This window comes from Muntiacus reevesi, chromosome 8 (genome assembly GCF_963930625.1).
Source record: "Muntiacus reevesi chromosome 8, mMunRee1.1, whole genome shotgun sequence".
Lineage (NCBI taxonomy): Eukaryota > Metazoa > Chordata > Mammalia > Artiodactyla > Cervidae > Muntiacus > Muntiacus reevesi.
Window position 1 is genome coordinate 73,775,314 of NC_089256.1, and position 72,089 is coordinate 73,847,402.

The 72,089-nt window shown below is 43.0% G+C and overlaps 1 protein-coding gene and 1 non-coding gene across 2 annotated transcripts; both read left to right on the forward strand.

Moving 5' to 3' along the window:
* The first annotated feature begins 744 nt into the window (after positions 1 to 744).
* On the forward strand, positions 745 to 56,120 carry SLC7A14 (solute carrier family 7 member 14). Its single transcript, XM_065943319.1, has 7 exons — positions 745 to 1,048; positions 24,778 to 25,014; positions 26,552 to 26,769; positions 36,997 to 37,143; positions 39,357 to 39,565; positions 42,765 to 43,642; positions 55,798 to 56,120. Exons 1-7 carry the CDS (start codon positions 745 to 747, stop codon positions 56,118 to 56,120), a joined length of 2,316 nt encoding a protein of 771 aa, XP_065799391.1.
* On the forward strand, positions 5,646 to 5,718 carry TRNAF-AAA (transfer RNA phenylalanine (anticodon AAA)). Its single transcript has one exon. It is a non-coding gene; the product is annotated as a tRNA-Phe (tRNA).
* Positions 56,121 to 72,089: the final 15,969 nt, after the last annotated feature.

Genomic DNA, 72,089 nt, shown 5'->3' on the forward strand with positions numbered 1-72,089 from the left:
AGAGCATCTTCCACCTGCCAGGCATGGTCGTAAGATCTTTCTGTGTATGTGTATCCAACTCTTTGCAACCCCATGGACTGTAGCCTGCCAGGTATCTCTGTCCACAGAATTCTCCAGGCAAGAATAAGTGGGTTGCCATTTCCTTCTCCAGGGGCTCTTCTTGACCTAGGGATCAAACCTGGATCTCCTATACTACAGGCAGATTCTTTACTATCTGAGCTACCAGGGAAGCCCCTAAGATCTTTTTAGACAAACACTTATTTAATTCTCACATCAACGCAAGGCAGGAGGCTTGACCATCGCCCCTGGGCAGTTGAAACAAAGCGCAGAGACATGATGTAACTTCCCGCAGGTCCACTGGCAGAGCCCTAACTCAGACCACCCTCTTCAGAATGAATGCAACATAGAGCAAACTACAGACTGTCATTTAGGACTGGAAGGAATGCAAAGCAGGAAAAGCAGCCCTCCGCGTTATGAATACACAGGACAGATCAGTTCCACCAGTTCAGTGCACTGACCTCTACCTATATCTCCAAGTCATGGTTTGTTTCCCCCTTGGTCTCACCTTCCTCCTTCTTCTGTGTTTCCTGCAGACATCCATGCCCAGGAGAAGGCTGCTGCAGATCCCTCTGGACCTTTCCTGAAAGGGAGATCCCCATTCCCTACATGAGTTCCAGAAACATCCACTGAGGCTTCTGCAGCCCACCTCTGTCAGCTGACCTTCACCACAACCTGTCTCTCAGGATGAGTGGCTTCCTCACCTCCCTCGACCCCCGGCGAGTGCAGTGGGGGGCCGCCTGGTACGCCATGCACTCTCGGATCCTGCGCACCAAACCGGTGGAGTCCATGCTGGAGGGAACAGGGGCCACCACCGCACATGGCACCAAGCTAGCCCAAGTGCTCACCACCGTGGACCTCATCTCGCTCGGCGTCGGCAGCTGCGTGGGCACGGGGATGTACGTGGTGTCTGGGCTGGTGGCCAAGGAAATGGCAGGACCCGGCGTCATCGTGTCCTTCATCATTGCAGCCGTCGCATCCATACTGTCAGGTAAGCATCTCCGTGAGGACGAAGGCCGCGCTCACCGGCCTGTTACTGTTCCTCCCACTCTTCTGCAGTATTTGGTAGTGAGAGGAGTGAAATGGGAGACCTTTTTGCCTTGACTAATAGGGAGTTCAGCGGTAGGTTTGGCTCATTGGAGTAGTTGCCTTTTCCTTTGGTTTCTGCATCCAAATAATTACTCTGGTACCTAGCCACTGCCCAGGGTCTCATTCCCTATCATGTCCCAGTGGCTCTATTTTTATTCTAAGTCTCCTTTCATGGGAAGGTAGGTCAGTTCCCTTTGTGTGTGGTGGGGGGGGGGGGGGGGGTGCATAGGATATAGCCAAGATATAATAATAAATAATGGATAGGCAGAGTAGCAAAATGACACGTCAGTAAACCTGATATGATTGGGACTTGATGAGCCTCAAACTGGCATTGTGATCTCCAAGCAGGAAGAAACCAAACTAGGAAATATAAAGCCATTGTGGGAACCATAAAACACCACCTGCCACAAGCACTTCAAAAATTGATATTCTGCAGTGGTAGCTCAGCAAGCACTTTCTCTCTCCTTGAGAAAAAAAATCATAAAGCTCATTTGTTTGTTTTTTTAAATAAGGTACCAGGACTTACATACTGATAGTTTATGAAACAGTGCTATTTTCTATCCCTTGTTCCTCCTTTTGAGTTGGGATCCACAGTATTTTCCCAGAATGCCAGGGATGGGTCAATGGAAACCCTGAAAAAGAAGGGAAATGTCTTGCTTCTTGATGGTTATACTGCAAAAGTTCGAGGTGGATTTGAGGTTGGCAAATCACGTGGGTCAACTCATGTCTTGGCAATGAATGTTGTGGCATTCATTGAAGAAATGTTTCTGGGGCAGTAAACGTGCTGACTTATACTGGGAGTTCTGTATACTGATGCATATGACCACAAGGAGAGTTCCACACTAGTATCACACATCCAGGCTAAATAGTCTTCATCTTTATGGGATGCACGGGCTTCCCGGGTGGCGTTACCTGCCAATGCAGGAGAAGCAAGAGATGTGCGTTCAATCCCTAGGTTGGTAAGGTTCCCTTGGAGTAGGAAATGGTAACCCACTCCAGCAATCTTGCCTGGAAAATTCCATGGACAGAGGAGCCTGATGGGCTACAGTCCGTGGGGTCACAAACAGTCAGACACAACTAAGCATACATCCCACACACATGGGAGGCACAGACCAGGGACATGCAACCACACAGTACACTGGTTTGCATTTGTCGTCTTTTTAATGTGATGAGAAAAATAATTCCAGACTGATTTGAAATATTTATCTCCTGCCATGGCGTATATCCTTGTTGGTTTTACCATCATCTTTTCCTTAAATCATTCTCTAATATGCATGAATATCCTAATAATTGAGATTCCTGCAGAAAAGAAGATTTTTTTCCTTATAGATGAAAATAAATTTTATTCACATGAATGAATTCTGTGGATGCTTGAAATTCTACTAACCTGATTGCAATCATTTTCAAACTAGTTTGGCAAAGAAATTATTTGGGGGAAGATGCCAGATTCTTACTCACCATAAATGTATAAATCTGAAAATGTCAGCATACAGAACAGAATAGCAACAGTAAGACAAAAGGCAGGCATGTAACCACAGGTCCGACAGAGGGCATAGGGCAGATGGCTAAGGTCCTGCCTGGTTAATGCAGACCACTCTGCTCTCCGCTCAGTCGCTCAGTTGTGTCCAACTCTTTGTGGCCCTATGGACTATAACCCTCTAGCTCCTCTGTCCATGGAAATTTTCAGGCAAGAATGCTGGAGTGAGTTGCCATTTCATTCTCCAAGGGATCTTCCCAACCTAGGGATCAAACCCACATCTCCTGGGTTGGCAGGAAGATTCTTTACCTGCTGAGCCATCGGGGAAGCCCCACAGTCTCCTCTATGTCCCATTCTATTGTGCCCCAGTCCCCCAAACCCACAATAGTTCCCACAAGTGAATCCCCACAGCTTATCCTTCATAGCGCTGGATTACATTTAGAAATTAGAACCAGGCCCAGTCACATTCTGGGAGCCTCCCCCGCCTCTCACCACGCTCACATGTAACCTAGACCAGGGTTCTGGAGCGAGTGTTGACACCACAGATATGGGCAAACACCACAAATCAGCATTTGTTTGTTGTTGAGAGTGAGTAGTTATACATTAGCCAGCACATCACTGGCCTAGCTTCTCCGAAGGCCCAGTACTATCCAGCAACTCCATCAGGCACCAAAGGAAAGTCCTGCTTCTCCCCCATTAGGGACACTCCTCTCTGCACCTGGTCTCAGCCATAACACTGCTCTACCCTTCGTAACAGACACCTCCTCACTGAGGCCAACCGGAACCTTCCCTGATCTCCCAGCCAGGGCCAGGATCAAAGTAACTGTGCCAAAGTTGGCAATTTTACATTAGGTTTCTTCATCCAGGCCTCTCACTCTATGATCCTTGGTCACTAGACCAAGGAAAGTCCCCCTCCGCCATGTTCCTTCCACTCCCACATTGTGACCTCAGCAGTGCCTCTCAGCGGACCCAATTCCCCACCGCTTCTCCATATCACAGTAATCAGACTCCTGTCTACCCTCAGGCTCTGTAATACATGGTCCTTTTCTACTCTGGCCTTAAGCAGAATGGTTTTAATTTGCATTTCCCTAATTATGAATATTTGAACATCTTTTTGTATTTATTTGCCATGCATATATACTCTTTGGTAAAGTATTTGTTCAAATCTTTTTCCCATTATTTAATTGGAGTCTTCAGGGTTTTTTTAAATCAACTTTTGAATTCCTTTATATATTTTGTATACAAGCCCTTTATTAGATATGTGGTTTTACAAACATTTTCTCTCAGCTTGTGGCTCATTTTTAAATTTTGATTTTGTTTTCTTTTTTAAAATACTGATGCCCAGGCTCTACCTCCTAGAGGTTCTAATCCAATTCAGTTGGATCGGGGTACAGCCCAGGGATTGATAGCTTTCTTTTTTTTAATTCCCTGGGGAATTCTAATGTGCAACCCAGGTTAAGAATTACTCCATTATAGGGACCAGGACCTCCCTATGGAATAGCCATGACCTACAAGAAGAGGAAACATATGCTAAGATAGAAACTATTTGGCCAGCAGATTCTTAAGGGATTTTTGCCCTTGTGACATCATCTTCCATGCCATGCAAACCAGTTTACGATACAGAATAAATCCAACTAAGAGATGGAGCCACTTTCTCTATATTTGGACAAGATTTAATGCTACAATAACTTCCCAGGCTCCTCCTACCGTTCCTGCCCCAACATCACAATTGCCCACTGCCTATCACAGGTAGGGAAAATTTATCAGAGGAAGCAGCTTGTGCTGTGACCGTTACCCTTCATCCAAAAGGTCTTATCTATTCTCGAATAGCTCAGCAGCACACATCCAGACCCCATGCCCGTGCCAAACCTTAGAAACCCTTTGTGTATATCAGATTGTATAAACCAGATAGGGGAAGTAGTTTTCTCTCTGGTTGCCACTGACAGCTTTATGAAGAGATGAGGGATGAAAGCAAGATAGTTTTCAGAGTTTCTCTAGTTCAGCTGGCTTGGGATGAAACACAAAGCAAGGTCTCCATCCCAGCGACACCTGGCCATTCAATGCAACCTGCCCCAAGAGGCTCCTGTGGACGTGAGTGGGGAAATCAAAGTTGTTTATTTCCAGCCCTTTGAATATTAATAAAATTGAACCTCAAACAGAATATAGGTCTGAATGACTCCTAAGATCATGCACTGTCTACAATAACTCTTTGAGCCCATATCTCAGGGGGTTTTGTAAGGATTAAATGACAGTAAGCATTCACAACATCAGTCCCCTGGCTGATACACAATACTCATAATTTTTATCTGCTCATGAAAAACAGTAGCAAAAATCTAATAAGATATAGTTTGGGAAAGCTGTATTGGGTACCGACTATATGCCAGTCTTAGGGAACTACCAGAAATAAATAAGAAATTGTCTCTACCCTAAAGGACCAATCACTTATTGGGTTCATCTCCACTGTTGGAGATGAACACTAAACCTGATAAGCAATTTCAGCAATAATAGTACTGATAATAACAGTGGCAGCAGAAACAGCTGATTTGAGCACTTCCTGTGTACCAAAAGAGTTCTAAGGGATTTACACATTATTTTACTCAGTCTTCACAACAACTCTATGTGGTAAGTGGTGTTATTGTCCTCATATCAGAGATGAGAAAAAAGGAGGCTTCTGAAAAGCTTGGCAACTGGTTTAAGGTTCTTGCTTAAGAGGTGACAGAACAAGGAACAGCATGAATACAGTCTGATTCCAGTGACCACTTGGCACTCTCAGTTTATGGTTCAGCACTAGGGTTGATCATTTTGTGTTGATCATGTGAAAGATTCTCACTTGCTCTTTCACATCTTCTCATCCATCACCCGGAGAAGGTGATGGCACCCCACTCGACTACTCTTGCCTGGAAAATCCCATGGACAGAGGAGCCTGGTAGGCTGCAGTCCATGGGGTCGCGAAGAGCTGGACATGACTGAGCAACTTCACATTCACTTTTCACTTTCATGCATTCGAGAAGGAAATGGGACTTCCCTGGTGGCTCAGATGGTAAAGCGTCTGCCTAAAATGCAGGAGACCCAGGTTCAATCCCTGGGTCAGGAAGATCTCCTGGAGAAGGAAATGGCAACCCACTCCAGTACTCTTGCCTGGAAAATCCCATGGATGGAGGAGCCTGGTAGGCTACAGTCCATGGGGTCACAAATAATCGGACACGTTTGAGAAGGAAATAGCAACCCACTCCAGTGTTCTTGCCTGGAGAATCCCAGGGACAGAGGAGCCTAGTGGGCTGCCATCTATGGGGTCGCACATAGTCAGACACGACTGAAGCAGCTTAGCAGCAGCAGCAGCATCCATCATCACGTGAGCCCTGGTAACTGAATCCCTGGGGAGGTGGTAAGGGGAGCAGAACTCTTTCCCACAGACGAGGCTCCCAATCTCCTCCCTGCAATGGCTCTGCAGATCTTCACAAAGTTTAAGCCGGAGCTCCTCATTCCAGTGTTCATCTCCGGTTGATTTTCATGACCAAAGAGGTCTCTAAAGACTTAGGGTCTATTTAGATAGTCTGGTGAGCTTCCCTGCCTCAAACTGAAGCAGAGGTGAGAGGTGACCCCCAGAAGGGTTGGCCCTTCTGCAACCTGTTTTCAATGACCTAGATCACTCATTCATTCCACAAACTTGCATTTACTAGTTCCCCCAAACATATCTGAGAACTGCTCTTAATCACCAGGGAGAGTGGGACAGGCAGAAACATTGAGAGGGTAGAGAAGAAATGCAAAGATGAACAAATGCGGAGTGGTCTTCAAGCTTCTTGAAGACTAGCTCTCCAACATATTGTCCAAATACACAGCCCTAAGTTGGAAATCTTAATAATGATAATGGCTGCCCCAGATATTTGTAAAGTCTCTAAGACATCAGTTAGTAAACACTTGATAAATGTTAGCCACTATTATTATTACTGTTGTTATTATTAATATTAAGCAAATACTGTGCCCTAGGCACCATGCATATACTACCTCATTTAATCCCCTCAGCCTCCCTGCTAGGCGATAGGACTTTTCCTGTTGTGTAGCTCACCATAATAGCTAAACCACTGGGCACTGATAACATGCCTGGCAGCAGCTGAACACCAGCTGCACAATCCTCCCAACAAATCCTACAAAATAAGTATCACTGTCAGATTCACCTTGCGGATGACAAACCTGAGGCTCAGGGAGATTGGGTGACTTGTCCAGGACAACAAAGCAGTCAGAGGCAAAAAGACAAGTCTAAATTTGATCTGCCTTCTCCAGAGGCTGTTACCCCCATGTTGCTTCATGCAGACACACACCCCCAAAATTTAAAAACTCACCAGAGAAAACTGAGTGAATCAAGGAAACCCTCATTCTTTTTTTTAACTAAAGCTTCATTCTTATTGGGGTATTAAAAGAGCCTTAGCTCACTCTGTTCTGTTGATTAAATGAGTACTTTTCTAGATCAAAACTTCTGTAACCCGGGTCATGAAAATGACTTCAAAGTTCAGTGCCTTTCCATCACATGTCAGCAGTGAGAAGGGTCCTGTGAAGTGCAGGCAGCTCTTCCAGGGCTGGATTGACAGCCCTATAGGAAGGCTGTCAGTTACCAGTTCAGAAAAGGTGAGCACAATCTAATAGAAATATGCAAGTTTCTCAGATCACTTATTGTGAAAATGAGCTTCCTCCAGCAAACCCAGGAGAGGCTGGGCTTCTTTTACCTCTTCTCCAGCACTGGCTGGGCTGGACAGGGCATATCGAGAGCACCCAGCGTGGCAGTGGGAGGGACTGGCCGCCGGCTCTGGGCTTGGCAACGCAGAGATGTTGCAGAAGACAGGAAAGAACTCCGAGACAAGGGGCTTGGCATGGATGCAAAGAAACAAGACAGGCACACATGAAATAGTCGTGGGCACTGCAGGAGACAAAGGGCCTGGGTCACCCGGGATCTGGGCCCAGCTCTGTCCCCCGGCAGCTTGGGACCCTGGAACAAGTCATTTACATCTTGTGCCCTCAGTTTCCGCCTCTGCAAAATGAAGAGCTTAGATTGAAAGTGAAATTGTTAGTCGCTTCAGTCATGTCCAACTCTTTGCGACCCCATGGACTGTATCCCACCAGGCTCCTCTGTCCATGGGATTTCCCAGGCAAGAATACTAGTGTGTTGCCTTTCCTTTCTCCATGGGGATCTTCTGGACCCAGGGATCAAACCTGGGTCTCCTGAATTGCAGGCAGATTCTTGACCATCTGAGCTACCAGGGAAGCTTACCCATATGAGTTAGGGTGAAAAAGAGAACCCAGGGAGGGGAAAGATTTGTAAAGAAAGGTCCAGTGCCTCAATTCCCACCCACCCCGACACACACCCCAACACCACACAGCATGGGAGTGATCAGTCCCGGAGCTGACATACCTCACTTCAAGCCCTGCTCAGCCATTTACTACTTGTGAGACTTAAAAAATGCACTTAACCTAGGGCTCCCCAAGCAGGTTGCCAAAAATGATAGGTGTGCCAAGGCATGGTTCCCTTAGCCCTCGGGGCCACAGGAGGTGGCAGAGGCCCCAGGCTTGTCACTTGTACCTGTGAACAGCCTTGTCCCTTTACACAGGACCTCCTGACCACATTCATACAAGTGTCACGTCTAGGTGTATTCTGCCAAGTGGAAAACATCAGTCCTGAGAGTCCTGAGAACCTACCTAGATCTTGACCTCAATCTCTGTACATGGAATAATGGCAGCCTCCTCATGCTGCCAGGTCACAGAGGCTGGGGTTAAGAGGCCAGAGCCACCCAAGTGGATCAGGAAGGCCCCTGCAAATTCCCCAAGTCTTGGCAAAGAGGTGAGGTCACCAAAGAAGGGGGGTATGGAGAGAAAAGAACTAAGGGCAGGACTTTGTTAAACGGCCAAGTCAGATGGAGATGGAGAAACAGGAAGCAACGGTGGAGAAAGAAAAATGTAGGCAGAGGAGTAGGAACAAAACTGAAGGAAGAATAGATTCTTACACAAGGAAGTGAAGAATGCATAAGTGCTGCCATCCTGAGCCACAGAGACACTGATGAATGGCCTTTCCGGTGGACTACCTACACACTGGAGCTGGCCACTTCTGGGGTACAGCATAGACAAATACTGTGAGACAAAGGGGAGAGGGGGCATGAAAAAGAAAGAATAGCAAGCAGTAAAGTGAACCTTTGATCTAACAGCCCAGGGAGTGCATTCATCCTGGACACAACTTGGGCCTGTACTTTATTGCATGTCCATGGGTGACTGTATGTGTGTGAAAAGCAAGCATCTCACATGTCTCATGCTCTCCTTCACCATGGCCATTGACATAGACTTCAGTTCAGTTCAGTCACTCAGTTGTGTCCAACTCTTTGCAACCCCATGGACCGCAGCATGCCAGGCCTCCCTGTCCATCACCAACTCCCAGATACTCAAACTCATGTTCATTGAGTCAGTGATGCCATCCAACCATCTCATCCTCTGTCATCCCCTTCTCTTCCCTCCTTCAATCTTTCCCAGGATCAGGGTCTTTTCCAATGAGTCAGTTCTTCGCATCAGGTTGCCAAAATATTGGAGTCTCAGCTTCAACATCAGTCCTTCCAATGAACACTCAGGACTGATCTCCTTTAGGATGGACTGGTTGGATCTCCTTGAAGTCCCAGGAACTCTCAAGAGTCTTCTCCAACACCACAGTTCAAAAGAATCAATTCTTCGGTGCTCAGCTTTCTTTATAGTCCAACTCTCACATCCATACATGACTACTAGACATAGACTTGGGTCCCAAAATTCCATGCAAAGTAGTTGAAAATATAGAAATATGTGTATACATTTATATAATTATGTATGTATACACATACACACATATATATATCTTTATACCCTATCAATGCTTCAGGAATTTCTTATTCTGGAATGAATTCAATAATAGCCCTTGGCACCCTACTGTATAGTACAGGGAACACTGCTCACTGTTCTGGGCCAGCCTGGCTGGATGGGAGGGGGCTTGGGGGAGAATGGATACTTGTATATGTATGGTTGAATCCCTTCAGTTTTCACCTGAAACTACCACAACATTGTTAATTGGCTCTACCCCAGTACAAAATAAAAAGTTTAAAAAAATTAATAGTCCTTTGCTATTTATCTTTTTTTTAATCAGAGAATAATTGCCTTACAATGTTGTGTTGGTTTCTGCCATACAACAACGTGAATCAGCCATAAGTAAGCATATATCCCTTCCCTCTTTTTTATTTTTTTTAATTTTTCTTTTTTTTTCTTTTTTTTTAAATTTTATTTAGTTATTTTTTTTTCAGTGGGTTTTGTCATACATTGATATGAATCAGCCATAGAATTACACGTATTCCCCATCCCGAACCCCCCTCCCACCTCCCTCTCCACCCGATTCCTTTGGGTCTTCCCAGTGCACCAGGCCTGAGCACTTGACTCATGCATCCCACCTGGGCTGGTGATCTGTTTCACCATAGATAATATACATGCTGTTCTTTCGAAACATCCCACCCTCACCTTCTCCCACAGAGTTCAAAGTCTTTTCTGTACTTCTGTGTCTCTTTTTCTGTTTTGCATATAGGGTTATCATTACCATCTTTCTAAATTCCATATATATGTATTAGTATACTGTAATGTTCTTTATCTTTCTGGCTTACTTCACTCTGTATAATGGGCTCCAGTTTCATCCATCTCATTAGAACTGATTCAAATGAATTCTTTTTAACGGCTGAGTAATATTCCATGGTGTATATGTACCACAGCTTCCTTATCCATTCATCTGCTGATGGGCATCTAGGCTGCTTCCATGTCCTGGCTATTATAAATAGTGCTGCGATGAACATTGGGGTGCACGTGTCTCTTTCAGATCTGGTTTCCTTGATGTGTATGCCCAGAAGTGGTATTGCTGGGTCATATGGCAGTTCTATTTCCAGTTTTTTAAGAAATCTCCACACTGTTTTCCATAGTGGCTGTAATAGTTTGCATTCCCACCAACAGTGTAAGGGGGTTCCCTTTTCTCCACACCCTCTCCAGCATTTATTGCTTGTAGACTTTTGGATAGCAGCCATCCTGACTGGCGTGTAATGGTACCTCATTGTGGTTTTGATTTGCATTTCTCTGATAATGAGTGATGTTGAGCATCTTTTCATGTGTTTGTTAGCCATCTGTATGTCTTCTTTGGAGAAATGTCTGTTTAGTTGTTTGGCCCACTTTTTGATTGGGTCATTTATTTTTCTGGAATTGAGCTTCAGGAGTTGCTTGTATATTTTTGAGATTAATCCTTTGTCTGTTTCTTCATTTGCTATTATTTTCTCCCAATCTGATGGCTGTCTTTTCACCTTACTTATAGTTTCCTTTGTTGTGCAAAAGCTTTTAAGTTTCATTAGGTCCCATTTGTTTATTTTTGCTTTTATTTCCAGTATTCTGAGAGGTGGGTCATAGAGGATCTTGCTGTGATTTATGTCGTGGAGTGTTTTGCCTATGTTCTCCTCTAGGAGTTTTATAGTTTCTGGTCTTACATTTAGATCTTTAATCCATTTTGAGTTTATTTTTGTGTATGGTGTTAGAAAGTGTTCTAGTTTCATTCTTTTACAAGTGGTTGACCAGTTTTCCCAGCACCACTTGTTAAAGAGGTTGTCTTTTTTCCATTGTATATCCTTGCCTGCTTTGTCAAAGATGAGGTGTCCATAGGTTCGTGGATTTATCTCTGGGCTTTCTATTCTGTTCCATTGATCTATATTTCTGTCTTTGTGCCAGTACCACACTGTCTTGATGACTGTGGCTTTGTAGTAGAGTCTGAAGTCAGGCAGGTTGATTCCTCCAGTTCCATTTTTCTTTCTCAAGATTACTTTGGCTTTTCGAGGTTTTTTGTGTTTCCATACAAATTGTGAAATTATTTGTTCTAGTTCTGTGAAAAATACCGTTGGTAGCTTGATAGGGATTACATTGAAACTATAGATTGCTTTTGGTAGAATAGCCATTTTGACAATATTGATTCTTCCAATCCATGAACACGGTATGTTTCTCCATCTGTTTGTGTCCTCTTTGATTTCTTTCATCAGTGTTTTATAGTTTTCTATGTATAGGTCTTTTGTTTCTTTAGGTAGATATACTCCTAAGTATTTTATTCTTTTTGTTGCAATGGTGAATGGTATTGTTTCTTTAATTTCTCTTTCTGTTTTTTCATTGTTAGTATATAGGAATGCAAGGGATTTCTGTGTGTTAATTTTATATCCTGCAACTTTACTATATTAATTGATTAGCTCTAGTAATTTTCTGGAAGAGTCTTTAGGGTTTTCTATGTAGAGGATCATGTCATCTGCAAACAGCAAGAGTTTCACTTCTTCTTTTCCTATCTGGATTCCTTTTACTTCTTTTTCTGCTCTGATTGCTGTGGCCAAAACTTCCAACACTATGTTGAATAGCAGTGGTAAGAATGGGCATCCTTGTCTTGTTCCTGATTTCAGAGGAAATGCTTTCAATTTTTCACCATTGAGGGTGATGCTTGCTGTGGGTTTGTCATATATAGCTTTTATTATGTTGAGGTATGCTCCTTCTATTCCTGCTTTCTGGAGAGTTTTAATCATAAATGAGTGTTGAATTTTGTCAAAGACTTTCTCTGCATCTATTGAGATAATCATATGGTTTTTATCTTCCACTTTGTTAATGTGGTGTATTACATTGATTGGTTTGCGGATATTAAAGAATCCTTGCATTCCTGGGATAAACCCCACTTGGTTGTGGTGTATGATTTTTTTAATATGTTGTTGGATTCTGTTTGCTAGAATTTTGTTAAGGATTTTTGCATCTATGTTCATCAGTGATATTGTCCTGTAGTTTCCTTTTTTTGTGGCATCTTTGTCTGGTTTTGGAATTAGGGTGATGGTGGCCTCATAGAATGAGTTTGGAAGTTTACCTTCATCTGCAATTTTCTGGAAGAGTTTGAGTAAGATAGGTGTTAGCTCTTCTCTAAATTTTTGGTAGAATTCAGCTGTGAAGCCATCTGGTCCTGGGCTTTTGTTTGCTGGAAGACTTTTTATTACACTTTCGATTTCCTTGCTTGTGATGGTTCTGTTAAGATCTTCTATTTCTTCCTGGTTCAGTTTTGAAAAGTTATACTTCTCTAAGAATTTGTCCATTTCATCCAAGTTGTCCATTTTATTGGCATAGAGCTGCTGGTAGTAGTCTCTTATGATCCTTTGGATTTCAGTGTTGTCTGTTGTGATCTCTCCATTTTCAGTTCTAATTTTGTTAATTTGGTTCTTCTCTCTTTGTTTCTTAATGAGTCTTCCTAATGGTTTGTCAATTTTGTTTATTTTTTCAAAAAACCAGCTTTTAGCTTTGTTGATTTTTGCTATGGTCTCTTTAGTTTCTTTTGCATTTATTTCTGCCCTAATTTTTAAGATTTCTTTCCTTCTGCTAACCCTGGGGTTCTTCATTTCTTCCTTCTCTAATTGCTTTAGGTGTAGAGTTAGGTTATTTATTTGGCTTTTTTCTTGTTTCTTAATGTAAGCCTGTAATGCTATGAATCTTCCCCTTAGCACTGCTTTTACAGTGTCCCATAGGTTTTGGGTTGTTGTGTTTTCATTTTCATTCATTTCTATACATAATTTGATTTCTTTTTTGATTTCTTCTATGATTTGTTGGTTATTCAGAAGCGTGTTATTTAGCCTCCATATGTTTGAATTTTTAACAAATTTTTTCCTGTAATTGAGATCTAATCTTACTGCACTTTTATCCCTTCCCTCTTGAACCTGCCTCCCACTCCTTGGCTATTTATCTTGAGATTTTATTTATAAATACCCCAGTTTATAATTTCCTAGACTTTAGAAGGAAAATAAACAATGCTGTGAGTTTCTCTTATGTATAAACCATGGATACAAATGCCTGCTCCTTTGCAAACACTTCTAAGTGTGTTTTACTTATGAGAGCACTTGACACGATACATCAGGCCAAAAGCATTCCACGTTCCCCTTGGAGGGAATGCCTCTGTCAAGAAGCCACCGACATATCCAAGGGATTCACTGCTCCATTCACTGGGGTGGTCTTACAGAAGAGTCAGCTCAAATCCCAGCACTGCTACTGCATTCAGTAGGGGCTGTCTAGTTGGAAAAAACCCATCAGGACCACTTAGATGAGAATCTGGCAAGAGCAGCAACCCCTGGATCCTGGTCAGCTGTGCCCAGTACTGTTTAACACACATACCATCCTTCCTTCCTCATGGACCAGTAGGCAGCAACACTCACTCCTAAAATACAAACTTCAGGCTTATGCGCTACGGAAGACCAAACTCTTCTAGAGTTTGTGGGCCAGAGAGTAGAAAAAGGGCAGGAGAGGAAGGGAGGTGAAAGCGGTAGGCATTTGTATCCTGGGAGGGAGGACAATTAGAGAAGCAGGAGCTGCCACCAGATCCCCACACCCAGAAAGTTCTCTCTTAACTGCCTCCTAAATCCTGAGCCTCTCTGGCCCTACTCTGCCCTCCCTGCATGTGGCCACTTTGGAAAAAAGTCAAGATGGCGCCTGTCTCTTAAGGGGGTTTCTCTGGGAATATCTTCCACTGAGAGCAGACCCAGGCCCACGAAAGACTGAGTCTCACACTCCCAGGCATCTGCTGAGAACACAGCCTGTCCCAGCAGAACCTGGTCCTGCCTGCTCATCAAGTGGGCTGAGGAGGCCACACAAGCACTCAAGTGCGTTCTCTTAGCACTCACTTTCAATCCTGCCCATTAAATTCTCAGGACACGGGGGTAGTGGTCTGGTCCCCTCACTTCTTAGAACTGTCTTCTCTGTCGGTGCCACATTTCTATGCTTCAGGAATAGGGGCATTGCCCAATTTTGGAGAGAAATGAGCTGGAAAATCTTCGACAAGCTGTTACTTCAATGCCTGCTCTCCTTGCCTTTCTGCACAAAGCCATTTTGGTCCAGTCATCAGAGTCATCTGGATGAGGGGCAGCAGGTCTCATAAAGAAAGGCTGAACAAGAAAATGGGAACTCACTTTTCATCCTCACAATTTCTACCTGGATTTGTGGAACAGAACAGTTATTCCTATACTAAAGATTAAGAACTCAGAAAGAGATTTTTCCAGGTTCAGATTTAGAAGTGAATCGAGCACACACAGGGCTTGGTCTGAATGCTAGATGACTTTGCTAGATGACTTCTGACATCTCTGCCAATGCTGACTCTCTAACACCACCAGCCAACAATACTTGCTTCTAATCTCTTTTATTCCACCTACGAGGCCAAGGCTCCCACATAAACACTCCAGAAGCTACTTCTAAGTAAAGTTCTCAGATTCCTTTTCCTCAACTATAATTACAGCCATAGATCCCGCTGGAGGGGCGCCTGCTAAATGCCAAGACCCGTGACAGCCTGCCTGGGAGGCATCACCATTGCCATTTTCCAGATGGAGAAACTAAGGCTCGGTGAACTGGGTGACGTACTCAAGGACACAGTTAGCAAAAATTCTAGTTGCCATTTATCAAGCACTTACAGTGTGCTAGACACTAGGCAACGTGATCTGTGTGCATTATCTTATCTAACTGTCATAAGTACACTCTGTCTCTCTCCAGAGGCTGTGTGACTCCTGTGACACCTCACAGCTTCTCCTAAAGCAAAGAGGGGCTGTTGATGGAGACTCTAGCATTACCTCACAGCTCACCTGAGCATCTGATGGGTAACTGCATACAATGGGCCTAACAGAGGTAGTTGCCCCCAAACATGTCTTTCCCTGTTGTAACATCTTTTGCCCTCCGAGGCTGCCTTTGATGTTTACCCAGGGTCATCAACATGAAATTGTTAGGAGCAGAAAAAAGGGCAGTTTGAGACCACCTGCCACCTTAGCAATGAAGAGGGACCAATCTGGGCCAGAAGACAGACTCAGAAACAGCTAACCCTGTGGATTCTTTAGTTGAAAGCAGCCACCTGATCATTATTATTATTACCATCCTCATACCTTGATAAGGTATTAAAAATTAACTAATGTACACTAATGATGATATTAATAACAGCATGACCAGACAGTATAATTCATCACATTATGGAATAATATTACTGGAATTCATCGTATTATGAAAACCATACCTCTAATAACCTTTAAAATAATTTCAAAGGGAAGATCAAGGCAAGAGAGTAAACAGTCTGATCACACTTAATCAGTAAATTATTAAACTTCCTTGACCTATTTTGGGGTCACTTCTCTGACCCTGAGGTCAGCTTCTTTCCTTCCCGTTTGTATGTTGATGTGTTGGTGCTATGGGCTGGGAACTTTCCAGCTCTCTGCTTCCTGCCCAACTGTACTTGGGGTCCTGTCATTTTCAGTAAATAATAGTGCCACACACCCCTGATTGAAGATGCTGCCCATCCCCTAAACACAAGCTCTTAACTGTCCACCCGAGGCCCACTTTGGCAGAAAAATTATAAGTCTCTTCTCAGACGCAAAGAAACAGGAGTTCCAAGACAAATTATTTTTCTTCCAGACACATTTGTAAAAATTGCCCGAGCTCCACTGACAAGTGATGGAGTAACCAAGGTTACTCGGGTAGAAGAGACAGCTGAGGTGAGAAGGAGGGGGTGCCTGATGGATTACCCCCTGGAAAAGAAACCCCACAGTTTCCTGACTCACAAAGAGCGTAAGAACAGGACGCTGGGGCAGGGACGCAGGGGTTCACCACACTTGACAGGGGGCTGAATAGATGCTTCTTAGATCCCAACAGTATGCTCCTCAAGGGGGACAAAATGATGGGGATACTTCAGTACCACCTCCTGGAATTCGGTGCTGCTGAGAAAACAAACATTTCCCAGAGAATTCACACACTATTTCTCTCTAGGGTCCTGTGATTTCTCCTTATACCCCACTCCAAAGCCACACGTAAGAGTACTAGCAACCATAGCAATGCAGGAAGCCCCCGACATACGGGTAAGTTCCATTCTAAGAGACGGCAAGTCCAATTCATTCGAAAATCCAACAGAGTTAGCCTCGGTACCTAACACATTCGGCTATACAGTCCTGTCCTGTAATAAGTTTATAATACTTTCCACACAAATAATACATAAAAAGCAAACACAAAAAATAAAGAAAACATTTTTAATCTTACAGTACAGTACCTTGAAAAGTGCAGTAGTACCAGCTGCATCACTGCTGCTGTTATGCTGCTTCTAGACATCCTGGACTTGAAATAAAGATATTGTACTACTGTACTCTACACAGTAATGTACACAAAAGGACAACCACTTGGAGAGGATTCACGCATGTGACAATGTATGTGGACACAGGCACTAACTTATGTGATTGGACGTGTGAATGCATGTTTACATCTTTGAAAGTTTGCGACCTGAAGGTTCATATGTAGGGGACTCACTGTATATATAACATCTATAGCCTTGCTGTGAATTTATAAATGGAACAGAGACATTTTAAGAAGACTAAGAAAATGAGAAGGAAATGGATAACAATCATCTCAGCAAAATGCCGTCTTTGGTGAGGATGTCCTTAAAGACATGTTTGGGTCTAAGTGGTGAGTTGCTCTGGTGTTGCCCAACAACTGATTCCTCCCTGAGTCTGGAAGACAGAGGGTAAGTGGCACTCAGGAGGACTGCTGACAGATAAAACATGTTCAAAACAACCAGCCAGGCTGGGTATCTGCAACCTGTGGCCAGTTATCCCAGGCAGACCCTCTGATCAATACGCAGGCCAGGACTGATCCCAGAGACCTGAATGAAACTGCAGGGCTGGTTAAGTGTTTCCATGAACACTTCTTTCCACTCCTTCTCATATCTCCTGACACCCTCTTTCCCTATGGGTAGTCCTTCCAGCTGTCTGAAGATCTCACTTCAGAACTCAATGTTGCATCTCTTTAAATCAGCCCATGTAGTCCCCCAGCTCCTGCAACTAATATCTCCTTTCTTGTTTTTCTTAAACTTGTTGCTTTTCAGGTCTGTCTTCTCCACTAGACTGTCAGACCCACAAAAAGAAGCACTATATTCTTCCTATTCACCTTTAAGTTCCTAAAATCTCACATAGATGCATCAAGATGACACCGTATAAATATTTCAGGTGATGAAAGAATGAATTGGAAAGTGCCTAGAACTGGGTGTCTGGGGACTTCCATTCAGATCCCAGCTCGGTCGTTAACTAAATACTCAGCTTCATGTCTGGGGCTCAGCTGCATCATCTGTCAAGTAAGAAAACCACCCCGATGAGAAGCCAATCCCCCCCCACCATGCCATGCTCAGTACAGCCTGTGGGTCCACAGAGGATACTCAGAGGCTTTGGGGAGGAGGCCTCCCACTCCCTCCTCAGACAGAGCCACCCTGCTTTCACTTATTTATGAATTAAGCTCTCAAATAAGACTTTGTATGCAGAGTGCGTTTTCCAACCAGGACAAAGCTTTACAACTATAGTAGATAACTGTACAGCCCTTTTCTGCTAGATTCCCCCAACCTAATAACCAGGTTCTTTCCCTCAACACTTGGTCCCTGTCCCCCTCTGCAGACTCATCACCCTCAGTCCCCAGAGCTGCCCATAGACTATCCCAGCTGTTCCCTTTCATCTGCCTGAGACCATCCTTTCCCATTCTCTTCTGCCTGGGACAGCCCAGCTCACCCTTCAAGACGCAGTTCAAAAGCCTCCTCACTTCGTCTCCACTTCCCCAGCCACCAAAGAACCATGCTCCCCAAGAACCACGCTCCCCGCACTGGGCTCCCAGAGCACCTCATATATACTCTATAGATTAAACACCAGCTGTGTGGAATCATCTCTTTATTAAACCATTTCCCGACTAGAATATAGACATTTCAAGGTCAGGAGAGCTGCCTTATTTACCGTTTAAGAGCTGCGTTACTTACCGATATCTGATAGGATATCACCACAGTGCCTGACTTAGTAGGCACTAAAGGAAGGAAATTAGGATGTCTGAAGTTGTTCAGGAAATTAGTAAGTCCACTGATAAGTAGATTAGTGAATTAGTCAATAAGTTCAACTACACGGTAATGGGAAAACCTCTCTTTATCTGAGTAGGGTAATTGGCATTCAAGTGTAAATAATCACTAGATTTAATCTTTCTAGGAGGAAGTACACTTTTAAAAAGGACTTATTTGTCTGATGGCTCTCTTTGGTGGAAGGAAGAGGGAAACGTATTTCTTGAGTGGAGAACGTCTTCTCTAACTTTTACCTACTGTCAGCTGGACCTCTCTCCTTTACACCCTCCTAGGGTGGAGAATCTTTGCCTCCTGGTTCTATGCCTCCTGGAACTAGAGAACCAGCACAGGTTTTAAGTGACAGGATGACATTATATGGGGAGGAACATGAATGATTGTTGTGGGTAGTGCTGTCTTCGGCACAAGTTTAGAAAGTTCAATATTGTTTGTAGACTCTCTGGGAGCATCTAATTGAAGGTTGGTCTGTTACACCTATATATGTCATAGCAAAGCTCAAAAGAAATTCACATTGAAAGGAACCAAATTTTTCTGAACTTCAAATCACATATCACTTGGAGTATACACAGAGGGATTGACAGTGAATGTTTCAAAGATGAAAGCTTTTGGTAACTTGTCCCAAGCCTCATTTCAATGTGTAATTCCTAATTTTCACTGGGTTTCAGTCTGGTAGTTAGTCAATTTAACCAAAAATAGTTCTAGATATAGAAATAAATCAGATCATTAGGGACACTACAAAATAAGAACAGGGGGAGGGGTTCCCAGGAGGCAAATGGTAAAGAATCTGCCTGCAATGCAGGAGACAAGGGTTCAATCCCTGTGTCAGGAAGTTCTCCTGGAGAAGGAAATGGCAACCAGTATTCTTGCCTGGAAAATCCCATAGACAGAGGAGCCTAGCAGGCTACAGTCCATGCGGTCATAAAGAGTCGGACACAACTAAGCAACTAAATGACAACAATGAGTGTTTACAATATACTTAAAAGGCAGATAACCAAAAAGGGTATCAGAGTTGCAGGATGTGAGGAATAAATCACTCCTGTTCTCTTTAGTCCCACTGAAATGAAGCCACTGTATTGCTCAAGGACTTGCCTCTCTGAACAGCTCTAAAGGGAACACTTCCATCGTGTCTGCAGCACACACTCTCTCGATGGCCATCTGCACCCTGACATTGTACTCATATTGATTTTCCCCGCTACACGGTTATACTTCTGGAATCAATATGCCTCTCCCTCTCCAATCACTTGATAAATAGCCAAGGAATGCAAAGTCACTTTGATAACAGCATAAGGCAAATATGATTAGGAGGGTAACTCTGGGGCAATAAATTTTTGAAATGAGTTGCTAAATTGAGTAGAGATTATTTATAAACTTATCTCTCATTTAGAATAGTGAGTCTGCATCTTGGTTCACCAAATCAATTTTAGGTGATAAATATTCTGCAATTCTTTTTCTACTATTCTGCAATGCAAACTAGCGATAATGTTACCTTCCTATGCACTAACTTTAAAAAAAATCACCTCTGTATGGTAGACAAAGGAAAGGATAGTAATTTCTCATAAAAATAATATTTCAGCATATGAACGCTGGGGCATAACCACTGTGAATGCAGCTGCTACAAATGCACACTCACATACGTGTGCTGTTTGGCGCTCAAAGACCATGAGTATTGAGCTGCTGCTGATGTGGCTTTCCCAAGTGGCAACCAACTCCTAGTAAATTTCAAGCAAAACAAATTACAACTGTCCCTTAATTTACCCAATTGTTACATCCCTGAATAATGTAAAACCATGCAAACAAAAAATGCTTTGTGCAATGAAGATAGATTCAAGCTCAGAAATTACAAACATGTTGTGTCTTACATGAATGTCCACTGGGACCTTTGGAATCAGGCTCAGACGGTAAAATGTCTGTCTACAATGCGGGAGATCTGGGTTTGATCCCTGGGTCGGGAAGATTCCCTGGAGAAGGAAATGGCAACCCACTCCGGTACTCTTGCCTAGAAAATTCCATGGACAGAAGAGCCTGGTGTCCATGGGGTCGCAAAGAGTTGGACATGACTGAGTGACTTCACTTTCACTTTCAAGAGAACAATGCATCATCCTGTGGGACAGTCCCACACACTACAAAATGTCTAAGAGCCCAGGCTTTTGCCCATTTAATGCCAGGAGGGCCCACAATAATCATGTGAACCATAGACACCCTCACAGAATACCAAAACTCCCCCTAGGAGGCAGTACAACCTTGCAAGACTACTGGCTTGCAGTTTTTCCTACAGGGCTTTCCCCATTAACACAAATGATTAAGAGTTGATTCTAGGTGTAAAACCAAAGAACGACAGCACTACAAGGGAGCATGAAGCTCCTCTACCTGACCCTTTAGTTTTACCCACGTGAGATAAGTAACTTGCCTTTGAATACTCAGTGACCACCTAATCTAGGATTAAAAAAAAATGGCATCCTTTTCCATGGTTTTTATTTCTTATTGAAATTAGAAAGACACCCTTGAATGTGTCTCTTACACATGAGATAGTTGGGGGAGGGGGTAGTAGAAATATTGACAACATTTTCCAGTTCTTTTTTCCAGGATACTGGAGTTGAAATCATTCACTCCTCATCACTGAGTTTCCCTGGGTACATTCTATATAAAATGTGTGCTCAGTCATGTCTGACTATGCGACCCTATGGACTGTAGCCCACCAGGCTATTCTGTCCATGGAATTCCCCAGGCAAGAATATTAGAGTGGGTTTCCATGCCCTCCTCCAGGGGATCTTCGTGACCAGGGATAGAATCCACGTCTCTTGCATTGGCAGGTGGGTTCTTTACCACTGAGCCACCAGTGAAGCCCTTCAGTCAGTTCAGTTCAGTTCAGTCGCTCAGTCGTGTCTGACTCTTTGAGACCCCATGAATCGCAGCACGCCAGGCCTCCCTGTCCACCACCAACTCCCGGAATTGACTCAAACCCATGTCCATCGAGTCGGTGATGCCATCCAACCATCTTATCCTCTGTCATCCCCTTCTCCTCCTGTCCCCAGTCCCTCCCAGCATCAGGGTCTTTTCCAATGAGTCAACTCTTTGCATGAGGTGGCCAAAGAATTGGAGTTTCAGCTTCAGCATCAGTCGTTCCAATGAACACCCAGGACTGATCTCCTTTAGGATGGACTGGTTGGATCTCCTTGCGGTCCAAGGGACTCTCAAGAGTCTTCTCCAACACCACAGTTCAAAAGCATCAATTTTTCGGCACTCAGCTTTCTTTATAGTCCAACTCTCACATCCATACACGACGACTGGAAAAACCATAGCCTTGACCAGACGGACCTTTGTTGGCAAAGTAATGTCTCTGCTTTTAAATATGCTATCTAGGTTGGTCATAACTTTCCTTCCAAGGAGTAAGCATCTTTTAATTTCATGGCTGCAGTGAAACCCTTAGCGCCCACTAAAAGCTTGGATTCCTGCATGCAAATAAACCAGAAGGTTTCAAAAATAAAATACTTTACAACATGTTCAAAATGAAAGTGTGTCCCAAAGAATGATATCTGGGAGCAGAAACTATCCCACGTGATTAGTGGCTAATTGATTTTCCCACTGTTCTCCCCAAACCCCAGTCATCAAGATCCAAGCATGTTTGGGGGAAATACGTAACTAAGATTCCATATGCTCCTACACCGCGCACCACACAGGGCCCATTCCTCTGACCCAGGAGAGCAAGGGACAGGCAGGTCCCTTCACAAGACCTAAGGAAGACTTGGCTCTTTGCTAATCACCCTTGGCCAGTGACTTGAGTGTTTTCTAACTTAATTTGGCAGATCAAATATTAAGGAAAAAATGTTTGATTGCCCAAACTGCACAATATTGGCTCTCCAAGTTAAATCTGTAATCAAACTGATGCCCATTTCAAAAGTATCACTTGGAAAAATCCTATTTATAAGCCTTGTACATTATCAGGTGGTGAAGAAGGATGAAGAAAAGAAGCTCACAGAGTATAAGAATTACTGGGTAAAGCTGTGCATCCTGCACTAAAGAGACTTAAATCATTTCCCTCCCAATTCCTTACACTGCAGTTAAAGAGACACCTACTCAACGTGCAAACTCAACTCCCTTCAGGAGATGAGAACACGTAAGTTATACCAGTTCCCCTAGCAACCAAGAAAATATCATCAGGTCCTCACATTCTATACTTTCCTCCTAGAGTTCCTCAGGCTGTCCTTCCGAGACCACTTCCTCTTAATTTTAGACTCACTCTAACAATTTAAACATCAGGTGTTAGAAGCAGCAATTTAGAAAAGGAGGAGGTCAGACTGCTCCAGGTAAGTCCCACGAGAGTAACGAAAAAATGACTGACAGTCTGACCTCCAAGGAGATGGAAAGCTATTTTACAAAGTGGAAGGAAGGGGGCTGATATAGAAACTCAAAATAATAACAGCCTAGGCCATTCAAGGTAGGGACGAACAGCTTTGCTGGCCTTGAGAGCATCTCCATAATACAGAACAGTATAGTAACTAATGTGAAAGGAAACGACGCTTAATATATTTTGTAGCAGAATTCCATAGAAAAATAGAATCCTAGGTGGAAAGAGTAGGAAGATCCTAAAGAGAGCATCCCAGCCTAACTCCTTTACCTTACAAGGAAGGAAACACGTAAAGGGGTGCACAGGTTCAAGGCAGAGTTGAGACAAAGAGGGCACCCCAGCTGTCCAGGGCTCCTTCCCTACAGAGGCGCCGACCCTGCCGCCACCGAGGGGAAGGAAGGGAGAGTGCATCACATGTAGTCATGCATTGTGTGGCTGCTTCTGACATCTCTGCTTTTGCATCCTTGCATTGATTTTACTCTCTTCCAAAGGAGAAGAAACTTGCTCTCTTCAGTCACAAAAGAATGAACGATTTTTCCCTGATTTGTGATGAGAACCGCAGGGCTGGCCCTGAACAAAATAGGGACTGAAAGTAACGTTTACTTTGCATTCCCCTCTCCCTCTATCTCCCATTCCTGGTGGGTCTCCTCCAAACTGGTGCACGGCTGTCCTCCCACCTGGTACCCCACCCATTGGCCCCAAATCTAGAGTTTCTAGTACAATGTAGAATATTCTCCCAACTTCCAGAAGTTTGATATACTCCCAGCCTCTTTCTAATTTAATTTCTAATTCTATAAAACAAACAAAATGAGGCAATATACCAGTGTTTCTCAAATATAAATGGCAAGCTTATTAAAATGCATATTCCTGGTCTCCGTCTCCTGAAATCACAACTCAATAGACAACTCTGATCGCTTCTTGGTCTTCTGGCTAAGATCAAGTGTAATAGATGACTCTGGTTGAAGTGTCGCACCAGACCCACTTTGGAAAACGTCTGGCTTCTGCCTGCCTCTCCAGCCTCATCTCCTCCCAGTCCCCCAATGCACATCCCCTTCCACCCAAAACTTCATACAGTCTCTCCCCACCATGCCTATGCCTCACAGTCCACTTCTGAGTCCAATTAATTCCTCCACACACCTCAGAACCAGCTGATGTGCACGTCTCAACTCTGCTCTCTGTGTTCCTATGTGTCTTTGCATTGTTGAGCTCATACAGCCTACAAAGTGTGGGGATTTCCCAGCATGGCTCCTGAAGGCAAGGCCCTGCCTCACTTGTCTTCTTTCTATTCCCAGCATTTGGCATCTTGCCAAGCACATAGGAGACAGTCTAAAAGTGTTCATTAGATTATCTTTTGCATGTGCAAATTTCCTAGTTAATAACTAGTCATTTATTTATATTTGCATTTTTAATTAACCCCCCATCCCATATAGGACAGGATTTTCAAAGATTGCTCCAGGTATCACCCTTAAATGAGGAACACATTTTGTAACAAATAAAAATGAAGAGAGAAGAATGCTAACATAATCTAACCTTGGTGACATCAGTTGTATGGTCATAATGAATTAGACCCAAGTTTACTCAGGATATCTGACACCTAAGGAACAACAACAGAGACACATACAATAAATGGGAGTTTTTCTAATAAAGAAGATCAGTTTCTAATTGTTCCTTAGAATTAGGTCTGGCATTCAGGTTTAGACTTTTTTCAGAAGTAAAGTTGGAAGACATCAGAACTGGCTTTGAATTGATTCGTTTACATAAAACTTTGCGTACTTGTTCTAAGACCCCAGAGATGTCCAGGATTATCTATCCCAGATAGTTAGCCACCAAAAGGTTAGCTCATCTCCTGAAATCCATCTTTCATGTGTGTGTCCCATGCAGGCGTCTGTTATGCAGAGTTTGGAGTCCGCGTCCCCAAGACCACAGGGTCAGCGTACACCTACAGCTACGTCACTGTCGGGGAGTTTGTGGCATTTTTCATCGGCTGGAACCTGATCCTGGAGTACCTGATTGGCACCGCGGCCGGCGCCAGCGCCCTGAGCAGCATGTTTGACTCACTGGCCAACCACACCATCAGCCGCTGGATGGTGGATAGCGTGGGAACCCTCAACGGCCTGGGTGAGACTGCCACAGCCTCTAACTCCAACGTGCAAACTCACTGAGCCAAATAAAGGGGCTCCTCTTCCAGGATGCAATTTGGCAAAAAGTACCAAGGGCCTTAATATATCTTTTTTTTGCCAAATAATGGATGAATGAATCTGTCCTAAGGAAACTATTCTAATTTCCATAAAAGGTTTATATGAAAAAATGTTCATCACCACCTTATTTATGATAACAAAAAATTAGAAACTGTTTAAGTATTCTACATTGGAGCAACTGATTAAGGAAACTATGGCAGTGTATGAGATAGCTAGCAATTAAAAGGATGACCAGGAAGGCTATTGTAAGAGCGTGGAATGTTTTTAATGCAATGGTGTAAGACAGAGGACACAAACTGTATATGCTTCACATTAATAACTGTATAAAAATATGAGTAATTTGGAAAAAGAACTATGAGGAACTTCTCTGATGGGTTCTTTAGAAGATTTTTTAAAATTTATCCTAAATCAGCATGCATTAATTTTTAAATAAGAGAATCTATTTAAAAGAAACAAAATGAATGGGTATAACAAAATGAGTGAACACTAAATAACCAGCTCATGTAACAAATACCTTGAGACTTCAGGTCTGAGCCCCACCTTCCATTCTTATATCGGACTATCCCTTCACAATCAAGGGAAGCTAAACTGTAGTGGAGGAGACTTCGGAAGTCTTGCCCCAAAAAATCCAGGGACTAATTCAGTGGCTGCATGCAAGTCATTGGCGCCCCTATCTCAGAAGAGCTGACCAAAATGCTGAGCACCAAGATACCATGAGAAAATTTTAAAAATATGAAGACAACATCTTCTCAGGATACTGATTTCATAGAATTTTAGGTCTGAAAGGGTCCTCCAAAATCAGGTAGCCCAAAATTTTCACTTTACAGATGAGGTTCAGAGAAAGGAGACATTTGCCCACGGCCACACAGCTGGTTCCAGGTCAGAGTTGAGCTGAAATCCAGGAGGCTGACTGCTGAAGCAGTGCCACTGTCCCTCTATAGAGGGCAGGAGTCCACTGGCCAACAGACAAGAACAAAGAGGCGGGGAGAGTTCCCCAGCCATCTTCTTTGCAATCACACAAATGGAAAGAACACCCTTCTTCCAATAATTGTCAAAGACACACATTTTTTAATTTGCTAATAAAGAGATTGCTGGAAGGAAATGGAATATTTATGGGCTATAAAGTAAACAACAATGAAGATAAAATCATTCAAATAACATGTTAGATCCGTGTATACATTTGAATGTCCTTGGACAGTCCTGACTTCGGATGTTCCATGCCATGGCTCCAGAGGAACTGCTGTAGTTGTCATATTATAGATCCCAATTTTTGGTCCAGGATATCAGGTCATCTCACCTATATACCAAAACCTTCCTATTTGCATCTAGACACGTGTGGACCACACACACACAGTCCCTTCTCCCTCCACAACACACTGACCACCCTTCTCTAAGCTGAGTGCAGATACACTGGGTGGGCCTGGACAATATTATTAATTCACGTCTCATCCCTCTAGGGAAAGGAGAACAATCATACCCCGACCTTCTGGCTTTGGTGATCGCAATTATTGTCACCATCATCGTCGCACTGGGGGTGAAGAATTCTGTGGGCTTCAACAATGTACTCAATGTGTTGAACCTGGCCGTGTGGGTATTCATCATGATTGCAGGCTTCTTCTTCATCAATGGGAAATACTGGGCTGAGGGCCAATTCTTGCCCTATGGCTGGTCAGGGGTAAGTTCATTCCTAAATCCCTGTGGGTGTACCTGCTGCATGCTCTGCCTACTACCCTATGGCCAGTTTGAGACATGAGTTAAAGGAAATGCTGCTTGTCCCATAACCTTCATGGCACTCTCTTCATCACCTTTTATCTGAATTTCATCAGAATGTTCTGAAGAAATGGTTCTTTTTTATTTAGCTGTTTCACAAACATTTCTTGAGTTCCTATGTTATATGGAAAATGGTAATAGATTTGAAGTTTTGCTCACTTGCAATATGCCTAATTCTGCATATATCTCATTTAATCTTCCTGCAATGCAGGAGACTGAGATTCTATCCCTGGGTCGGGAAGATTCCCTGGAGAAGGAAATGGTTACCCCCTCCAGTATTCTTTCCTGAAGAATTCCACGGACAGAGGAGCCTGGCGTCAGTCCGTGGGGTCACAAAGAGTCAGACATGACTGAAAGACTAACATTCACTCAATAACCTTGCAAGGAGGATATTTATATTCTAGTCTTACAGATGAAAAAACTCAACACTCAGAGAGGTCAGATGACTAGATACTAAGCCCATAGCATAAGTGCCCAAGTTAGGAGCCAAAGACAGGACTGTCTGATTCCAAAGCCTGCACATGAACAGCTCAGTCCTATAGAATCTCTCTATAGGACTGTTCAGTTCAGACCAGTTGGTAAATAGACAAGCAGTAAACGAGGCCCGAACAGTGGGCAGGCAAGGAAGGGATGAGCATTGCTTCGGTATGGAACTAAGAAAGGAACAGTTCTCAAATCTAAACTCAATGTTTGATCCAAGGTGGAGAGTCCTGCTGGGATCTGAGAGCAGGGAAGCCTACTGGTGTGGTCTGGGGGATTGACAAAAGAGTTAGCTGGACCAAGAGGACATCTTCAGATCTCATCCCAGTGATCTGATGGTGTGGTTTATGCTAAAGAAAGGTGGAAAGGTCTGAGCGGCAAATTCTTTATACTGACAAGTGCTCGTTCCAAGTCACACCTGAATTCTTCCTCTATATGACTAAAAATGCCACCTCTACGGATTTACTGGTAAAATTCACTCTCCCATTCTTCTTTTTTTCAAACTGTAGAACATAAATCTGAGACGTTCGAGCTAAAGGGATCTTAGAGGCCCCCTGGTCCCACCCTCTCCCTTAACAGATAAAGAAACCGAGGCCAGAAGACAAGCCTGCCCAGCATCAGTGACAGAAGGCCAGGATTCCACCAGATTTCCTTTTGTAGTCTTTGCTTACATTGGCTTTCCAGGGACCAGAAATCTCTCTTGGAGAGCACTCAAAATAACTTCTGTGTATTCTAAACCATGCCACGCTGTTCAGCAAAGAGAAATAAGCAAGGAAACAATTTAAGCCAAGGTTTCTAGTCTTCTGCTTATCAGTAAGAATTCTGCAGAGCCACAGATTTCATCCCTCCCACTTGAGGTGAATAAATCCTCAAACTGGTTAAAACCAGAAGAAGAGACAAAAAAACACTGTTGACCCCATTCTGGATCCCCAAGTCTATATTTTCTTATGATACAAATTGTTCCCTTCCTATCATATAAGAAAACAACAAATGATAATAGTGACAAAGAAAGAATGTTTTCCCAGAACTCAACTGCATTTTCATCATAACACATGAAAATGTTCTCACCATTTTCTTAACAATGTAAGAAATTACTGGGTCATGGACTTACTGTAAGGCTTTGGCCAACAATTAACTTCTGTGCTTTCTGGTTTTCTCATCTATCAGGTGGTAAAACTAATTGCACCAACTGTTTGCAAAAAGATAATAAAACCTTACACTTTTTAAGTCCACATTGTATAATTAGTAACAATGAAGGAAGGAGCTAGAATCTACCCACTACCTTCTGGGTGCCCAGCACGTGCTCTATGAATATTATCTCACTCTTATAACAAAACTTTGAGGCAGGTGCCGCTATCCCCAACTTACAGATGGAGAACTCAAGGCTTGGAGAAGCTGAGTAACTTGCCGGAAGCCACTTAGCTAGTCAGTGCCAGGACTAAAATTCCCGCCCAGGTGTTTGACTCCAAAGCCCCTTCCACTACATCGAGTACCTTGTGTATGATCCCTGCCTTCTGAGTCTTCTTAACACTTCCTTTAAGCTTCACAAAGACTGGGAGTCAGCTGGGAGGAGCATTAAGATGGGAGGATAGTTAAGCCTGGGGCTTCCCAGGTGGTGCTAGTGGTAAAGAACCCTCCTGCCAATGCAGGAGACATAAGAGACTCAGACTCAATCCCTGGAGAGGGGCATATAACCCACTCCAGTATCCTTGTCTGGAGAATCCCATGGACAGAAGAACCTGGCAGGCTACAGTCTGTGGGGTCACAAAGAGTCAGACCTTACTGAGCGACTGAGCACAAGCAAAGTTAAGATCACAGGTCTAGACCATAGTAGAGTGAAATTCAACTCCAGTCCTGGAGGAGTCAAAGTCCTTATTCACTCCACTGCCCCCAGGACCTCACGCATGGGACCAACTGTCTTTTTTTGCACCTTTGGCCACTGACCTCACTCCAACCCAAACCTACTACCTGGAGTAGGCTGGTCGTTGGTCACCAAAAAAGCCTGACTGGGATTTTGGGTTTTTCGCTGTGAGTCCTCTTTCCCTGCAGGAAATTCAAATATGTGTCCTGGTGGCTGTGCCTAAAAACATCAGCTGAGCACAGAGGACAGCCCAGCGTGAAGATGATGATGACTCATCCTCTCTGCCTGGCCTTGGATTTCTGCATCGTACATCTCCTCCCCAGCCCACTGCCTGGACCTGTTCTTTCTTGACTTTGGTTTTAGGTCACTTTTCCAGTCCAGCAAAGCCATTCTGAATATACATGGTATTTTTTGAGATCTGACACCTTCTCATGAGCATGTCATCCACCAAGTGAATAAACACACTCCCTATTCTGTTCTCTAATGACTGTCAGCAAAATCAAGTTGCCTACTTGCCAACTGCATGAACTTCCTCACTCATTAGGGAAAATTCGACCCCCACCCCTGGCCAAAAAAAAAAAAAATCTGATGAAATTTGTTAGTCACTCAGGCATATCCAGCTCTTGGCAACCCCATGGACTGTAGCCTGCCAGGCTCCTCTGTCCATGGACTTTTCCAGGCAAGAATACTGGAGTGGGTTGCCATTTCCTTCTCAAGGGGATCTTCCTGACCCAGGAATTGAACCTGGGTCTCCTGCACAGCAGGCAGATTCTTTACCATCTGAGCCACAAAGGAAGCCCACCTCTGACAAGGGGACTGACAAGTTCAGAGTACCAATCCACTTTCTTCTTCAATCCCTATAGGTAAGACGGAATGGAGGACATCATTGTGGAGGGAATGATTTAAAGGGATACTGTTACATGACTTAAAACACAACTCTCAAGGACTTCTAAAGGGTTAATGAACAATCCATCCTCTGGCCATGGACCCCTCAGAAGCCTAGTCTTTTCCTGTTTCAAACACTTCCTTCCAAAGAAAATAGCATAAGGAATGGTTTACTCACTTACGGGTTCTGGGTCAAATGCTTCTTTGGTCTTGAAGAGCTTAAGAACAACAAACATTTTTTCCCTATATCAAGTAACTGCTGGCCCTCAGCTGAACCCCCACTTCCATCTGCAATTCCTCAGCCCCTGAACATTGTTGGATGCGTATTCACTGTATGTTATTTGTTCTCGATGCTATCTTATGGTTTCTCTTTAACCAAATAAAACATTCTACCAGCACAAATAGCTCCCAGGAAAATGGTTCAGAGCAAGTATTTGTGGGGAATGCTGACAGTCTCCAAAAAGAGGAAAAGCTGTTTTCCATGTCTCCACATTTGAATCCACTTGCTGGAACCTATTAGCACATTCCACTGTCGCAGTGGACAGGCTACTAACAGATCTGGAGCAAGAGGGTGGTAGGAAATGCCGCTAAAGTTGGAGTTTTGTCTTGTTACTTTGAGAGTGAATTACACAAAGGTGCCTAATTATCTCGTGGGCATATCTAAAGTAGAATAGGGAGAGCCTAACACCTCTCAAATATCAGCAAGGCACAGGGATCCCAGCTTTTAGGGATCCCTGAAGTTGAGTAGCAGGCCAGCAATGACATTCTTTTGTCAGCTAATTAAGCAACAGTCCTCCAGCAACTGAGGCAGGTGCTGCTGCCCCACAAAGCTCCGGAGAGGGAAAGACTGACCTGCATCATCTGGCTGAGCAGCTTTACCAAGTTGACCTTGGAAAATAATTTCCAGTGACATCATCAAATTAAAAAGTCAATACTGGTTTTTACTTATGTAAGACATTAAAGGAAGGTTAGGATAAAGTCCTGATGAAGGCAGAAACATGTATACAGACACACACACATGCTTCACCCACTCACTTAATTCACAGATGCTCACCCCTGGGTACCAAACACATTCTTTCAAGCATGGAAGCATATCCTAATTGTAAATACCAGAGGCTCGATCTGAAATCTGGGTAGAGTGAAGTAGAAAGCAGTTGTAGTGGTTTTGGGGTAGAGACACACCCATAGAGTTTCATTTCATGGCTTTTTTGTATTTATCGACCAGGGATTATTTGCTTGAAAGTCAAAAAAAAAAAAAAAAAAAAAAAACCTCATTCAAATTAATTCATGTAAAAAGGTGACCCTATTTGTTAACTGTATTATCTTCTCTTAAATAATCTGTTTATTTAATCTATATCTTGTTAGGCCAGAGTCTGTTTGATCCTGGCAGGTGTGCTGGTTTTCCATTTGCCCACACTCTCCCAGATCACCTCTCTACTCCTCCTGCTCTGTTCTGTGCTCCAGAAGACCCCCTGCTGGTGGCTTCCTGTTAGGTTTAGCCAATATCAATCAGGAGATCAGAAGCGGAGAAGAGAACAGGCCAGGGTATTTCTTCCTCACTTCCTCTCAGCCTCGACCCCTAGAGTCCCTTCATCGAAATCATTCCATTTGAACAATTTGAGTTAAATTTCATGGGCTTCCCATCACAGTAGAACCTCCAGATGGCCTACTTTTGATCTGTTGAGTCTTTCTTCAATCATAACTGCTTTCTAGTTCTACACATGCAAATTGGGGCTAACAGACATTTTCTTTGCAAACTTAATCTCTCTTTTCCCAACTAACCTAGTTCCCATAGTTAATTTTCTGGTATCTAATCATTATCAGTAATTGTCATTCATGCTTTCACTCATTTGGGAAACAGTATCATCTGTTGGTGATGAACAGGGAGGCCTGGCGTGATGCGATTCATGGGGTCGCAAAGAGTCGGACATGGCTGAGCAACTGAACTGAACTGAACTGAGCATCTGTGTTTTACAAATGATATTCAGTTCAGTTCAGTTGCTCAGTTGTGTCCAACTCAGTGACCCCATGGACTGCAGCACACCAGGCTTCCCTATCCATACCAACCCCCGGAGCTTGCTCAAATTCATGTCCATCAAGTTGGTGATGCCATCCAACCATTTCATCCTCTGTTCATCCCCTTCTCCTACTGCCTTCACTCTTTCCCAGCATCAGGGTCTTTTCCAATGAGTCAGTTCTTCACATCAGGTGGCCAAAGTATTGGAGCTTCAGCTTCAGCATCAGTCCTTCCAATGAATATTCAGGACTGCTTTCCTTTAGGATTGACTGGTTTGATCTCCTTGCAGTCCAAGCGACTCTCAAGAGTCATCTCCAACACCACAGTTCAAAAGCATCAATTCTTTAGCGCTCAACTTTCTTTATAGTCCAACTCTCACATCCATACATGACTACTGGAAAAACCATAGGTTTGACTATATGGACCTTTGTTGGTAAAATGGTGTCTCTGCTTTGTAATAATGTAGGTATTTGCTAATCTCAATCAATTTGTTATCACAATCAAGGTAGCATTTCTGGTCTTGCAGTGTCCTCTAAGCCCCTAACCCCAGGAGGTCATGCTCAGAGTACTTTTTGCATATGACTGTATCCATATCACCGGGGGATCGGGATGGGGAACATATGTAAATCCATGGCTGATTCATGTCAATGTATGGCAAAAACCACTACAATGTTGTAAGGTAATTAGCCTCCAACTAATAAAAATAAATGGGAAAAAATAAATAAATAAATACAGAGGAAAAAAAATATGAATCAAGTTCTAAAAGAAAAATGAGGAGGAAGAAGAGGGGGAATTTATTTGTGTCCTTGGTTTCAACTGTTCTAGAAAAACTTACAATAGTAATAAAAATACTACTGATAAGAGCAATATTTATTAAGCACCTACCCAAGTGTGGTAAAGAATCTGCCTGCCAAAGCAGGAAATACAAAAGACTAGGGTTTGATCCCCGGGTTGGGAAGATCCCCTGGAGAAGGAAATGGCAACCCACTCCAGTACTCTTGCCTGGAGAATCTCATGGACAGAGGAGCCTGGCGGGCTACACCCCATGGGGCCACTCAGAGAGTTGGACATGACTGAGTAACTGAGCATATATTCTACAACTGTGGTGGACTATCTCATTTAATCCTTGTAACAATCCAATGAGCTAAATACTATTTTTATTTCCATTTAAGTGATAAAGAAAATGAAGCCCCATAGGGTTAGGAATTTGTTCTATGTCACCAAGCTGGTTCTTGGCAGAACCAAGCAAGGTATGACAGGCTATAGAATCTGCACTCCTAACCAAGTCCTATCCCACCCATACGCACGACTCTGAGATTCCCCCTGGAGCCTACAGTGCACCTCTCCTCCAACAACTATATGATTCATTCTTCAAAACTGGAAAGTGTTGCTCCAAGATACCTATACCTTGGAGGTATCTTCCACTGAGCCTTCTCTTTCAGTTAGCCCTCCCTTTGTCCTCAGTTAATCTTCTTTTTTTTTTTTTTGAAAGCCATTTTATTTTATTTTTTTTTATTTTACAGTGGGTTTTGTCATACATTGATATGAATCAGCCATAGAGTTACACGAATTCCCCATCCCGGTCTCCCATCCTTCTTATGGAATGGTTTAGACCTCTCACTTTTTTTTTTTTGTAAATTAATTTATTTTAATTGGAAGCTAATTACTTTATAATATTGTAGTGGTTTTTACCATACATTCACATGAATCAGCCATGGGTGTACATGTGTCCCCCATCCTGAACCCCCGTCCCACCTCCCCCCACCATTCCATCCCCCAGGGTCATCCCAGTGCACCAGCCCTGAGCGCCCTGTCTCATGCATTGAACCTGGACTGGCGATCTTTTCCATATATGGTAATATACATGTTTCAATGTTAGTCTCTCAAATCATCCCACCCTCACCTTCTCCCACAGAGTCCAAAAGTCTGTTCTTGACATCTGTGTCTCTTTTGCTGTCTCGCATATAGGGTCATCATTACCATCCTTCTAAATTCCATATATATGCATTAGTATACTGTATTGGTGTTTTTCTTTCTGACTTACTTCACTCTGTATAAGAGGCTCCAGTTTCATCCACCTCATTAGAATTGATTCAAATGCATTCTTTTTAATAGCTGGGTAATATTCTATTGTGTATATGTACCACAGCTTTCTTATCCATTCATTCATCTGCTGACAGACATCTAGGTTGCTTCCATGTCCTAGCTATTGTAAACAGTGCTGCGATGAACAGTGGGGTACATGTGTCTCTTTTACCTTTTTCCAGGGTAGCTTGGCCCTGAATTCTCACTTAGGACCTTCCCACCCTCCTATCCTCAGCAGGGAGCTCTTCCAGTATCTAAGACCATCCAGCACTGATCACTCCAAGTGTGTATGGCACTGTAGCCCTGGGACGTCCTAATTAGGATTGATTGCATCATCAGACTGATTGTCATAAAATGTCACTGTATGATTTATAAGAGGGGTGTGTGTGTGTGTGTGTGTGTGTGTGTGTGTGTGTGTGTGTGTGCGCGTGTGTATGGAAAGAAAGATGTTAAAGGAAGAGAAAGCAGGACCTGTTTTTCTGGAAGCTGTCTTAAAGCGAGGCCTTCCTGGATTGGGGCAACTTGGTGAGCCTGAAATTCCAGCATCCATCTGTCCTTGAACACCAGAAACATTTTTTAGACAAGTGAAAACAAGTACATTTCCAAACCTGTGAACCTCCATGTACCATGAGGTAAGATCTCTTTGATCTCCTCGTCTGGAGGCAAAAGACACTTTCCACGCCCTGAAATGCAGAACTCTGCTGGAGTGAAAGTGGGAGTTATCTCCTCTCCCAGACAGTAGCCCCCTGGTGACAACTGCTTGTATGGAAGTTCTTTCTACTAGAATAGATCAGGAGTTCTTAGATTCTTGTGTGTGCAGTAGACTCCTTGGCAGTCTGGTGAAGCAGATAAAGCTCCTTTGGGATTCTATTTGTATTGTATATAAACTGTGTTTATAAATGAATAACCCAATTACATAGAAGTTCGAAAGAAACCAATTACAGTTAACCTATCAACAATAGCAGTTTGAATCAGGCTGTTACACCTTGTTTTTTTTCCAAAAGTAAATACCATGGTACTACGTCAGTGAGTGGTTAGCTCACTCTCTGGACATGGACCACAGACATGGAGGGATCAAGTACACGAGGAACCATGGACACAGAGGGCCAGTATAAGTTATACTTGAATTTTCTGCTGTGCTGGGGTCAGCATCCCTAATCTCCACGTTGTTCAAGGGTCAACTGTAAATTGAAATACAGTTACAAAAACATTTTTAAATTGTGATATAACCATGGGCTTCTTTATTAGAGCTTTAAATATTAATATGTATGTCTAGTAACTAACATAAATTGCAAGTAGCAATGAGCACAAATGGTATTTCAAGATCTCTGCAACAACTAATATGATTGGGAAAATATCTGATTGGTGACAAATATCACAATCCTGTTAGTTTGTCATCTATACTCATAATGAAAAGAAATGATAACATTCAACAGAAGGGTAAGGAAAATAAAGATTTATTTTTCTTATCAAAATTCTCAGACTCTCCTGAATTGCATGGAACCCAGAATAAGAGCCCCCAATTAGAGAACTGAAGCATTAGAGCCCTAATGGGAGAGACTAGAGAAGAGACTCATTTTATAGATGAGCAAATGCTGCTTCTGAAAGTTTGAGACCATCTTCCATTTTGTGATGTACTTTGTAGGTTCTACTTCTTAGTATTATGCCTTTTACTTACTGAGAAGTCAGTCAGAAAGGTAAGAGTGGAAATTTAGGAACAGGTATCTGCTTGGCACATTTTTAGAATTTCATCCTTTTCAAACCAAATATGGACGAAAAGGAAAAACTGGCCCTGTCTCCAATGAGCCCTAGAGTTTACATGGTGTCAAATGCATTTACCCCATACACAGAAAATCTAGAAACATCTCTTTCATCTTCCCCTAAAAGGATATCCCCAAGCATTTCTTACTTTCAGCTGGTAATGAGAATGCTAAGGTGGGAAAACAGAATTTAAACTTTGAAAAATTCTTTGGAAGAAAGTTACATGCTCCTCAATGGAGGATTTTCACTGACATCTTGACCCATCAAATTACAACCATCTTTGGAATCACATAGGCTCCTGTCAGACAGACATCCAGCAGACGTCACTGGATACCACCTCCCCAGCTTCACCCTGCCTCACTCTTCATCCCTTCCCCGGCCATGTAGCCCAACCAGGCTGCTCAAACCCCCAAAAGTGGTTCTCCCTTTCTTTCCACGGAAGACAAGAGTCTACCTGAAAAATCTAAAAATGCTTTCTATCATTTAACATCTGGAAGATACCCTGAAAATGATATACCAGGGTCACTAGTAGTAATTTGAGCAGGAGAATTTGTGCAACTGCATCTGAGACCCCTACTAAATACCACAAGTGCCCACTCCATGTCCCTGTATCAGTCACAAGTACCTACCCACATTTCCAAACATTTCCTAGGGGTTGTCACACAGCCCCTGGTCATGGTTGAGAACCACTAATGAAAATAAAGAACAAAGAACTTAATGAGTTCCCCCCAAGACATAGGGTTAGCCAACTTACTGATTTACTTATAAGCTCACTTACTCCCAAAAATGATTTCAATGTGTTGAATGAACCTAATTTTTATTTGGGCATAATTCTTCTTATCTTCATTTTATACATGAAGAAATTTCCCAGTATCACGCAGCTAGTAGAAGTCAGAACTCAAGCCTTTAGCACAAGTTCTACCATGTTACCCCCTCTACCACTCCGTAATGTCTGCTGACCATTGGGCAATTAAGGGGACCACGTGTCAGGCGCTGGTGATCCATTGACACTCTAAGTATTTCCAATGTCTTCATCTCTATAGGTGCTGCAAGGAGCAGCCACATGCTTCTATGCTTTCATTGGCTTCGACATCATCGCCACCACTGGAGAGGAAGCCAAGAATCCCAACACATCCATCCCTTATGCTATCACCGCCTCCCTGGTCATCTGCCTGACAGCATATGTATCCGTAAGTAACAAAGGCTTATTATGGCAGCTTCCACATGGACTTTTCATATTTGACCTTAAAATGTGGCTCTGGGACTGGGTTTCCTTCTGTCAGGAAGTAATCCTTCACTTGTGCATTTGTGGTGTTTGTACGCATATGTTCATGTTGCTTCCTCTTTTAACATGAGCTCAAACTCACCCCACCTACTGATGACAGGGAGAAAATCAAGGTTCCAAGCTGGACACAGGAGAAGCCCCAGGCCCTCACTTGGGCCGTGGCTCACATCCCTGCTCCGCCCTATGCACAGGCTCTCGGCATCCCGGCATCCGGTGCCGGGAGTGGGGGTGGTGGGGGGAGCGTGCAGGGAGTGGGCTGCCGTCCAAAGAGTTCAGATCATAGGCTGGCAGTAACGGGTGGGTGTGCAAGCAAGCAGAAGCATTGTGGGCCTCTGTGCACCCTCCTCAATGCTCTTCTGTCTTCTGGGAGCTTCCCAGCAGCAAAGAGGCAAGGCTCCCTCAGAGGGGGGAAGGATAAAACAGGATTGTCCTGGAAGCCAACGGGAAACATGAGAGCAGCACTGGATATGGTCTGCCCACCAAAATGTTTCCATTCACGGATAGGTCAATTATCACTTCCCCTATGCACACGGCTTCTCAGGCAGCATTAGCGGTAAAGAACCCACCTGCCAACGCAGGAGACATGGGTTGGATCCCTGGATGGGGAAGATTCCCTGAAGAACGGCACGTCAACCCACTCCAGTATTCTTGCAGGGAAAGTCCCACAGACAGAGGAGCCTGGAGGACTTCAGTCCACGGGGTCACAAAGAGTCAGACACGACTGAGCACAGAGGTTATGCACACGCATGCAACTTATCTTCTCCAGCCCTGATGATCCCTGCAGACAGGATGTTCAGAAACAGTGTGGGGGAGGGGCAGCAGGGGGAGCAACAGAGGCACTCTGCTGTGTATTCCCCTCCTGTACCACCCCATACCTTCCCCGCCTCCAGGAGTCAACCCTTGTAGCACACACAATAAAGTTAAACCACAGTTCCTTCCTTGGGATAGTGCTTTATAGACTACAGAGCAAGTCTACCACATTTTGCCCTAATCGAACATGGGCGGGAGACTCAGCAAGAACTACTGTAAGAATCCACCCCACTCTCCTCCAGTCTACCCCACCACATCCCCAAAGAGGATGTTGCAAGTGATGGTGTTACTGGGACAGGTTCCCTTTTAGAATGTGTGGGCCCTAACCACGCCTCCGGAGTCGTTTGGTCTTGTGTCGGTCACCAGGCCCACTCTACCACCAGAAGAGCCACACTGCTGGGCTGTGGTCACACATCTTGCCAGCCTCCCCAGTGGCCACTTTGTTACACTGGGGGATCTCGGCTCCTGAGACATAGGCGAAAAAGTGATCTAGAAATGAACCACCCTCTCCTTTTCAGGCTCTGGACTCCCTCAATGATGCCAAGATTGGCCTTCACAGCCCAGGGGTCTCCTGGTCTTATGACTGGTGTCTACATTGCCTGGGGCCAATTATGAAGGGAGGAATGTCATGGTAGATCTATGGCATGTGAGGAGAAATAGGTCTTGGTTAAGCAAAGCCATAATGGTCTTCTAGCTCACAGCAGAAATGGACTCCATTCTGATGCCATCATTTATTTCTTGGCCTGCCTGGTTCCTGGGACGGAGCTACAGAGAGGAAATGAAAATATAAGTCCCATCAGTTAATCGGTTATGGATCCCCTACACATTTATCTTTTGAGTTTTGATCTCTGGTCTTTGGGGTAAGAAATAGGACAATTAAGACCCTGGAGGACCTGGAAAGTACAAAAGAAATGAGTCTTGTCCATGAGGGCACAGTGCACGTGATCAGTGCCAGGTCCTGACTCCAGGGCCTCTGGCTACAGCTCCTGCCATCGGATAACACCTGCTCTTCACTGAACTATCCATGTAGCTCCACTTTCAGAAGCTGAAATACCAGCAGACTTATTCCTCAGATATGAAAGGACCACAGAGAGACAGTAGAAATGACCTGGTCCAGTCCACTGAATTCACATGTGGGGAGGAAATTCTGAGACCAAGAGCTCCAGAGGCAAAGTAAAGGCACAGACCAGAAAGTGGCAGATGCAGGCTCCCATGCAGGACCAGGTCTCTTTCCTCTGCTACAGGACACCCATCCATGCGTCAGACTGATCCCTCTACCTCCAACCACGTTTCATCTTGTTTTAACAGGTGAGCATGATCCTAACTCTGATGGTGCCATATGACGCCATTGACACGGAGTCCCCACTCATGGAGATGTTTGTGGCTCGTGGGTTCTATGCCGCGAAGTTCGTTGTGGCCATCGGGTCGGTTGCAGGACTGACAGTCAGCTTGCTGGGCTCCCTCTTCCCAATGCCAAGGGTTATCTATGCCATGGCCGGCGATGGGCTCCTCTTCAGGTAAGGGCTATGCTCGTGGCATTTATTTTACTCTTCCTTGCCTGTCCAGGGAGACTGTCACCCATCTTCCCTGTCATATGGACCATGGAACTTGTCATGTATCTTGGCAAAGAGTTTGAGTGAAAATAATTTAGGTCCTAAAACAGACCCTCAGTTTGACTCTGGGTTCCTCAATCTAGCAACAAACTGATATGTTCCCCCAAATGCCCCTCCCCTTTTATGTGACACTGTCTGTTCCTTCGTAAAGATGATGAGTGCCAAAATGCTACATGGGTGGCCTCCAGAAGGAAGGACCCATCCCAGGGGCATCTTAGGCTTGCCCTCACATTGAGCCCTGACAACTGCTCCTCTGACATTGAAAAAAGTTCAAAGTTACAATCAAAGAGAGGATAAGACCCTTTGAGCAGAACCTAGTAATAGAGCAATGACTACCACCATTTATTGAACGTCTGTGTATCCCAGGTATACAGTATCCCATTTAGTCATCACAGTAACTCTATTTAACAGAACAATGTAAGTTCAGTTCAGTTCAGTTCAGTCACTCAGTCGTGTCTGACTCATTACGACCCCATGAATCGCAGCACATCAGGCGTCCCTGTCCATCACCAACTCCTGGAGTTTACTCAAACCCATGTTCATTGAGTCGGTGATGCCATCCAGCCATCTCATCCTCAATCATCCCCTTCTCCTCCTGCCCCCAATCCCTCCCAGCATCAGGGTCTTTTCCAGTGAGTTAACTCTTCACATGAGGTGGTCAAAGTACTGGAGTTTCAGCTTCAGCATCAGTCGTTCCAATGAACACCCAGGACTGATCTCCTTTAGGATGGACTGGTTGGATCTCTTTGCAGTCCAAGGGACTCTCAAGAGTCTTCTCCAACACCACAGTTCAAAAGCATCAATTCTTCGGCACTCAGCTTTCTTCACAGTCCAACTCTCACATTCATACATGACGACTGGAAAAACCATAACCTTGACCAGACAGACCTTTGTTGGCAAAGTAATGTCTCTGCTTTTTAATATGCTATCTAGGTTGGTCATAACTTTCCTTCCAAGGAGTAAGCATCTTTTAATTTCATGGCTGCAGTCACCATCTGCAGTGATTTTGGAGCCCAGAAAAATAAAGTCTGACACTGTTTCCCCATCTATTTACCATGAAGTGATGGGACCAGATGCCATGATCTTAGTTTTCTGAATGTTGAGCTTTAAGTCAACTTTTTACTCTCCTCTTTCACTTTCATCAAGAGGCTTTTTAGTTCCTCTTCACTTTCTGCCATAAGGGTGGTGTCATCTGCATATCTGAGGTAATTGATATTTCTCCTGGCAACCTTGATTCCAGCTTATACTTCTTCCAGCCCAGCGTTTCTCATGATGTACTCTGCATAGAAATTAAATAAGCAGGGTGACAATATACAGCCTTGATGTACTCCTTTTCCTATTTGGAACCGGTCTATTTTTCCATGTCCAGTTCTAACTGTTGCTTCCTGACCTGCATACAGGTTTCTCAAGAGGCAGGTCAGGTGGTCTGGTATTCCCATCTCTTTCAGAATTCTCCACAGTTTATTGTGATCCACACAGTCAAAGGCTTTGGCATAGTCAATTAAGCAGAAATAGATGTTTTTCATCTAGTACAGAACAGTGTACTAGATGAAAATACTCAGAGAAGTAAAAAAAAAAAAAAAACTTGCCCCAAATCTCCCAGGTGCTGGGTGGGGTGGGTCAGGATTTGAACCCAGGACTATTTGACCCGGATGACCAGATTTTTAACCACGTCAAGACACTGACACTTCCAGTCCCCTAATCTGGCCAGAAAGTAGCCTATCTGCCCATGGTACACAGGGGATGTGGCCCCATCTCTTGGTGCCTCATGCCTCCTGTGTGAGGAACTTGCAGATAAAGCATTCTTCAAGTGCACCAAACAAGGAGCCAACTGCCAAGAAGGTCTCAGGAGTTCAGAGGGACCCAGCTCAGAGACTTTTCCTCTGCCATCAGCTGTCACCTTCTGCAACAGTTCCTGTGCGTACCCTCTGAGGTCAGAGCTGAGACCTTGGGGGAGCTGGAGGCTGATCGTGGTGGAGATGTGACAACTTCACACATCCACAAGGTCTTTCTGCTGTCAAAGAAAACCGAGAGATGCCAGGGCTCTGAGCAGTTTATGCTGCTGCTGCTAAGTCGCTTCAGTCATGTCCAACTCTGTGTGACCCCACAGACAGCAGCCCCGTCCCTGGGATTCTCCAGGCAAGAACACTGGAGTGGGTTGCCATTTCCTTCTCCAATGCATGAAGGTGAAAAGTGAAAGTGAAGTTGCTCAGTCGTGTCTGACGCTTCGCGACCCCATGGACTGCAGCCCACCAGGCTTCTCTGTCCATGGGCTTTTCCAGGCAAGAGTACTGGAGTGGGGTGCCATTGCCTTCTCCGCTGAGCAGTTTATAGTCTTGTGTGAATCACGGAAATAAGGGAGGACTGGAAGAGCAGCAAGAATGAGGGCCAGGAGGAGAGGAAGGTGGAAGGTGGGAGCCTACCTAAGTCTAAGGAACTGCCAAACAAGCACCTGTCATTCAGTCACCCTTGTTGGTCTCGTCTATCTTCTCCAGTGAGTGACTGGCCAGATTTAGCTTTCATCCACAAGCACATGTTCTTAATGACTGTGCTATTTTGCAACCAAATCCCTGTACTTTCGTTGGAGAGCAAGCTTCTCAGGCTTTGGCATAAATCAGAATCCTCTAGAGGTTTTTTAAAGTGTATAGTTTGTTGGGCCCCACTCCCAGAGAGTCTGACATAGTAGGTAAAACCTGAAAATACATATTTCGAACAAGTTCCAAGGTGTTGCTAACACTGGTGATCCATGGACCATACTTTGGATAACACAGGTGGAGAGGGCCACCAGGCAGGTATGTGACTTCAGCTGTCTCCTGTTCATAGCAAAGTCTGGGCTTCAATTTAGATTCCTGAGAACCTCCTAGATTCCATCAACCCACCACATCACATAATGAAGTAGGCACTTTAATAGAGCAGTTTGCCTCATACCCAAGGCATTAAAATAGATTCTGTTTAAATTATATTTCAGAAACGAGATCCTGGAGTAGGGACAGCAACAGTATTTAGAGCAGTGAATCCAGAAGTAAACTGGAGGAGCAGGACCAGGAGGTGTTAAACCATGTTGAGTCCATCACCACTAACCCTCTGCTTGCCTCTCCTCCAGATTCCTGGCTCACGTGAGCACCTACACAGAGACCCCCGTGGTGGCCTGCATCGTTTCGGGCTTCCTGGCAGCTCTTCTCTCCCTGCTAGTCAGCTTGAGAGACCTGATTGAGATGATGTCCATCGGCACCCTCCTCGCCTACACCTTGGTCTCCGTCTGCGTCCTGCTCCTTCGATACCAGCCCGAGAGTGACATTGACGGCTTTGTCAAATTCCTGTCTGAGGAGCAGACGAAGAAGAAGGAGGGCATTCTGGCTGACTGTGAGAAGGAAGGCTGCTCTCCCGTGAGTGAAGGGGAAGAGTTCTCCGGCCCAGCCACCAACACGTGTGGGGCCAAGAACCTGCCATCCCTGGGAGACAATGAGATGCTCATAGGGAAATCAGACAAGTCGACCTACAACGTCAACCACCCAAACTACGGCACTGTGGATATGACCACAGGCATAGAAGCTGATGAATCTGAAAACATCTATCTCATCAAGTTGAAGAAGCTGATTGGGCCCCGTTACTACACCATGAGGATCCAGTTGGGCCTTCCGGGCAAGATGGACCGGCCCACAGCCGCTACAGGGCACACGGTGACCATCTGCGTGCTCCTGCTCTTCATCCTCATGTTCGTCTTCTGCTCATTCATCATCTTTGGTTCTGACTACATCTCAGAGCAGAGCTGGTGGGCCATCCTTCTAGTCGTTCTGATGGTGCTGCTGATCAGCGCCCTGGTGTTTGTGATCCTGCAGCAACCAGAGAACCCCAAGAAGCTGCCCTACATGGCTCCCTGCCTCCCCTTCGTGCCTGCCTTTGCCATGCTGGTGAACATCTATCTCATGCTAAAGCTCTCCACCATCACGTGGATCCGGTTTGCAGTCTGGTGCTTTGTCGGTAAGCAACTTCCTTTGGAACCTTGAGAGTTCCCTTCTAAGGCCTTGACCAGGCTTATCCCAAAATTACCTCCTAGCCCAACTGGGCATCCCCTTGCCAAGAGAATTCTGGCTGGTTCTGTGGATCCTTGCTTTTTTTTTAGAGTCAAAAAAGCCACATGTGAAAAAAAAAAAGCCACGTGTGCCCTTTCTGCCTGTTATGATCTTGGTTGTTCATTCTGAAGAATGATACTGATCAATCCATCACTTCACTGAATGCTATTACTGGATATTCTTATTGTGGATAATTAGTATCATAGAAAGTGATACTCATTCATTTTAAGTGGATCCACATTTTTAAAAAAGAACAAAAATAACATATAAATTGAGGGTGGGAAAGGTTGATTGGAATTCTTAAAAACTAATAATTATGAAGAATTTTATCTATCTTATGTTGGACAGAATTAAAATAGCAATCTTGCCATATTTTTAAACAAGCAAAATATGAATTAAGTATGCATTCTTGGCATAATTTTTTCACAAAATTACATCCTGGCACCATTTAATAGTCCTCACTTTTTATCAACTTTCACAAAATATTTGAGCATTTTATTTTTTCCCAAGATCTTTCCTCATCCACTGATATTCCAATCATTTTCTTGGAAAATACCTATCATGTCATCATCCTTGTTGATTTTCTCTTCTGTTGATAAGTGATAAGGTTCTGTCAGGTTCTCAATATCCACAGCTTTAAGTGATTTACCATTGCTCTCTCTAAACTCACTTTCACTGCCTTCAGACAATCCTGTATCTTCCCCAAGATTTCTAATTTTCCTTTGGAATCAGTTTATATTATATTCACATTACATGTTTAACATATTTGACCATGACTGATGAAATGGCTGGGGTAGGTGCTCATGATAACTTAAGAGAGATGTTTAAGTGAATGTTTATTTTAAGGCTCCTTATTTATTATTTTTATATTTCCTATATAATTTGGTAACCCTGAGGTCTCTGGCAACAAATACTTAGCTAAAGGAGTGTCCTTAGGTGCTTTGAGGAATAGGAAAGTAAAGAATAAGGGAGGCAAAGTAAATATGTATGAATCAACCAGCCTGGGCAAGGCAACAAAAAGACTCGTGGAGTTGTAGCCCAACCACTCCTTGAGATGAGGAATATGGGTGTTCAATGTGGTGACCTCTGTTCCCAAACCATACTATTGTTCATGCTTAATAAATACTTATTCATGATTATAAAGCACTCTTCAGATAAGAAAAAGGAAACTTTCAGTCAGAATAGTTGGGAAGGACTTTAAGGAGGCAGAACTGGACGACAAGATAGGTTTTACACAGAGGGAAGTGGGGCGGAAACACAGTAATCAAAGGCAAGAGCATATATCTCCCAGAAGATTCCTCACCTCTGAAGGTCATCCTGCACCTTCCTGTAAGCATTTTGTACCAATTTTCCACTACCTAAGCCTCATCTCTTGTTAGACTTTAAGGGATCTCTTGAAAGGACCACACTGACTTGTCAAAGTTCTAAGCATTTACATAATCTATTCATAATCTCTCACTTCCGTTTAAACATTTTGCCACTGGAACAAGAAGCAAACCAATGGAAAGATGATACTATGGGTAGAAACAACTGAAGTGTATAGAGTCATGTATTCGTCAAATGAATAATAAAGGTACCGACACAAATACCCAAGAATTAATTCATCTTTTCCTGGACTATCCAAGCTAGACACAGTCTTCAATATCTAGTACAATGTTACCCACCGTGTGGTAACCATTCCACTGTTAATATTTGGACTGATTTTAGAGAGTATATGAACTTTTCAAAATATCGTATGGTTATTACTCACTTTTACAAACACTACAAAAACAGACATACTCAAATCATTACTTTTTAAATAATTTATTTATTTTAATTTTGACTGTGCTGGGTCTTCATTGCTGCACTCAAGCTTTCTCAGGCTTTCTCTAGTTGCTGTGAGCAGAAGCTACTCTCTAATTTCAGGGCTTGGGCTTCTCATTGAGGCGGCTTCTTTTGTTGCAGAGCCCAGGCTCCAGGCGCACAGGCTTCAGTGTTTGCAGGCTTCAGTAGTTGTGGCACGAGGGTTCAGTATTTGCAGCCCAAGGACTCAGCAGATGTGGCCCACAGTCCTAGTTGCTCCAAGGCATGTAGGATCTTCCCAGACCAGGGATCAAACCCATGTCCCCAGCACTGGTAGGCAGACTCTCATCCATGGTACCGCCAGGAAAGTCCAAGTATTTTTAAATTTCAAAAGTGAGTTAAACAGAAGAAAAAACATTAGTACATGTGCCATATGATTCAAAGCGATAAATAACACTTATATGGCACTTACCACCTATCAGCCATCATTCCCAAGGCTTCACTTATATTAACTTATTTAATCCACACAACCAGATCCATTTTACAGATGAGGAAACTAAGGCACTTGACTGAGGTCACATAGTTAGAATATAGCAAAGCCAAATTAGAACTCAGGGGGTATAATTCCAGAATCCACAATCATAGCCACTATATTAAAAATGTAGTATATAAAAAAAAATTAAAATAAAATAAAATAAATAAATAAAAATGTAGTATATAAATAAAATGTAAATAAAGTTTGAGAAACATTGAAACACTCCCCACTTCTCCCTCTCTCAACTTTACAGATAAGTAAACTGAACCTCCGAAAGGTTCAATAACATGCTCAAGGTCAGCAAGAATAACAGGAAATTATTCACAGAGCTATTACCACAATCCAGAATCTCCATGCTCAGATGGGGGCCTCCTACCTCCCCACCACAGTGCTTCTGAGCAGACCTTCGTATCTGCCCAGTATGTTTGAGCTGTAGTCTGTGCAGATGAACAGAGGGCTGGCTTCGTGGGTGGATGATCTGGGCGGTCACACAGGGCCCCGTGCTTGGCTTAACGCTCTGGTGCTGTCTTCTTGAATTTTTAACAAGAAGCTCCATGGTTTCATTTTGCACTGGGACCTATAACTTATGTAGTCAGTCTTGCATAATATCCACATTTCTGGAACACCAGAGAAATTTTGCAAAAGTGATGTAGTGGCCTATTGCCTTTAGACTCAGACAGCCCCAAGTTCAAATCAAAACTCTGCCATTTCCTTGTGACCTTGGGAAATTCACTTAACTCCTTTGGGTCTCAGTTTACCCATCTGTAAAAATGCAGATAATTCTACTAGACTTGATCTGGTTGCAGTTTGGGGCTTAAACAAGAGAACAGCAGGGAAAGCAGTAAGAACTATTTCTTTCCTGCCTTTCTTTTAAAAAGCTGAAATGATTCATTGTCTCCCAGACTAGCTGTCACATGCGAAAGTACAACGTGAACCTGTTCTGACTCAGGCTGCCTTCCCAATTATCAGGCAGAAGAAAGTTCCCAGAGAACCCTTTGTAAACTTGCTGATAACACAAACTTCAAGCTGGCTCCTGAAACCGATACTCCCTGGCATGGGAGGGTGCCACCCTGCAGCCTGAGCAGGCCAGGCAGAGGGCACTTGAGCCTGCAGCTTAAGAAGCACCCAGCTGCTGGCTACAAACTGCTTTGGTATCATTATCTCTGAAGGCTCATAGATAACTAAGTTTCGCCCAGAACAAAGATTCTCAACTCAGACTACACAACAGAATCACATGAGTTGCTTCTGAAACATTCTACGCCCAGGATGCCCCCCCGGCAGAGATGTTCTGATTCAATTGATCTGGTACGGCCAACCACGGTATTCTTAGAGCTTCCTTAGGTAATTCTGTTGTGTAGACAGGTTTACAATGATGTAGAACAGTGGTTCTCAAAGTAATGTCTCAGATCTACCACATCAGTATTACGTGGAAACTGGTGAAAACTGCAATTTCAGATCCCAGCCCAAACCTACACACAGCATCAGAATCTCTGAGGGCAATGTAGATTTTAACAAGTCTGCCAGGTAATTCTGACGTGTGCTCAAATATGAGATCCACTGATCTAGAGAGAAGAATAAGAAGATAATTAGCAGGCAGGCAGATAATTTAATTACAAAACTCCCTGTTTTTTGATACATAAAATATATCCATCCCACAACCCCAAATTGACTTATAAAATCTTTAACGATCTCATAGAATAAATTTCCCATCTCTAAACATCTGAGTCTCCAAAATGTCAGATTTTTCATCTCTCTATTCATAATATAAGTTTCCCAAGGAGAAGAGTAGAGAGATTTCTAAATAGAGCTTATTATGAAACATCCACTACTTTTTAAAAAGATTTACATAATTGGGCTGAGTCATAACTTGATAATCTTCTCACATTTTTTACCCAAACTTCTCTAAATGAATCTTAATTACAGCATTTTTGTAACAATGTTTAGCTAAGCTTTTGTCCTTCAGAAGAGCACAACTCATAGCGAAAAACAAAGCAGTTAATAGATACCCAGCACTTGTTTCTTTTCCTTCCGACAAGAGAAATAACACACATAGGAAAAGTTTAATAATCCCCAAACAAAATGAACACAAAGCCAGCCTTCATTTGCCTTTTCTCTTAAATGATGCAGTTTTGTAAAAGAATACCTCAAGGAGTTGGGCAGGGTCCCAGAAACCAGAACACTGTATGATGCTATTCTCCAGGCATGTGTCAGGTCTACTGGTCCCTGTGGGTCCTTATTGTAAATAACCATCCGTTAGACCAGCTCCCAGGTACCCTGACCCTGCAGGCCACGTTGCTTCAGTCGTGTCTGACTCTTTGTGACCCTATGGACCATAACCCTTACTCTAGGTGTTGTCAAGATTTCATTTGGAAGTTTTTCCGTCCCTCTAAGGAAAACCAGGTGGCGCTAGAAGTAAAGAACCCGCTGGCCAATACAGGAGGCTAAAGAAATGCGGGTTCCATCCCTGGGTTGGGAAGATCCCCTGGAGGAGGGCCCAGCAACCCTCCAGTATTCTTGCCGAGAGAATCCCACAGACAGAGGATCCTGGCAGGCTACAGTCCATAGGGCTGCAGAGAGTTGGCCACAAGAGAAGCAACTTAGCACACACACAGCTTTAGAGAACAGACAGGACGTGCGATTTGGGCAACAGACCTCATAAATCCTGGACTAAACCATCAACATCCCAAAGAGAAGACACACTTCATGGTTTTCGCCTGAGCGCTCATCTGAACTCCTACTGGAAACTGACTCAAAGCAACCGTTGTGATGAAGGGAAGAGAAGGGGGAGAAGGGGGCCATGAATTCGACCCGAGAGGGCACCAAGATAAACAAGCTCCTGATGATGTGTCCCATAAATCAGTTTGAAATTCTCCTTGTAGAAAGTGAGAAAACAATTGGCAGCTTCAACATCAAAATTATGCTCAGAAGAGCAAGAAAAATCACAGAGGCCAGGATGAGGATGGCAACAAAGCCCAGCTGATTCCAAGAGGGCGGGAGGAAACAGGCAAACCCTGTAGCCACTGGCTGCTGGTGGAGGTGCTGGGCTGGCCAGGGAGACACCCGGGGAGGAGGGGGCAGCTGAGACTGAACGGCCAGGAGACGGCGCAGTGGAAGGCCCTGGAGCGGGCGTGAGCAGTCCACCCAGAACAGACAGTGCTGTGAGGGAATGACGGGCTTCTTTCCCTCGGCAGTACAGGCGTGAGGTCATCCTAACCTTGGGCTTGCAGTTTTAGCTTGTTTGTTCTCCTTGCTGTCTAGCCTCCCACGGTATTGATACACCACAATGTATTTATCCATTCTTGTATCCGTGGGCATTCAGAATGGCTGCTGCTACGAACCTTCTTATATGTGATTTCAATGGACACACCAGGTTTGTGTTTTGGTTGGGTTTCTGCTGAGTGAGAGGTGGAACTGCTGGAGTTTTTCATGTTCTTTAAGAAGGCTGCCTTTGGTCTCATAGCCATTATACTCCTCAAACAAAATAAGGGCCCCCAGCTCCATTTTGCAGCTGGGAAACTAAGGCATAAAGAATGTGACATTATGTTTGATCAACTGCGGGCCCAGAAGAAAAGCTCCCCTGGTCCCCACTTCCTCCTGAGCCTTGCTCTTCCTGGCCACACCATATTAAACAAACCGTTAGTTACAATCAACAGGGCCTGTGGGTATTTAAAAAATAACCAGCAAAGTGGGAGTTGGTGGGGATTGTGCTGGATGGGAGGGCACCTTCTCATTACTATCTTCATTTTTGCACCAGCAAGTGTCTGTTTTGGAAAGTTGATCCCAGACGAGAAAAAATAAAAAAGCCTCTGGGCATAACAAAGTGCATCAGTTATCTGCAGCAGGCAGGGCTTCCTGCCTGAACGGGCGCCCCAGAAAGAGACAGCTCCACCCAGCCTGCGGTCAGGGGGCCCACCCCCTCTGGCACTGCGTGTGGAGCCACGTGCAGGGCAGGGGAAGCTCCTGGGGGACTCGAGAGAGCAGGAACCTGCTTCGTGACCCGAGCGAGAACCCACAGGTTGGAAATCTGTCTAGCTCCGGGTCACCTAGTCTCTTTTCAGAGCTGAGTTTTTGTCCTAGGCTTTCTCCCACCTGATCCAGAGGACCCCCTACCCCTCTCATTTGTAGGTTTGAGGTCATTTATTTAGTTTGCACAGGATGACACAGGGCTTGACACAGGGCCAAGACAAGTGGAATAAATAGGTGTTTTGCCAGCTGATACTGAGGTGCCCCAGGCTTATGAAAGCAATTTGGCATCCCAAACCTCCCTGTAGGCCCCCAGTAGGCAGCCCTCCATCCAGACTCAAGAGATGTGAGTTCTGATGCCATTTCAATCCCTGCATATTGCGCAGGTCTTAACTCCTCCGGGATGATGAGCGAGAAAGTGGGTTTGAATAAAGGGCTTTCCAATCACAAGGCGTCCTGTTACATAGGGAAACCCCATTCAACAGCTGAAGGCATGACCCTTCACCTCGTCCAGCCCGAACCTCTCACAGGCACAGAACTGTCTGGAAAAGAAGCCAGAGCCTCCCTTGGAATATTTACCTTCCATACAAATAGCCTCCCATGGGACTTATTGCCATTACTGGGTGCCCAGAACAGCCATATTTACTGTCAAAATACTGAAACACTTCTGTACCTTCTGCTGACTAGTTGCTGCCTTGAATGCTCCCTCAGCAATCCATCACATAAAAAATAACTCCAGCCCAGCAGGGGGGCCTCCAAAACCCTCTGCAGCACAAAAGCTGGCTGCCTTCTGATTTTTTATCTGCCTTTCATTTATTCAGATATCAGATAGATAACTACAAAGCAGTGAATCTATGTTTTTATGGAACTGGAGAATTAAATCCACAAACAGAATAAATAATAATACTTATCAATTAGCCACCTTATTCTTGAAACTTTATTCCAAATGACTTCTGGCTTATGCTAAAAGCTAATCCACTGTCAAAAGACAAAACTTTGCCATCCACAAGGATTTACAAAAGAATAAACCCAATCCCACTGACAACCTGAATAACAGGACCCAAAAACTATTTCAAGCCAAGACAGCATCATTGGAATAAGTGTATAGCTTTAAAAAGTGAAGAGTCTATCCAAACAAATAATTCAGGGAAATTTTGATGCTTCTAGATATCAGATGATATTAAGGAATTATTAGTTTTTAGATGTGATAATGGGAATAAGTTAAGTTTTTTAGAGGAGTCTATTTTATAGATACCTGCTAAAGCATTTACAGAGGAAACAGGACGAAAGGAATTTGTCTCAAAGTAATCTAAAGAGAAAGGTGTAGTCGAGTGAGTGTCAGGTGGGAGAAAGCTAGTGATGAATACATGGGCCTTTTAATACTGTTCTCTCCACTTCTGTATGTTTTAAATTCTTCAAAAGTAAAGTTCAGGGACTCCCCTCGCAGTCCAGTGGCTAAGACTCTGCGCTCTCCATGCAAAGGGACCAGTTCAATCCCTGGTCTGGGGACCAGAGTCCACATGCAGCATCTATAAGATCCCACATGACACAGCTAAGACCCGGCACCGCCAAATAAATACATAATAAAATAATAAATGTTATAAAAAGTAAAGTTCAACAAAATCGTTTCCAATTAGTGTGTACCTCCCAACCACCCCCTGGTAGGTGGGAAAGATAACAATTAGAAGCAGCCAGAATCAGGACACGGAAGGACCTGGAAGGACCTGCCATCTGAACAGTCTAAACACTGACTATGCAGCTGTAGAAAAATCCTGTATTTGGTCTTCTATCTGTGAAATGCCATAATCATAACCTACACACACACACACACACACACACACACACACACCCCATTCTCAGGAGGAACCTAAACAAGATAACACTTGTAGAGTATTTTTAGTTCCTTGGGAGAAAGGCCGCATCACCCAGGGGCGCTGGGTGAAGTGTTGTTCAGGATTCCCAGAATCCCCACAGATTTTTCAGAAACTACCTCATGCTTCATTCTCTAAGCCAACTGAAGAAAGAAGCAGAAACAAAACACCCTGCTTCTACACAGGAGGCTTTTAGCAGTTCTGTTTACTCCTCCAACACAAAGCCCTTGTTTATGTGTGACAGATGGTAATACATGTTTCTCTCCTCCCGCCCTGTCTCTCTCTCTCTGCTCCCCTTTCATCTGTTCCTCTCTGTTTCTTTGTCCTTCTCCATTCCTCCTTTTCTCCAGTCCTTCTCTGCCTCACACCACTTTTCCTGAACTGACGCAAGGGCCAGCAAGAAAGAAAGGCAGACAGAACACCAAGCCCTAGGAGAACGCACTTGCCCAAGCTGTCTATTCATTGGACATGAATAGACCAATGCACACAGTCGCTTCTGGGTTCACAGCCCTCATATTTGCAGTGTACTTTTGAAGACAGCCTGACACACCTTCGAAACTGTAGGGGGCTCAGAGCAAACATTAAAATGCCCATAAATATTTATGTGGCGAGTTTCCATGGATTGCTTTCCCAAAGTAATCATAGCTGACACATTTGCGTACTGATACATACACACACACACATAAACATACTCGTGTTCCTTCCAAGCCCAGCCACTCCCAAAACAAAACCTAAGCTCGTACTGACTATTTCTGCACTAAGCAGTCTCTAACCCAGCGAGGGAGGGGATGTGAAAGGCTGGATAAGCTAGAGCCTTCCCTCTCTCATGGACTGCTGGTGCTGCCCTTCACACACCCAGGCAAGTGAATTAGTCTTTCCCAGTCTCCATTGCTCCATCAGTAAAATGAAGGTATTCAAATGGATAAATGACATAGACTCTTTTCCATCTCTAAATATCTATGATTCTATGAGGAGTCACACCAAAGTTCTTAGAGAATTACCATAACCAATCTATCTGATGGGCTTCCCTGGGGGTTCAGACAGTAAAGAATCTGCCTGCAATGCAGGAGATGCAAGTTCAATCCCTGGATCAGGAAGATCCCCTGGAGAAGGGACTGGCTACCCACTCCAGTATTCTTGCCTGGAGAATTCCATGGACAGAGGAGCCTGGCAGGCTACAGTCTATGGAGTCACAAAGAGTCGGACACAAATGAACAACTAACACTTTCATTTCACAAGTCTATCAGACAAAACATCCCAATACTTGATGGGGTTAGGGGAAGGTCTGTCAGAATAGATGCCAAACCAGTGCTTGATGACCTCTGTAGTACAGAGAAGAGAAGCCAGGGGCAAAGGGAAAAGAAAAACTTTTATCAAGTCTAGTAGGGAAACAACACGCTTACAAACAGGATCTGAGAACGGGATCAAAAAGGAAAGAACTGACATAACAGATACCAAGCAGAGAGAGGAGGCAAGCTTTGCCACCTACTTGGATGTCTAGGAGAAAAGACAGCAAGAGAGAAAAATTGGGCAAAGGGTGGTTGTGTGCCTGACAATAAACTCAGTCTCCTGAAATTTACTCTCTCGTTTCGAATGTGCTTCCAACAGAGGTATTCTCCAAGCAGCAAACTGCTGGCCCTTTTACAAGAGGCCTCAATTTGGTGCCTTGTTCTCCACAACGATAAGAACCATCCCCCCATGCCCACCCCACCCTCAGCCCCAGACAAGAAAGAGTAAGATCCAAGCTCAGAAAAAAATGAGATTGCTATTTGAGAACAACCACATCTGCCAATGATTAACTCCAGGATTTATTACCAATTAGGAGTATAAATCTCTGCTTACTTTGGCTCCTGGAAAGTTGATTTCACAGGAAAATGGGGGGGGAGGGGGGAGGTGGTAGGGAGAGTCATTTGAGACAAGGAGGGAGAAATCCAAGCTTAAAAAGACACACTTCAAATTCAAAAGGAAGCAGAATACCTCGGGGACCAGAGCGGAAAGCAGGCTTCACCTTGTGGTTCTAAGCAAACAGCCCAGCAGATGCCTGCAGGGTTAGCAAAGTCAGAGAGACTAGGTGCCACCCAGAAGAGTGTGTTGGTACCTGGAAGGAGGTGCATAACCGAGGGGACCGCAGTGGCCAGGCCACCAAATGGCCAAAGTTGGCAGTAGAGCACACGCATCAGGAGTTTGGGGGTTTTTTGGCCACATCACGAGGCTTGCGGTGGTGTTTCATGAGTCCATTTTATCTCCTTTGTTAGTTTATATTAACATTATGGACTGAATTGTGTCCCTCCCAAATTCATGTTGAAGCCCCAACTGCCAATGTTTTTTTCACCAAGCTGTGTGGCTGGCAGGATCTTAGTTCCCCGACCAGGAATTGAACTGGGCCCAGGGCGATGAAATGGTCAATCCTGACTATTGGACTGCAAGGGAATTCCTGCCTCAGGAGCTTTAAGGTTCCCTATCTCAGGGGTTCTCAGCTTTGGCTGACCACGGGAATCACCTGTGAAGCTCTAAAAACACCTACACCTGAGTCACACTGAAGACCAATTAAATCAGAATCTCCAAGGGATGAGGCATCAGGATTGTGCAGGAACGCCCCAGGTGACCACCAGGTGCAGCCAGGGCTGAGAATCACTGCTTATGTCATTTCCTCCTCATAGCAGCCCCATGCATTGGTACAGTGCGCTCGAGATTTCATACAAGAGAAAGCTGAGGCACAGTGAGGCTCAGTAACTGGTCCAGGGTTACACAGTGATGGAGGCAGGATTTGTACTCAGACCTCACCTTCTTAACCATCATGCCCCTTGGCCTCCAAGGCTATGGTTCTCAGCATTCCAGGCCCTGAGCCTCCATGGGCTTTTCTCAAAGTATTTTCATATATTTTTCCCTAAAAATTCTTATAGAAATGAGACATCAGCCCATATAACGCTACAGGTTAACTAGGAAGGCAGGCTTCTTTCCTTTGCTTGGAATGACATCAAAACAAGGAGGTTGCACTGAACATTTCATGCTCATTGGGAGTTCTCCTTCATCCCTTCAACAAACATTAAGTGCCAGTTTTCTACAGTCTATAAAATAGAATCAACCCGTACAGATAATCACACAACAGATATTCTAAGTGGACAGCTGAGTGACGGTAAAGTGTGATGACTCTGCTGAGTGAAAAGTGGCAAAGTGAATCGGAGGACCATATATGCATGTTGCTACGTGGTAAAATGGGGCTTCCCAGGGGCACTAGTGATAAAGAACCCGCTCGCCAATGTAGGAGACAGGAGAGATGTGGGTTCGATCACCTGGAGAAGGGAAGGGCAATCTACCCCAGTATTCTTGCCTGGAGAATCCCATGGACAGAGGGACCTGGTGGGCTATATAGTCCACAGAGTTGCAAAAAGTCAAACATGACCAAAGCAACTGAGCACCCACACATGTGGTGAAATAAAAGAATGAGTCCGTAAGTGGAAATCTGGAATAGTAAAATGAGCAGGCTGGGGGTACATTGTGGATGATCCGTAACTATTTAAACCAGAAAAGAAAAGGCAAATTCCTGGCTGGCACCTACATGAGTACAGTGAGCTAGATGTCAGCAGGGGAGTGGGGACTGAGGTGACCTCAAGTGCGTCATATGCCAACTAAAGAGATGGCCAGCTTTCACCTCCAGCCAGAAGTTTCCTTGTAGGAATGTGGGTATAGCATTGTCAGTCCTTCTGCTCTAAGTAGGAGTTGCTTAAGATCGACCATTTTTAAATGGCATCTAAGTCGAGTCTTTTCAAAACACTGTGTAGACCAAAGAAAACACATCTACCACCAGGTCTGCCCTCACCATTGGGAGTCAGCCCCCTGCTTGACACGTGGATCCCCAAACAACAGCTTATTCACCTGTGCTTCCCCCCACTCACCCCACCCCCGCTGCAGGTATGCTCATTTATTTTGGGTATGGCATCTGGAATAGCACCCTGGAAATCAGCGCCCGAGAAGAAGCCCTGCACCAGAGCACGTACCAGCGCTACGACGTGGACGACCCTTTCTCAGTGGAGGAGGGCTTCTCCTATGCCACGGAGGGCGAGAGCCAGGAGAACTGGGGCGGGCCAGCCGAGGACAAAGGCTTCTATTACCAGCAGATGTCAGATTCGCAGCCCAGCACCCGGACGAGCAGCAAGGCAAAGAGCAAAAGCAAACACAAACAGAACTCAGAGGCCCTGATTGCAAACGATGAGTTAGATTACTCTCCAGAGTAGGAGCACACACACCAGAAATGTGCAGACATGACGGTGATTTCTTTTCAGTAAATTCACCTGTGGGCTAGAAGGTGGAAACTTCTTTGGCTCTCATTTCAAAACTCCAGCCTTCCCCAAAGTCAGTCCCCAGTCATAGCCTGTCATCTGCACCTCTGCTCTTCACGACAGTTCTGTGGAAGGGCTTCACCCGGGTCCCATAACTAGTTCCCTTGCGAAAACAAACAGAAAACAACTAAAAGCTATGAGAAATTCTATCAGGTGCAACCACCAGAGCTGATGGTAGTGTCTCCCAGGCCTTTGCTTTGCTGGTTGAATTTTTCTGCTTCTTACTAAGGCCCCAAGAAGCAGGGAGTAAAACCCCTGGAGATGTGCCAAAGCAGGTGGAGTTGGCCACACGGCAGCATTTCAACCACCTGAGATCTCAAGGGCAAAGCCCTGTTCTCAGCACGCTAGGCTGAGAGCCACTCCTCGAGGCCACATGGCACCTGGCACTTCCTCAGAAAGCAACATTCTGTTCTGAAATCTCACAAAAACAAATTCATGGTGATGCATACTTCTTTTTCCTTCGCCAAGGTTCTCACAGTCCCCAGACTAGAACTTTAGGATTCAGTAAAGGTCAGGAACTCTGAGACCATGATCCCAAAGATCTCAGACTCACCGTAAGGCAGTCAGGCCCAATAATAAGGTAAGAAGCACCATCAACTTAAATGCCCAGAAAAAAAAAAAAACAACTGAATAACCATCTCTTGCAGTGAAGGCCAGAAGGGTACTGGCAAAAATTAACTCTGTCATGTCACGCCTCCTCTTATACCAGACTCTAAGCTCCTGATGATATGATGAAAGAGGGCAAAGCGGGAGCATGATTTCATGGCACTAATATGCCTTGAAGAAGTAGGCTATTTGTTTTATGATCAGATAAAAAAGCTTTACAAGGAGACGTGACCCAGCCACTGAGATCACATTGCAAACTCTCTTTCAGATTTCTAAAATTATAAATTCTGAAGTTTTTTGAGATATGCAACCACTTGACTGGTGGGTGCTACTCTGAAAACAAAAAATAATGAAGCACAGCTACTTAGGTAATCACATTCCATGAGATCACATTTCATTCTGAAACTTACTCCTCTGGAGTAGCTCACTTTCAGACATGGATTTTTCCTGTTATTTCCCAAAGTAGTTTCACTAAAGCCCAGAGAAAAAAAAATCTACCTGATAAGGTCTAAACCTTGGAGAAGGACAAGGCAACCCACTCCAGTATTCTTGCCTGGAGAATCCTCATGGATAGGGAAGCCTGGTGGGCTACAGTTCAAGGGGTCGCAAAGAGTCAGACACGAATGAAGCGACTAATCACACAAGGTCTAAACCTGGACCATAAGAGGGGCTCTTAAAGATTATTTTCTCAGAAACAAACTGGAAGAGGACACTTGCAACAAGAAAAAAACACATGGTCTATGCATTCTAGTCTTGGGTTACAGGGATTCATACAGTGCCTTGAGATGTATACACATGTATATGAAGGCACAATTTGGATCAAGCTAAAATCTTTGTGAGGATTTCCTGAAAGCAGGACAAAATAGTAAATTCTTTGCTCTCTCTGTCTCCTGGATCTCGAGTTATGCCAAAAGGTTTCCAGAACATCAACTAATGTTTAAATCTGTTCTTTCTTAAAGGTTGAGATTTTCGCCATCTTGGCATGGTTCAGGATTATAGACAGGACACAAAAGCACATTTTTATGTGAAACTAACTGATCAAAAATGCACCAAATCCTAAACAATAGGAATAAAAAAGAAATGTAACATCTGCCCTTGGAGGTTCACAACCCAGGGGAAGAGCAGCACCGGAACCTGATAAATGTAGATAAGACAACCAAACATGGCAAGTCCTCTTGGTTGATGAACTGGGCTTTAAAAATAATAATATTTATAAAAAGATCAACTGAAACTAGTTTTTCTTTAATAAATTGGATATCCCACCCAAAGCCATGTATGCCATTTAAATTCAAATAATTACTGTTCTCCAGACCTTTTTTTTTTTTTCACTCTTCTATAGTAGTTGTTCAGCACTCTGGTTTTTCTGAGGTCAATTTTTCATCTTAATGTAATGCTTGGCAATTCCATTTCTCTCTCCCCTAAGATTAACCATAAAGATACAGTGGCTGATGTGTGAAATACATCTTTGGGGATTAAATTAGTACTTCTTGTGAAAACAAACTTTGGAACTGGTCTTAGGACTGAACAAATCTGCCTAGCTTAAATATAATCTATTAGACTTGAGACATATCCAGACAGATGGGGTGGAGTTGTATTTATTAAAAGTGTTCAAAGAGAAATATGAGAAAGATGAATGCAAAATAACAAAACCTTAACATGCGTGAAAGAGCCTCCTTTTACTAATAAGGTGTAAGTATTATTCTAACAACTGTCTGCTGGCAGATGTGTGGAGTTTCTGTAGCATGAGAAGAGAGGACCTGTGCTTGGTAAACCCTGTTGGTACTGATTTCATAAAGACCCTCTCGAAATCACCCTCATTTCAGGAGTCATTCCTCTCAAATAGTATCTCTATATTTTTTTAAGCTTTGCTCTCTTTATTGCTCTAAATTGGTTAGTCATTTCACCAGTGACCTTGGTTTTTTTAAAAATTAGTCAATATGATAGAAAAAGTTTTTCAAGATAAATAGACATGTTTTTCCCTCATGGTTCCCAGCCTCTGTGAAATAATCTCAGATCTCACAGTGCAGTTTTCAAATACCATTAATCACTAGAATGATATTAGCATTTCCTAATTCATTTTCTTAAGACTATATTTGTGGGGCCACATTAAAAGTAAGATCACCCTATAATTACCTCAGACACTTAGCCCCTTGAACAACATCCTAGGAAGACCTATATGTTACCGAATCCTCTGTAGCAAGAGCTCGTTCAGTGAGATTTCATCATATGGATTTATGGTTAGGAGCTAATTATTTGATTTTTTAAAATGTATGCTACTTATTAGTACTCGCCTTCATTTCAAGAGGATTTCAAGTGGCTATTAAAATACATATAATACCAAAAAAAAAGAAATGAGGAATGTGAGGCAAATAAAAATAGAAAAGAAAGGATAAGACAAAGCTAGAAGTGTATTTAGTGCACAAATGTAGAACCTTTATGTGCACTGCTAAATTTGCCAATGATGGAGCAACTTAAGAAATAATGAAATTGTTGATAATGACAGCAAGAAGTATTTCTGCACGATAAGAATAAATCTTTCCTCATGAGGGCGGAGAACTGCAATTGCACAGACCATTGACACCCACAGATAAGCTTCAGGGCTAGATTTTACCAACTACATGTGCCTGGCTTATAGTGGATGTTCAATAAATATCTGATAATCAGATGGATGGGTAGATGGATGAATGAAAGGAAAATGAAATATTTATTCAACAATATTTGTGGAGAGCATATTATGTGCTATCGAGATTCAAATATGGGAAAGACCTTCCTCCAATGGAAAGATCAAAGAGAACGCAATCCTTGTGTTGAGGCTTGTGGGATGGGCAAAATTTTGCAGGTAGAAATGAGGGAGATGCCTGCCAAATGCAGGATCAGCATGATTAAGGTATAGATTGTGGTTGATAACTATCTCCTGACTAATAATTTGTACTGTGTCTTCTTCAAGGGAAAGCAAGAAGCTAGTTTGACAAGAAAACATGATTTATATTTTGAACTGTAGGAAATAATGCTGAGAAGGCAGGTCAGGGCTCATGACAGAGAGATATGAATGTTGAACTCAGCTCACCAGCTCTCCTTGGGTGGGGAGGCACTGAGAAAATGACGAAAGTATGAATCAGGGAAGGCTGGACTTTAAGAAGCTGGGGCAATGGCTCCCTCTGCCCAGGCAAGGAGCTAATAAATCACATACACACTTCAGGTTGATTTCACATATTAAAGGGGAAAAATATCCATACTTAAAACAACATATGATACTTTCTTTGAAATTCTGTCTGATTTCATCAGTAGGCAAGGAGAAGTTTGTTCATTCAACATGTGGACAGACAACACAGTTATTGCCAGCCACATTAAAATTTCCAGTAATACGTTTAAACAACAAAGCTAATGACATTTTATATCTATCTAACCTAAACGGTAAAACTGCAGCTCAAGATTTTACTCAAACCTGAGTACAAAGCCACTTTGAACTAGTGAAAGGAAAAGAATGACAGAATTAGGTCAAGAATCCAGTTCTACTTCTTAGTAACAAACTAACAGCTAATCAAATATCAACATAATGATTATGATGAGCCTGTTTAACAAACAGAGGGAGAAAACTATTGAATTTAATGACCTTTCTTTCTCTAAAACCTATGGGTTGGTAAGGATATAAACCTAGTAATATTGGGAAAATAAAACACAAACTCCTTCAAAGAAATGTCTTCCATTTCAGGTTAATGAACCTGAACTCCTTTACACCCCACTTGTTGGGAATCTACTTTACAAGGGGCTATATGACTCTTCACGGCAATATACACAGAAGCTACAAGAGTCTGAGAATCAGCCTAAAAGACTGGAGGAAATTGCTGTCCACTTCCTCACTAGGTTTTAGCAGGGTTGAGATGTCAGTGAAAAGCCCACTGAGGTTCAGCCACAGGTTTACTGATTTTGTGTCTCCAATTAGACTGCCTTGTTGGGTGGAGATGGCAGAAATCAGAAAACGTGTCTGAAGCCACAGCTGGGGTCAACTCACCGAGTCCAGGAGGCAATCAGCAGTCCACTCTTGGACTAAAGCCTTCGGGTTAGTGAGCACTCCGAAGCTGGCCTTAGCATCTTATGCTAGTGGAGAGAACGGAGCAAAGGAAACACACCCTCCAGATTCGCCACGTGGAACTTGCACTCCATTTTCTTGCTGTTTCAGAACATAACTTGTTCAGGAGCGTTTTTCTATCCCAAATTTTCGCAGAGCCTCGGTTTCTCCCATATGCACGCACTTCCCGGACTCTAAGCACCCCTTTGCCTACAGGGGCCTCTAGAGCCCCTTGGAAAGATGGGCGCCAACCTGTAGGCAGCAATGGCGACGCCTGGAAAGAGCCAGTCATGTGTACGTGAACAACGCGCACGCGCAGGCCAGCCAGCAGGCCTCCGCCGCGAGCGGAAATCCGGGTGCTGTTGTCCCAAGGCATTTGTATTTCCCAGCTGGAATGATGCTGGGTAGCAAGAAACCCCTCGGAGAAGGCAATGGCACCCCACTCCAGTACTCTTGCCTGGAAAATTCCATGGACGGGGAGACTGGTGGGCTGCAGTCCATGGTGTCGCTAAGAGTCCAATACGACTGAGCGACTTCCCTTTCACTTTTCACTTTCATGCATTGGAGAAGGAAATGGCAACCCACTCCTGTGTTCTTGCCTGGAGAATCCCAGGGACGGGGGAGCCTGGTGGGCTGCTGTCTATGGGGTCGCACAGAGTCGGACACGACTGAAGCGACTTAGCAGCAGCTGCAGCAGCAAGAAACCCCTATCGTGTATGGTAATCCTGTATCTACTGTCATTGTCTCAAAGATTTTAGTGGAGCGGCTGGTGTAATTTTCTCCCCACTCAGGAATAAGTTCGTTTAAAAAGCTTTCCTTCTTTTGCTTGGCCTGAGTAACTCACGCATCCTTTTGAAATACATAGGCACTTGCCTTTTGCCAAAACTCCTTCTCTAAGAAAACGTTCTCTTCTATTTTTAGAACTTAAAGCCCAAAAAGGATTAGTGGAAGTTTGGAAGGCCATCGAAAGTGAACATATTTTCTGTAGTATCAGCTAAAATAGTGTTAGAAATCATTAAACAGTATACTACCTGTATGGAGTTAACAAAATGCACAACAGCTTTGGGCTTGAAGTTTTCTGAAAGCCGGCAATTGTAATTCCATATTCTATAAGAACATGTAGTGCATTTTGATACAATACAGAAAGAAAATGGCTTGGTATTAGAACTAGGAAACAGGGGCAGTCTGTGGATTTTTTCATATAGACTCTGTGATTTTTTTTCCCCACTTTTCTGACATTGGCATTGGTGACATTGGCTAATGGGAACTGTGGGTCATGTGAGTCCCCCAGAAAGTGCAAACTATGAAGGACTGTGTTCATTCTGGTATTGGGATGAGGAAGCTGTTCCTTGTACATCTCCTACTGATTGGTCTTTGCAGTTGCAGATACTTTGCCTCACTCACTCATGCTCACAAAAGCTAGAATCACCCTGGAAATCATAAACCCCTACTTTCCAAAGCAAAAGCACGGTTACTGCTATGATGGTGCATAAATACCTCATCTGTCTGGGCTGATAGAAGGGGCTGCAGGTCTTTTAAAGAGCAGCTACAGTCCTTATCCCATGTTGGCACACCATCTAACCAGGAATCACATTCTAGCTTTTCTCACTGTGGAAAAGAAATGTTACTGTTTAATTCATATCCAAAGTTATAAATACAGCTTGTAAATTTTACTAACATGTTTCATTTTTGTTTGGTCCTTGAGAAGTACAACTTGCCTTCTGCAGATGGTAACTTCTGGTGTTGTTCTCTGCTTTTTTCTTTTCCTGGTATGAACTTCTGTATTTGTTAAAAGTTTGTTCGTTTTGTGGTTTCAAATTCCCATTGGTGCACTATACAATGGGGTGTGTAGTGTTATGAAGAAAGAAATAATATGCAGATATGTTATGAAGTGTGTTTTATTTTTAAATGACTGTGATGTTGACAATACATTGATTTATCAAGATACTAAGGGAAAAATTCTAAATTTACCAAAATGTGTATATTTTAATAAATGCATAAAGCTTTATTGTGTGCCTTTAAATTTAAAAATGGGCTTATAAAGAAGGTCAGAAGCAAAAGTGTCTTACTATAAAATATCCATAGTAATGTAAAGCTCTTATACAGGAAGCGACCAAAAGAAAAAAAAAGAAAAGTAAAAGGAGCTTTCCCATATTTTGTTAACCTTAAACAATATCTGAAGTCTGCTACTTTCTTTCCATATTAAAATGGAGATGAATAAGTGAATCTTGCCTTAAATGTTTCAATTGTCCTTTGTAGAAAAGCAAGACAAATGAGCTCATTTTTTGGAACTAATTGCATTATTGTGGAAAATTCATTTTAAGAATAAAAAAATTTTAAAAATTACAGGTAATCGACTATTAAAATTTAAATTTGAAGAAAGTCAGTGCCATCCTACCTTTTGAAATTCACTTTACTTCTGTAAAGAAACTAAAAGTTCCTCTTTAGCAGACTTGGGAAAACATGAAGTGACTCCATCTCCCTTTCACTATTTTCCTCCAGCAAGTTACAGGGCTCTACCTGGGACCCTGCCCACTACGCTGCCTCATGAGTTATCCCTTTCCCAGTTCCAATTTCCAGTCACAGCCACACACCCCTCCACCTAACACCACAGAACGTTAGAGTCATCGCCCACATTCATTTTATGGCCTAATTGCAAGAACATTACCTGCCTATAGTCTCAAACCCAATTAATGATGATAGCATTCATTTATTTTACTTTTTGATGGCATAGGTAGTGACCCCTGCAGAAAAGATAGAGAGGAGCATCACGGTCACATCTTGTCTACACCACATGAGATGCGAAGAATCTACTTGTCTTTATTACCTACAACTCCTTAATCTCCCTTGCAAAGGTCTACCCCACTGGGTAGCAGGGGAGAGAAAAACACTTTAAATATATTAATTTATGGAATCACATTTGCCTTCCAGTTTGGTCTCTTTTTAGATTATCTAGTCTCTTTGTAATAAATTCTCCATCTTCTGGATTTCCTCCCTTCACCCTTGCTTCTCTCCAAAATGGCATCTGGGAGCAGAGCCGATGAGATCTCGTAAGAGTGGGGAGTTCGGGTGTAGATGAGAACTAGGGTTCTCTGGATCGCTAATGGATGCTCCTGAAGAATGATTCCCTAAGCAGCTCCCTGGACAGATGACCGCTGAAGAACAACTGGCCGTGTAGGTCTCATGATGACACTCACTTCCAAAGTTCATAGGCCTGGTGGTTAACTCTGGAAAAGTTCCTGAACATTGACGCCTCTTCGGCTGGACTCCAGGCCTTTGCTGGTCTGCTGAAGCCTCAGCACTTCTGGATTAGAATTCACTGCATCCCACCACACACCTCTGGGCCTGAAAACCAGAAGAACCACCTGGGGCTCAAGTAGCAGCCACTCCTGTCACTAACGATACACTATCGTTTCTGGGCTCTGCTCACGGAGGCATATAACCGGTGGTGTGTGACAGCCTGCCCATGAGAACGATTAACTTTCCATGACTTTGGTGACTCAGTTGTGGAAACAATCATTATTAACACTTAACTTCTACAAACTTACAATTAGTTATATTGAAAGTAAAGGCAATAAATACTCAAAACTGTTTTATTATATGTAACTGTGATCTATGCTCTTGAGGTTATTTACAACGGTTATGTCTGTATGGAGGAAGTACTATGTAATGATGTGCAATTACGCATTTCTTCCCAGCTCTGTGTTCAGTGAATTCACACTGATAGCTTGAAAACAGCCACGGTGAGCATTATTTATGCCATGCAAATTGGCACAAGCTGCAAGATCAGGGTTGTTGTTTTTTTTTCCTTTCTCAGAGAGCTGTCTATTAAACCTTTATAAGCACACTGCAAACCAAAACAGTGTATTAAAAAACAAAGACTTTGCTGACAAAGGTCAGTATCATCAAAGCTATGGTTTTTCCAGTAGTCATGTATGGATGTGAGAGTTAGACCATAAAGAAGCCTGAGTGCCAAAGAATTGATGCCTTCAAATTGTGGTGCTGGAGAAGACTCCTGAGAGTCCTTTGGACTGCAAGGATATCAAACCAGTCAATCCTAAAGGAAATCAATCCTGAATATTCATTGGAAGGGCTGATGCTGAAGCTAAAGCTCCAATACTTTGGCCACCTGATGGGGAGAACCAACTCATTGGGAAAGACCCTGGCGATGGAAAGACTGAAGGCAAAAGGAGAGGACAGCAGAGGATGAGATGGTTAGATAGCATCACTGACTCAATGGAATGAATCTGAGCAAACAGGAGACTGTGAAGGATGGTGTGCGGCATTCATAGGGTCACAGAGGGTCAGACACAACTTAGTGACTGAACAACAACAACAAGCACACCACAGCTTATATCCTTTCCGACTAATGGTACCATAACCCTTCGGATGTCTTCAGGCATTCTCACTCCTATCACACCTTGCCCACAGAGTGGGGAGAGCCTGGACATGTGTTTTTCCCTCTCTGTCTTACCTCTATTTCTCTTCCTCTCCCCATCATCCAGCAGGACCAGTCGGGGCTGGACTAGCCTTCTTCTTTCAGTCTGAAAAGGATTTCCCTATGTATTATCCTTCTTCCGGAGGGGCAATAAGCCTGGAAATTTAGTCTTAATGGTGGGAGGGTGCCCATTTGCCTGTTTACAAACAGTATCCAAGAAGAATAAGATAGGGCAACCTGGAACTAGGGATTATCAGGATCAAAAATAATTGGATTGATATTCCAAAATACAACCTGATTACATGGGTCTTAAAGTTGAAAGGTTATTTAATAACAAATACTGATGACTATTTGGAGAAAATGGAACCCTTGTGTACTGTTAGTGAAAATGTAAAATGATGCAGCTGCTGTGAAAACAGCTTGGCAATTCCCCAAAGCATTAAAGATAGAACTACCATATGATCCAACAATTCCACTTCTAGGCATATATCCAAAAATAATGAAAGTAGAGTCTCGAAGGTATTTGTTCATAGCAGCATTATTCACCATGGCTAACACATGAAGGGAACCAAATGTCCATCAATGAATAAATGAATAAAGAAAATGTGGTCTATACATAGGATAGAAAATTATTCAACCTTAAAAATGAATATAGTTCTGACATATGCTACAGCATGGAGGACATTATGCTAAGTTAAATAAGCCAATTGCAAAGAGACAAATGTTAATTCTTTGACTTCACTAATATGAGGTACCAAGAGTAGTCAAAATCATAGAGACAGTAAGAAGAATAGAGGTTGCCAGGGGCTGGGGGAGGGAAGAGTGCAGAGTTACTGTGTAATGGATATAGAGCTTCTCGCTGGGAGAGGATGGTGCTGACATGTGCACAACAATATGAATGTACTTAATACCACTGAACTGTACTCTTTAAAATGGCTACTATGGTATGTTTTATGTTATGTATATTTTACCATAATTCTAAAAATTGGAAAAAAAAAAAAAAAGGTTTACTCAGAGTACTGAAGGTGTTTTAGAGACAACTTCTCCTTAGTCTATAACTCAAAACCATTTTTAAAAATTAAATACCCATTAGAAATGTAAAGAATTCACATATCTCAAACATTCAATGGGACAGTTCTTCCACATATTATTTCCAACTGTTAGGAGTTCACTGACTGGCGATGAGAGTCCTTTCCGTGTCAAGTTCCCTTCCGCTCCTCAACCCACATGCATCTGGCCCAGGAGAAGTTCTTGCCATTCTCATATTGGGCTCAACGAAATCAAGAAAAACTCTAAGCTGTGAGGCTCTGAGAGAAAAGCCTCACTGCGCACCGCCCCCCCCCCATTTTTATGACCTAAAACTTGAATTCTCCGAGTGCTTATTACATATATGTGTAAGTCTGATGCTTACAGAGTCATTTAGAGTGTTTTCAGGAAGGGATGAGCTCTCTGAAAGTCAATTAACTGGATGAGATAAGTACTGTTGCAGACTTGCCTTCAGAGAAGGGAAATATGAATGATTTGTGACTCTAATTAACTTCAAACACAGCAACAGGAATACAATTTGGAACAGAATCCAAAGAGGAAATAGTCCATCCAAATTCAATTCTGGTGACTGGAAGACTGTAATTGAATTTCCTTCCTAGCGGAGACACTCCTCACAGGGCAGGTGGGGAGGGGAAGGGGGTTTCCTAACCGTGGGGTTCCCTCTTCTCTGAAGCTCTAGGTTCAAAGCAGCCTCTTTTTTTTAATGTTTTAATTTGTATTGCAATATAACCGGTGAACAATGTTGTGATAATTTCACATTACCAGTGAAGGGGCTCACCCTTACATATACAGGTATCCACTCTTCCCGAAACTAAAGCAGCCCCTTTAATATACTGGAAATATACAATGTCCTCAAGTTCCCCACCCAGCCTTGTCAGCCTTGTATTTAAGGGGGAGATTGGGCTACCCAACTATGGTGGAAATGGTGTGGGAAGATGTGCTGTGAAGGAAGGGCACCCCTGCGGCACCTACTCCCTGATGCCCAAAATGCCTCCATTGGAAACAAAGTCTGGCATTCTCCGATAAGAAGGAGATCTTCAAATGCCTTCACAGTTAACTCCCCCTGGAAGAAGAAACACTGTCTTAATTCATTCACATTGGGATTCACATTGGGATATCAGTTCCTTTCCAGAAAGGGGAGTTTTCACAAGTCATGAGAAAAGATTATGAGAGAGAGGATTAGGGGACTCCAGAAGGGGAAATGGCACAAAAGGGAGACGCCCAAGCCCCAACAACAGGCTTGGCCCCATTCACTTCACAACTTTGCTGAGAGTTAGCTCTAAGTACGGAAGACACCAAAAGCCAGCCCTGATCTGATGCCCTCACGATCTCACTGAGGGGAGAGGTGGCTGGTTGGGTGCAAAGAGGCTTCAACTGCAGGAGAGAATCCTGTATTCCAGTCCTGGCTCTCCGTGGATGGCTGTGTAAAATCTGCTTGCCCTGTTTTCTGTAACAGGAAGTTGACCCATGATTTCTAAGTTTCTGGATTACTGCCGTGATGGAGGTGAACACATCTCTCTTGCTTCCAGCTGCACTTGAGCACCTAGAACAGAGCCTGGGATGAGGAGGCATTCAGAGAATATTTGTTGAAGGGCTGGATGAATAGAAGTTAAGTATTCACTTATCATACAAAGGCCCTCCATATGCTTTTGCCAAAGTGGAGAACAATTTCAATCACTCTCTTTAAATATTCAACAGATCACCTCTCCTACAAATTCCAGATCCTTTGAGCAGTTTTAAGAAATTGATCCTAAAAAAATAAATATTCATAGATGTGGTCAAAGATTTATGCCAAAGAATATCTCTATAATTACAGGAAAAAAACTTGTAATCAATCTAATGTCCCAAAATGAAATTTGTTTAAATAAATTATAGTGTAATTTTAGAACTCAATACTGCACAGACATATAAAAATATCTTCAATGAACATTCTATGACATAAGAATATTCACTAGCTATATTAAATTTTTAAGGTAATAAGATGAAAAGATTATATATAATGTCTTTAGTTTTGAAAATACATGTATTTTACATATGCACATAAAAAACATTTAGGCAATTATATAAAGTATTAACCATTGTGGGCTTCCCCTGTGCCTCAGCTGATAAAGAATCTGCCTGTAATGAGGGAGACCATTGTTACCCCTGAGAAGTCTGATTTGCGATAGATTTACATGTTCTTCTTTATGATTTTCTGTTTTTTCAAGATTTTCTTCAAAGCATATTTTACTTTCATTTTCAAAGATACAATGTAGTTAATGTTTAGTCCCTGTGACACAAGGCCTCTTCAAATATTTGTCACATCCTAAATGGCAAACCAGTAAGACAGTTGGCACCTCCCTGCAAGCAATGACACAAACAGAAGCTATCCTTTCAAAGCCATATCCTAGGTAGATTTCTCTCTATATATTGGCACTTATAGGATGCTCATATTCCTTCAGCAGAAGAAATCCAAACTCAAGTGGAGTTCATAAGCTTGGATACTTGGATCACATGTGTATTGTTAAGTATTAAATACCAGTGTTAATTTGTTCCAGATGTTGAGGATATCAAAAAGACATCACAATGGTAAAGAATGAATGCAGATATGTGCGTATTGAGTTGTAAATACTTAGCTTAATTCTTCTACCAAGTAAAATATGCTCCAGCATACCTTTGTGTTGCCTTGGGGATGTAGCCTGTCACACAGAATATGGTCAGTAAGATTAGTTAAATTAGATTGAACAGAATTTCACTCACACCTGCCCAAAGTTTAATTATTTTCAAAACCTGCATTTTGTTCATGATTTATAAATGAAATACATCCTTCACTAAGGTCATTCCTTTATTTAAAATCTCCAGTAGTTCCCACTTGCCAATAGAATGAAGCCCTTCACTGCCTGAAGCCCATCCATCTCTCCAGTCTCATGTCTAACTCTTCCCCCAGGCATCCTATATTCTGATCCCAGCAGACTCCTCGAGGTTTTCTGGGCATGCTCTCTTGTCTTCTTGTGTCTCCTTGAACGTCCTTCACCCCCTTATCCACTCAGCAATCTCCCATTCATCCTTCAAGTTCCTCTCAAATGTATCTTCTCTCTGAATTTCTGGAATTTAACCTCTCCGAATTTCTGGAATTTAACCCTGATCACATGATTCCATAGCATTTTTTTCCATGTATATAGCATTTTTACATGTTGAATACAGTTATTTCTTTATATGTCTCTCTTCTGCTATAGATCATAAGCCTCCAAAAAACATGAAAAAACTATTAGAACTGTTTTTATAAAATACTTTTCATCTAAAAATTAAGGATAAAATTAAGCCTTAAATTAGTATAATAGCAATACATTACAAAGTATTGATTACAATATATATTAAAGTAACAATATAATATGTTGATTATAACATATAACATATTGCTGTAATAATATATTCAGTGTTAAATATAAGGCATAATTTGATTTGTATTGTATTATTATTATATGGATCCTATTGAGGCACATATTCATCAGACTCTCCCTATGATGGTCTGATGGTCATCTGAGTCTTGAAGAGCTCCTAATGCCAGAGGTTTGTCTTCAGTGAGGAGAGGTATACAGCACCGCCCTCACCACCTTCACTATTTCATTCAAGTTATGGTATTTTGTATAATACACATATCCATTTAAGTAGATTTATAGATTGCATTCCCAGGTGGCCCTAGTGGTAAAGAACCCACCTGCCAGTGCAGGAGACTTAAGAGACTTGGGTTTAATCCCCAGACCAGGAAGATCCCCTGGAGAAGGAAATGGTAACGCCCTCAGTATTCTTGCCTGGAGAATCCCATGGGCAGAGGAGCCTGGCAGGCTACAAGTCCAGAGGGTCACAGAGAGTCGGACATGACTGAAGTGACTTAGCACACATGCACATAGATTCTATTATCTGTTTTTACCAAACTAACCTCACAAAAAGAGCTACTCATTTTAAAAGATTCCTGCAAAGAAACCATAAAATAGCCCATTGCAGCAAAAACAGCGAAGCTAAAAGTACAAAAGTTTGCTATCTGACAAGAATTTAAAACAAAATAAAACTTGTTAATCAATGGTCTTATCCAATTCATGAGACAGCAGTTGCATTTTGAAATGAATGCAAAGGAGAGATCATTTTGGAAAAAGATGTTTGGACACATATGTGATTTTCTTACTGAAAATAATATGTATCAACTATGAAAACAGTTCTGTACATGTAGAAAAGTTTATAGCCTGATTAAGAAATTTTACAGAGTATCTATAGGCTTTCAAATAATTTATTTAGAAATAAAAATATGCAACCTACCTGATTAGTTTGAAAAAACAATTGAAAGGCATCAAGGAATATGGAGACCTGCCAAATTTCAATACAAATCTTTGCAAAATTGGTGGAGGAGGTTGACACAAGAGTATAACGATTACGGAATATGGCCAATGATGTACTTCTTCTATATGGTTCTGTGTATACATATGAAGTATCTTTTTTTCAGTTAAAGCAGCTATTAAAACCAAGCAGTAAAATTAACTGAACTAAGAATTAGACTTCTGAATGTTTTTATCTCAGTATTAAATAATGAAGTAGGTTCAAAAGCATTGCTCTCATCAAAATATTATTACTAGTAAAAACAAAGATAGTTTGTGTCATTAATAAATTAATTAATATGAAATAAAATTAAAATATTATGCCATTTTCCCCCATTCTTCCAACTTTTTGTACATTTTGTACTGTACATAATACATTAATACAGTTGTTCATCTATAGAGATAAGTAAATAAACATACACAGGTTTATCTAGAGACAGAAGAGATAATTAATAAAAGTTTGCATAATGAAAATCTTCTTATAAAATTTAATAGAGGAAATATAAAAAGTGCCCATGGATCCTCTGCACAGAATGTGAAAAAAATTTAAAACTTGGGAGGGGGGAATACTTTTAGGTAGGCTATTGTTTGCTTATTCTGTAGTAATTAAGAGGAGAGAAACTCTCTCTAAAAGTTATGGTGTCCTAGAATTTAAATTATAGCACTGAATAGAAGATCAGGATGTAAATTATAGCACTGTGCAAGATGAAGATGTGAAACCATACATTCAGCTCTCAGAGAGGAATTAAATATTGAAATTTATTGGCATTTTCTGACAAACTCTCAAGATCTCATCATTAAATAAAGTCACTTGACCAAACAAAGGCACATTCTAGTATCTTTCCTAAGAGGACCCTGATTTGAATTCATGAATATAATGAAATTCTGCTTCCAGAAAATGCTCAGAGGGAAATGAGGCGTTTTTATCGCTTATCTTCATAGAGCAATATAGTGCTTTGAAAATGGGATTCAAACATGTTTTGTGTTTTCTTCTCTTAAATTCTGTGGAGCTTTTGTTTCTATTTAACAGATTAGAAGATGGATGCATTGGAAGCTGATTCACTTTGTTACTATGCCCAGATCTTCAATTGCTACAGAATATCTACCCAATCTTCCTCCCCAAACTTGCATCTCAAAAGCTGCTCAGGGAGGGGGTTGTGTGTGCTGGGACAACCTGGAGGTGGGTAGGGGGTGGGGGTAGTTGAGCGGGGAGCTGGGAAGGAGGCTCAAAAGGGAGGGGATATATGTATATATATAGCTGATTCACTTTGTGGAACAGCAGAAATTAACACAACGTTGTAAAGCAACGATAGTCCAATGTTTAAAAATCCATGGTAATCATTGACATGAATATT

Coding starts and splice junctions, on each gene's coding strand:
- SLC7A14 (XM_065943319.1), top strand. CDS start 745: ATGAGTGGCTTCCTCACCTCCCTCGACCCCCGGCGAGTGCAGTGGGGG. Junction 37,144..39,356: donor GCCTGACAGCATATGTATCC/GTAAGTAACAAA, acceptor TTGTTTTAACAG/GTGAGCATGATCCTAACTCT. Junction 43,643..55,797: donor TGCAGTCTGGTGCTTTGTCG/GTAAGCAACTTC, acceptor CCCCCGCTGCAG/GTATGCTCATTTATTTTGGG.